The 72,089-nt window shown below is 38.5% G+C and overlaps 2 protein-coding genes across 2 annotated transcripts in view; one reads left to right on the top strand and one right to left on the bottom strand.

The window, feature by feature from the left end:
* Nucleotides 1-19,107: 19,107 nt before the first annotated feature.
* Nucleotides 19,108-45,354, bottom strand: RASSF9 (Ras association domain family member 9). The gene is made up of 2 exons (XM_059817101.1): nt 45,332-45,354; nt 19,108-20,511 (listed from the first exon to the last, which is right to left on the bottom strand). Exon 2 carries the CDS (start codon nt 20,493-20,495, stop codon nt 19,236-19,238), a length of 1,260 nt encoding a protein of 419 aa, XP_059673084.1. The 5' UTR covers nt 20,496-20,511; nt 45,332-45,354; the 3' UTR covers nt 19,108-19,235.
* Nucleotides 45,355-64,092: 18,738 nt separating this feature from the next.
* Nucleotides 64,093-72,089, top strand: part of NTS (neurotensin) — a 13,793-nt gene continuing 5,796 nt past the window's right edge. The window contains exons 1-2 of the mRNA XM_059817210.1: nt 64,093-64,153; nt 68,328-68,389. Coding sequence (XP_059673193.1) covers nt 64,093-64,153; nt 68,328-68,389 — 123 coding nt within the window. The remainder of the gene's footprint in view (nt 64,154-68,327; nt 68,390-72,089) is intronic.

Raw genomic sequence — 72,089 nt, forward strand, 5'->3', positions numbered from 1 at the left:
AGTGGTAGCACTGCTGGGAACAATGTTGAAAGTGAGCGCTTTTGAATTTCAATACGGCCTTTCCAAAGAGGAGAATAACAGCCCTGTACATTGTGTAACTTTGGACTGGACACCTTATGAGGGGAGCTACTACACAGCTAGGAAAATAATCTGAAGCCTATTACAGAACAAGAGAGCAACTGTTTGTGGGAATATGAAAGTACTGGCAATGAAAAACAGAACAGAGAAAACAGTCCATTAAAAAAGCAACAAGGAAATTTACATATATTAAAAAAATATGTGAAAATGTCAGAAATCAGCTGGTCAGTTTATAGAAGGTAGGTAGTAATTCAATTTGTACCCTGATACCTGAGAAACTGGAATGAGAAAACTAATTAACAATTTGTCTAATATAATTAGGTCAACTTAGCATAAAGAAATGAACCAATATTGTGGACATGGCATTGCGGGACATGGTTTAGTGGGCATGGGGGGGGTGTGTGTGTGTGTGTATTGAGGAGAGCTCTGGAGAGGATTGTGTTCTGATTAATGAGAAACTGAGACACTACAACAAGCAGCAAAGGCTTTGCACCCTGTTCTGATTTTAATTACATCAATATGAATAAGACTAAACTTGCAAATGAGTTTTCCAGTGCAAAAGTCAGATTACAAGCAAGTCATTCAAACTTCAAGACTTACCTGGAAGAGATCAGCAGTGAATAGTAAAGAAAATTACTTATTCTTATAAATTATGATACTCAGAAGACTCACTATGGACTTTGGAATAAAAAGTAAAGGCGGTTGGTTATTCCCAAAGAGCACCAGAGAAACTGAATTTCCCATCAGGAAAAAAAAATATGTTGTTAGATACTGTTTATACTGGTTCCATACCCACATAATTTATTTCTCATTATGACCTTGATTATGGCATGCTAACTTAGATACATAAAAAAATGATATCTGAGGTAAACATGATAGAAGCAAAATTAAGAGATTTTGTTTTGTTTTTTAAATTGGAAAGTTCCAACACAGCCTAAAGTGATGTGGCACACATGATGATTTTCTAGGTAATACAGCACAAACTCCATGGATAGCATAGCTGTATTGAAAAGGAGGAAATTTTGACTGTTACTGTCCATGGCCTCTGAGTTACAGTTTGGGAAATAGGATGCATACAGAGGATTGTAGGGTTTGAGGGGTTTCTCCTCAAAAGGAGACTCTGCATCTACATAATCCATGAGACCCACACAGCTATGCCTTTATTTTGTTGAAGTCTGAACAGCCTGTGTGTCACAACCTTACAACATGTTGCCACTGCACTTTTTTTTCCCAGCCTCATCAATTATTTTCTTCACATTTGTTTTTTCTGTGAGGTCTTGTATCCTGGCCATATTGCCAAAGGCTGCTAGACTGTAACCTGCCCTGTATAAGAATTTCAAAAGCATTGTACTCCATAGGAAAAGCATGAAAGAGTCCTTCATGTTCTTTGGAATAACAAATGGAAACAAAGGCAAAATATCATGTTCCTCTCTCCCATGCTACTTTGAACACATGCTCAAAATGCTTACAAACTGAAATGCTGCTAACCAATACAGCCACAACAAAGAACAGTACTTTTTAGAGTGTAGTGGAAAGCCAGAAAGCAGAAACATCAGTATCGATTTTCTTCATTTCCCATGGCTTTCGAAGTCCAGCACATGTGACCACATTATTCAATGAGAAATTTCAAAGAGAATTTCACAGATTTCATTTCATAAAATGGAAGTGAAAGTAGTAAATGCAAATAATATATTCATGTTCATAGTAACTAGAGGTACATTCTCATTGTTAGTTGCTGTCCAATCCACAAAAGCACTTTAAGCATGTACTAACTTGCTTACTATATTACAAAGTTTTAACATTAATTGTCCCATTGGGACTTTTACCATTGACTTCAAAGGGAACCAGATTAGGATTTATACAGATTAGACTAATAGCACTGCTTATTATTAAAGACCTCCTTTTACATTGCATAAAACTTTGCCAGACTTTAACAATTTAGGCTGAAATTCCATATGCTTCATAGCTGCCTCAGGCTGAATTCTTCTGGAAAACTCCAAACAAAACAGTTCAGCTCTTCTCAAGAGCTAGGACTGACTAGGCAAGAAGACTGGGACAGGGAAACCAGGGAATGTGAGTGCGACTGGGAATGTCTGGAAGAGGAAACTTGGACTTGGCAGTGGCGGAAGTAATGTAGACTACAAGGAAAAGCTAAGAGAGGGAATCAAGAAATACGTGTTAGAAAAGGACAAGCCTGAGGAACTGGGAAGAAAATATTATGGATAGGACAATATGACTGGTACAAGAAACCATGAGCAGGAAAGATGCAGAACTGGGAAACAGGCATTAGGTTAGGGAAGCTGGAACATGAAGATGGGCTATAATGCTGGATCATCTGTGCTGTTGCAGGACCATCTTCTCTGGAGCTTGGTGCAGAGCCCTGAGCTCCGTAAACTCATTGTTCATTCCTCCTGTGGGCAAATAGCCATAAAAGCCACTAGCAAAATTGCTCATTCTCTTCTACGGCTTGTCCATGCAGAGGATAAAAATTTGTTAATTATTCCTCTGACTTCATTAGCTTTGATAAACTTAAATCCCATCTTTTATTCCATTGGTTTAAATGAGAGATATAAATAATCCAACTTCAATGACCCATACAGATGTCAGTATGAAACCACATCACAGAACTTCATTTTTCACATTTCTTCTTAAAAAATTTCCCCTGCCTCCTGGCTTCCCTGATAAAAGAGCATTATTTTACATGTGAAATACCAGATTTAGGGTCAGATCTAGGAAATTGTCCCTTTGTGACCATGAGATTCCTGCTGCTAACTAAACTTTTTCTGGTGAGAAATAGGAATTATATATTAAAGAGAGAACAACAATAAAGCAAATAAAAAAGACCATTTGTGAACCAAACAGGAAACCTCAGGAAAAGAATAGAGAACTGAAATTTTGGATTATAACCCAGATTACTCCTAGAAGTTCCTATATGACTGTGAAGAGAAGTGTGTGTCTGATTTATTTGCTCCCAACTTGCATATTACCTTCCCTGTCATAGAGGGTCAACTCCTCAGGAAGATAAGACGTAGCTCCTTAGATCACAGACAAGGAGAAAAGTTTTCCAGAGACTGCAGAGAAGAGCAGAACAAGACAGAAAGGGAATGACAGCAAGAAACTGGGAGCACGAACCACTATGAAGATCAGGGAATGGACAGACATGTCTCTAAGACAATGGAAAGAGAAAATACCTAGGGACCAGCAGGGACTGTGTCATTTGTTGCACAATTGACTGACAGCAAGCCAGGACCTGTCTTCAGGGACACAGTGGACAAAGCAAGTGTGGCTTTTTTATTTCTATTCTCATTCTATTTCTATTTTATTTTTTTTAACAATATGCACTATAATATCTAATTCTAAAATACCGAGAGATTTGATGGGGTTGCTTTGAGTTTTTGATTTGGTTAGGTTTTTTTAATTTGTTTTTACCTTTAAAACCTTGAGGAGCTTGCCATAAGCAAAAGGTCTAAGCAGTTGGCTGAAAGATCAGCAAATCTGGGGTTCTGACATGAAACAAGTATTTCCAGGACAACTACTGATTTTGCATTCCTTGATTCCTAAACAGATTCCATAGGAAGAAGACTGGTAGGTCTACTCTCCCTGACAAACAGTATCATCCCATCTAGTCCCTAGGTCTTGTGCTAATACATGTTGTGGTTGCAGTGCTATAGCTGCATTGCTCTTCTCCCCCTCCAGCTGGACCTCTTTTTCCACTGAGAATCCAGTCTAACTAAGGGGCATCCTGAAGACTCAATGAAATCGAAATGAAATCAATGGAAGCCAGGACTTTGAACCCATACCTGTCATTGAGGGCTGTAGGTTAATGCTGTGACTCAAGTGTTGAACTTTTGTTAAACATGCAATATTAATGGAAATGTTTGACCTTAAGCTCTTTCTGCTTCAGCTTCCCCTCTTCCAAGGGTGCCTTATAACAAGAAATTTGTGAGTCTTTGTGAATATTTTGTGTCTTTGATTCCATGGATGCTTCCCACACTGAAATCCAGGAGGGAATTAATAAGTTTTCTTAACATCTCAATAGTGTGCAATGCATAGAGCAGAAGGCAACACAGGGAACAAGGAGAGAATAATACCTGAAACAGTGGTTCATCATGTGATAAGAACTTTTCCTGCACTGCATAAAGGAGGGTCCTGCTGAAAAATATCATATGTTAATGTGATTGGTGCCTGCATATTGTAATGCATGAAGTCAAAGGAAGTGAATTCATTTTGTGAAAGGAAACTAACCCTGACATTTGAGTGCTTGATAATGCAGTTAAATTATATGTTTTTAAAATAGTTTTCTTGCATAGTATATTTTAAAATAAAAGCTATGCCTCTGTAATCTGCATGCAGAAATAACACAAATATGAAAAAAAGATAGGAAGCTATTTAAATACCCCAAATGTTAATGATTTAAAAACTATTTCCGTTATACAAAAGGACATGTCACTTTCAGAGGTTTTTTCCATATAAAGTACTTGGAAGTTGACAGAGGGAAAAGGCAACACTATTTATTTTGTTTTTCATATAAATGCTATAAATTATCATTTAACATAAGTTTATTGCTAAAAATACATAAAAAAATTTTACTTTCAGAAATAAAGAAACTTTTATGTTTGAAATCCTGGGTTTCTTTACAGACATTTTTTTATTTTATATAATCCTGCAAATCCCAGAAAAGCTATTGTTGTTCTATTTGCTGTTAACTGTGTCTCTGGATTAGAAGACAATATTCTTCCAGAAAGAAGGCAGAGTGAAAAACTTCTGGTCCAAGCAATAACTATTACTGTGGATCTTTTCATTCACCTAAATGGGAACTGGTAGAAAATAATGGACAGAGGACTACCCTAGGACTCAGTGATCTCATTAAATATCCCAACTCTACCGCTGACTGACTGTCTACATGATCTTGGTCAACTGCATTTTCTTCTTCTGCCTTGATTTACCTTGGAAATAGTAATGCCACATATTTCATAAGGTGTTGTAAGACCTTAAGATGAAAAGCATTAGAAGCATTAGAAGCATTAAAAGCATTAGAGATACGCTTTCCTAAAAGCTGTTACTGAAATGGTCAGATGTAATGAAATTGCTGCTGCATGTTATACTAAAATTCAGGCATTCTGATTTTTACCTTTTTTTTTCTCATTCCTCCTCCCCACCATACACTTACACATAATTTCTGTATGTCTAAAAACATGCTCATGAATCCATCCCCCCACTCCTGTGGGTCAAATGGCTTCCCCAGTACGTACCTACAAAAGAGCTCAGCTCTCCTAGCAGGCACTTGAACAATGTGGCTTTTATTTTCAGATTGTATATGAGAAGGAAAGTTTTCAAAATATATCCCCTAGAGTCACCACTTAATAGAGGCAAGTCACGGTCACAAGTGGCAATAACTCTAACACTAGTCACTTTGTCTCTTGCTTTTGCTTTGAAAATGTTTCAAGAGGTGATCCTATGGTGATAACAAAAGCCATGAGATTCTATTATATTTGGTAGTGATGGCAGACCCTAGGTCATTTGTTGCCACAGCAGGAAACTCCTAACTATGCCCCAGATCATGTATCATACGGCAGAAAATTCAAAGTGAATCCTACATGCTATTTCTAACTCATACACACAGCATGTCCTTTGCAGTGCGAAAATAAGCAGTTCCACAAATATAATCAAGAGGCTGTTGCATAACTTCTGCACACTTGGCAAAAACCCTGCTATTGTTTTTGGAAAATGACTGTTGGTAAACACTGAAAATTTTTGTGCAATAGCACCTTTGGCATGAGGAAGCAATGATCTGCTGTAAAGCTGATGGTTATTTTATTCCACACTTAATCGATACTTAGCACACAGCTTTCCTGGGGCCCGTGATCAGCCATGGTGCTGGTACTAGATTTCATGCATGAAGAAATGCCAGCTTGAGCTCTAGAAGGAAACTAGGCAAGAGAGTGACTCTTCTTCCTCTGAACGAGGGGCACCAGGGGCACTGCCAGCCACGTTACACAGAAGCCTCACTCACAGTTTCCCAGCCTCCTGTGAGCTGAGGGAGCCCATTTTTAAAAGAAATAAACCCATGTGCAACATATTTATTCTCCCTTCCCCTCCCACATCCCAGTGCTAGCAGGAGAGTATGGAGGGAATTTCACTACTGGTGCATCTTCCCTCATCACTCCTTCCCATTTCTTCTTTGCAATTCAAAATCCACTCTCAACCAAAGAGTCCAACAAAGGCCTGCTCTGCTGGATGTCTGGATTATAAATGACCCAGATTTTGTAACATAAATCTTTGCAGAGTACCTTGTTATTAAACAATTTCCTTCTACAAGATGAGATGAGCATCTCTAAAGTGAGTAGCAACTGAAGAGGTTAGGCAGACTTTAAACTGAGTATTTTTCAGTATCTTACCATTTTTACTTCTCTCCCTTGTGAAATGTTTTTTCTTAGAAATCTGCATTGCCATAACTAGTTTGGAAGAGTTATTCCAGGATCAGTTTTCTCTCTAGCACTTCCTCCCTTTGATGTATTTATAAAATACCTTATGCTCCTTAATTCTTTTGCTATGAATCACTTCACTGTCAATGTTCCTGCAAAATTTTACACTTCTAAGTCACATGCAAATTTTCTGACATTTATTAAAAAAACCAACACTCTATGCAAATACAAGGAACTCATTATTAAAAAAATATGGTAAAAAGAAAAAAGTTACCAGAGTTTTCCATTTGTAGCAAAAGGTCTATAGCATAGGCCTGCGAATGACACAATTTCATAAATTACTTTTTCCGGACTACTGCATCCTAAACTGGGAGAGCATTGTGTTGCATCCTGCACAAACACATGATGCTTTCACACAGAATAACAGAGAAATTGCTTCTTGATGTTTGTAGCATCATACAGTGTTCATCATGACTGTATTTTCTGTATCAGCCCTGAAATTGCTTTAAGATGCAGCATAATCTTTGCTGAAGATTCAGCCCTGCCTATCTGAGAACTAAGTGCACCAAGTTCTCTGCCAGTTATGTGAAGTCAGATCACTATTTCCACCTTCCCAACCTTTGAGCAATTCTTCCTGTTTTTCAGTGCCTCATGGCTTTTGCAGGCATCATGGTACAGCTGGATTTCCAAGTACATCTAGGCTTTGAGAGACTATCAAAGCAGCAATTCCAGTTCTTCTTTTGGTCTCTACTTGTCTGTTCCCAAGAATATTGTATCCTTTGCCAGGCTAGATGAGGAAAGGTGTATTTAACTTACTAGCAAGGGAAGTCATGCAACCCCATGTGAAATAGCTATTCCTTTAAGGAATAAATTGAGCCTAAATTGCAAATGTTCTTATGTTTTCAAATGTAATTTGCTGCTCAGCATGGGTGTGTATATTCAGAGATCCTCACAGTTCTGCAGGGAAGCAGGCTGTTTTCAAATAACTTTATTTAATAAAAGGCTATTTGAAAAATTACTTTCCAGAGGCTACTATCAAAAAAGCACATTTGCACCAATAGTCTATCAACTTTGTTATATAATTAATTATCCAATTCCCATTACAACAGATGGAGTGCAGCAATTAGACAATGTCTCATATAGGACCATCTGAATTTTATTAGCTGACGCCTTTGCTGAAACTAAAGCTGAAGAATGCACAGGACCATTTCTGCTTAGTGTGATCTCACACCTTAAATAAGATCCTTCATCATACTTTTGTCAATCAGGGTAAATGCAATTAAACTGAAAATTTCTTATAATGAACTGCCATTGTATTGAATACTTCATGTGTTGGACACTGACCAATACATGATGAATTGTGGTTCAGCGCACAGGCATAAACACAAGTTGTACATCAGGAAGTGTTTACTAAAACCTGCTGTCCCAGTGAAGTTCTGCTGATGGGTAGACTCTGCTAACACCTGTTTCTTGAGCTCAAGGAAGTGATACTTTGATGGAAAAGCTTTTGGTTTGTTTCATTTCACTTTACCTCTTTTAACGAAAGGATTTTTTGCTTTCAATACAGATTTTAGAAGTATCTGTAGAGAAGACCAAGAAAGTGAGATCAGGTATTGATACTAAATGAGTTTCAGTTAAATCATTACTGGTGAAATAATTTTCATAAAATGCTTTGCAAGCCATGAGTGAGGAATACAATGTAGGACAGAATATTTTTGTTAACAATAGTGAAAGAGAGATCGATCCTTCTCAATCTGTTCCTTTTATTGACTAACTTGCATTGCCCATAGTCCTATTGGGTATCTTAAAGCATGATTTTGGGGGTGTTCAAATTTCATGCTTCTGTGAAGGGAGGTTATCAAACACCCCAGATTTCTCATCCTTTATCACTTTTTCAAGTTTTCGACCATAACCAGCCATTAGGTCAGATATCTTATCTATAAAGTGTTCTGATCTGCCACTTTTCTTATCAGGGATCAGTTTTCACATGCTATTCTTCTGAAATACACCTTAGATGCCTTTCCAGCCATGACCAGCTTGTGATGTAGAGACAGCTAGAAGGAAAGGGAGAAGGGATGGAAGAATGTTTTTCCTGCAGTTTTCTGGACTGGGGTCATCTGAAGGGTCCATTGTATATAAACGTCTGGGAACATTCTGAAAAAGACGAAAAGCTCTTTTTCCCTTGCTGGCACAAGGTTTCTTTTTTCTGTGTGAGCTCAAGAGAGCAGATCAATAGTTTGTGATTTAAAAGGGTATATGTCAATACCAAGACCTATGACACTGTGTTCTCATGTTTTTGACATTTGTTCAAAGTACATGTAATGTAGCTCTTACCCCTCAATCTTAACACACAACTTCTGAGAATTTACTAAGCTATGTAACTGGCAGTGCAAGCCTAACATAATTACAGCAATTTTGTTTATGTACTTCATGATTTACAGCGAATATATAAAGAAAAAAATGCAGATGTCATCTTTGCAGCTATAGTTTTATAGCAATAGGTTAAAGTGACTTGATTGTGATTACATGGCAGAAAGTTTAAATAGCCTAAATCAGCTCAGATTTTAACCCTAATAAAATAAGACCAAGATTCATTTTTAGAATTTTACTTCTTACTCTCACATGCAGCAGAACTGTCCCAAGCCTAGACTGAAATCATGAACAGAAAATTAAGAATTAAAGTTGAATTAGTTTGGAAATTTACAATTCATCCTAAAAAGGATGCGGCATACAGCTAAAAGCTGAAGAAGATGACAGAACTAATACCTTTGGGGTATGGTATTTCCCTTCTCCATCTTTTGCACTGGTGAATAAAAGAGTCAGAAATTGCTTCCTCTCTTTTATTTTATATGGCAAATTATTTTCCCTTTGCATTCACCCATTCTCCCCATCTTCTTTTCACCTGTTGTCAGGCACTGCACTCAGAGTACTCCCACTCTTTGAGCCCTGTGTAGTATTACAGTTTCAGCAGGAGGAAGTAGGGAACATTTACTGTGTGCCAGGGCTTTGCCAGTCTACTTCCTTAGGACCTTTCTGCTTCTCACCCTCTGATAAAGTGCTCCATGATGTGAGACAGGATGGCAGAAACTAGATAGGAGGGAAAGTCTTAGCATTAGTAGCATGATAGATCCACACCTAATTCTGTTTATTCCCTGGCTCTGACTGAAACTTCACAACTTTGAGTGACTCAGTCATTCTGAGCCTAGTTTCTCACATGTAAAAAGACACTATTTCTTTGTCTGCTTAGCTAGTCATTGCACGGGCAGGTAAATCTCTACGTGGCTTGACATGAGCGATGTACACTGTGGAGGTGTAGGCAATACTTCTTTCAGCTGCCAGAAGAGAAAGTAGTAGAGAACTCGCAGTTTGCTTTATTTTGTGTACACAAGTTTCAGTTAGGCTGTGACTACAAATAAGTCTGGGGACATAATCATTCCAGAACAAGCAGATTTGCCCATTCTGGAAACAGTGGTGCTTTATTATAAGAAAAACATTTTAGATCAGTGTTTCAGCCCTCCTCTTTCCCTTCATCATTTTCTGACAAGGTTTTGTTTCTGAGCAGCTGTAAATATTAAGGGCAGATTTTAAGACATAAGGATCATCTGGTTTGATCTTTGCCTAACAGGGGCCATAAAATTTCACCAATAACTCTTGTAGTGGAACATATCATCTTTCCCTAAAATGTAAGTGAATACTGTCAAGCCCAATAACTTGCAGTTTACTAGAGCATAAAAACATCCGGTCTCAATTTAAGGAATCCTGGAGATGATGAATTTCCTTCTTCCTTGGCAATGGATGATTACTATCACTGCAGAACAGTTGTTTCTAATTTTCATTTTGAACCAGAAGTAAATATGGGTCTGCTATATGATACGAGTGGGTATGGCCTAAGATTTTGTCACACCCACAACGACGGACAAAATATTCTACTTCATATCTGCGCATATGTCCTTGCTCTGCTGGCCTTTTATAACTATGTTTTAAGGGGTTTACGTTATGGTTGGCTCCAGTTCAACCCTTACTTTACTTTTATCCTGTTTTATGCTAAACCACACTCAAATTAATTCCTCTCTCAGGCCTCACAAAAGCTGTCCCAGGCCACAGAAAAGAGAAGACAAGAATTATCTGGTATGTCAGGGGATGCAACAGACAGTGGATTGTGTGATGATGGTGCTTTTTATTCATGCAAGATTATGTGTTAGGAGAAAAATTGTGGTAGCACAATTCAGTTGTGAGACGCAGAATTATCTGCCTTGTGAGCCAAGCATCTGCCAAGCATAAACTTACCAACTTCTGCATAAACCACGCTGGGACCCCAACTACCAGATGCAACTGGTCATATCTAAGCCTGCCTGACCATAAGGCACATGGGATCATGGAGTAAGAGAGTGTCAGCACGGTGAATGCCAGAAATACTAGTGCTGTAACAGGAAGACTTGAAATTGGAGGAAGATACGTACAAATGCATAAGTCATACCAAGTCCATTCCCAGCATATTTCCATACTCTTTTGACTTTTTAAAAAAAGAACAAAACCCCCAATCTCTCCCACAATGAAATCCTACAGATAGAGTTTCCTTATGCTCTTTATGTGTTGGTGATTTTCCATTCTCAGTGTCAATCTATACTGTAATTGGCAAAATCATGTATTTGCCTTATAAATACTTTTTTAAAGGTATTGATAAAAAGTCTATCTCAATAGTGTAGTAGCTGCGCTAACAAACCGAAGCATCTAAAGCTGTGTGCACTTATTATGGGTCAAAATGCTATTTGGGGAGAGTCATACTCTAAAAAGAAGGAAAAGCAAACATTAATTAACAAAGTATAGATACAAACAAACTGTAAGATTATTACTTCGCAACATAAAAGATTAATTAATCCAGTAGTGTACAAAAAAACCACACTATGTTTAAAAAAGAAAAAGGAAGTCATGTAGAGAATGCTGTAAAACAGTGGAAAATTAACTGCAAATCACAACAAACTTGCGCTTTTATGCAGATATATAAGTATATTGATCCACTTTTAGAAAACAGATGAAAGTATATTTTCCTTGTTTTATTCCACTGAATTTACGTATAGCATAAATTTGAACTACTGTATCAGTCATTCAATATAAGGAGTGTAACATTTTTCTGAGGAAAATCCTATAGTTTTTGTGTACAATTTAGGGGAGAGTCCAATGATGGAATCAAAGCAATTTCTCAGTTGCCAGGTGTCAGGATGCTATTTTGATGGATGCTTTTCTTATATACTACTATGAGGTTCTGTTGTGGTTCAGTAAATTCAGGTGTGAATATTTTTTTTGAGGCAAATCTGTGATTTAAAACTACAGTTTTACCAACCCAAGAATTAAAGACATTATCAAGACCTCCTGACCATGAATTTAGCTTAAAGATCATAAAAATTTGTTGGTTTTGAACTAGCTTCTTGTGTTTGAGCAAAATTACATGTTGATCACTTTTCAGGCAGTCTTCTGCAAAGCTAGAACAGGAAGTTTATTCTCCTCTCCTAGTGAAAACAGAGTCCCCCATAACCACAAAATTCAAGAAATTAGCTTATCAGGAAATTACAGTTCATAAAGCATTCTCTTGCCATCTTCACCAAGATGTAGTTGTAAAACACTTGTGTTACAGCAGATGCTGTGAGATGGCTCTGCTTCCACTCCATAGTCATATATAAACAATTTCTCTTTCCTGAATGGCGTGGAATTTTACAGCAATGAAGCAGTTACACAAGCACAGGACTTGACCTTTTGCTAAATGCCTATGTTGCATAGCTCAAATATTGACTTAACTACAAACAATCTCAGCCTGTAATTTTAGACATGAAAACCAAATATATGAAATATGTCTTGGAAAAGAACACTGAGAGCAGCAACAGTATGCAAGTGACTAATCTGTACAGAAAGGAATAGTACAATTTTTTTTCCAAAACATTTGAGCTAAATTTTTTTTATATTCTTCCACTTTTGCAAAAAAGAAAAATGTAAAACAACTAACGATCTCCTTGTTAATACAAAATCCTTCCCAAAGAAAGGGAGGGTTCAAATTTACAGAACAAAATTGTTTGCATAGTAAAATAATCATCCAGATGGCAAAAATAAGCAACCCTGAGAATGGTGTTAAGAGGAAGACTATGCCTCTTGGGCTCATCATCAGTAACAGTTTCATAACAACAATTTCAAGCTCTCAGCTTTAAGCATACCAGCACAGTTTAGTGAACATTAGCTAATCCATGTATTGCTAATCTATTATTCTAGAAATGTGTGACTGTGTAATAGAGTCCTGGGTTTATGATTGACCTGGCCCTGTTTGACATGAAAATACCAGAAAAGAAAGACCAGTTCAGAATTATTTTTGTATAACTCCTCTGCTGTCAGCATTCAGTGCAACTATAAATAATGTAGGAAATATTTTAATCAAGACATTCCTATGTTACATAAAACCATCTTCTGAACCACGTAAATTTTTTCGTACATAAAGAGCAAAAGTAAGGGCAATTTACTATATGCAAACTATTAAGAGGCTAATCAACTTGGTGAACTGAGATTTAAGCAGTAACCTCCTTCCCCAAGAAAGTATGTGTATCTATTTTATGAATATTTAAGCAAAATAAAAAATGGAGCAGCAGCTACTTAATCTGCAGTTTAAAATAAATACATGCACTCAGAAATAAGAACTTGAAATACAGCTGATCTGAAAGAAATAGGAATGAACATAAAGGAGCACGATATTTGATGTCGGAAGAAATTCTAAATAAAATCCGGTCTAACCAGTGAATAACTCAAAAAAGTGCAGATATGAACATAATGGAAGTGGCATGGAGCTGCAAATATGTAAGACTGGTAATTATTTAGGTAAAGCATAAAGATGAATCAAATCAGAATTGGGGAAGACAGTCAAATGAGTTTTACATTCACACAGTCTGTGGCAATGTGCGAAAGAATTAAAATTACCATGAACACTGTGTATTTTTCTGTCGCTATAGTCTAATACAAAAGGAGTCCACACTACTTCTAGGTCATGAATGACAAAGGCTCTCTACATCAAAAGGTCCCTCTCTATGCCTAGCAAAAACTCTGAATACAGATAGAAAGGAATTAACAGCTACTTCCTCATGCAAATAACTCTCTCTTTCCCCCTATAATCTGTAAGAGTTGCTGACATGTAGTATTCTTAGGAATGCACTGGTAAAGTGCTCAGATACTTTTGTATCTTGTATACTCCTCTAATGCTTTGCATTGTGGAACAACACAAACTTTTTATCATAGCAAGTAACTGCATGACTTTCTCCAAAGTTAATATATGATCTATCCAACCTCAGTATTTGTAGGATTAAATTGAACTTATTGTGGACAGGGAACTTTTTGTACCATCTGGGCTTTTTACTTTATCTTAACTGGATCCTAGCAAGATGATCCCAGTATTGTTCTTAACAAAGTAATTCCTTTCTCCCCACAAAGAATTATTTCCCGAAAAATGGATGTCAGTGAATGGATTCAACATCACAAGTTAAAGTTTTCAAATATTTGGGTGAACTAAAATTTCAACCAACAAACTAGTCAAGCAAAATATGCATATAGACATTGCATAAGCAAAAACCTGCACTCTCATGCACAAAGACTAAATTTTCCCACCCTTACGTGGGATTCAGCTGACAAAGCTAGCAGTCCACAGTTCTTACTGTTAATATTTTTGAAAATGGAATGATCATTTGGTTTTCAAATGAATCATGGATGCAAAAACCATCAAATTCCAGATAAATAAGATAGATAGAAAATTGGTATGAATTCTAGTCAGATTTGAAGTGGTGGTTTTTGTTTTTTTTTTTTTTTTTTTTCACCTGAAAAATGAATGTAGCATAAAATTTAAGCACTTAATTCATAATTCAGGAAAACTGAAATACTGCCCAAACATAACTATAGGTTCTTATTTGGGAATTTTTCCTGAAGTAAACCTGAAGGCTTGTAAAACTTTATGAACAGCTCCTATTGAAATTAGTGACTGGATTCCAGTTGGACTTGATCTGTCAGAGATGCAAGGCAGCCACAAATCTGATTTCAGCAAGTCAGTCTGTAATCATCCATCTCAAAATCTATGTTTGATGTAAGGCATATTAACTAAATATTAGAATCTGTTAAGTATTAGAATTAAAATCTTGATTTCTGTATTTTATATGCCAGCAGTCCTCTCTTTGGAAGAAAATAATTTCAGTCATGAACAGTTTTGTTTGAGGAAGGACTATGAGATTTTGACATAGTATATTCTGCGTTGCTTGTTAAATTAAAAAAAACCAACAGCAAACTTTGGATTAAGACTATAACATTTTAAAAAACACTATATCACAAAGGCAATATAATATTAAAAAAAACACTATACTCATTTAAACACAATTCAGGAAAAAATTAATGGTTTTAATACATGGAAAAAATTATTATATTGTGGACACTTGAAATGTAGTCATATTTGTTTTGAAGTATGTTTATGTTGTCAGATGGAGCCCTGAGAAAGACAGCAAATGGCAATTTGTTTTTGGAAGATATAAAATGCCAAATAACCTAGTTGTCTTTTAAACGCTTTAGTAAAATACCCAGAAGGATAAATACCACAGCTCTACGAAAAGAAAAATATTATGTGTGCAATCATTATGAGCATGCTACTGTTGGAAGAAAACAGTCATTTATGTTCAAGCTAACTAAACTGGTGAGACAGGAAGAGATGGTCTAAGGTAGATTTAGAAAAAAGCCCTTTGGATTAGAGACTTCTGTTCTTAAGTGCATGTTCCACTTGCATTGTTAATGAAAATGTTTATCATTTCCAAAGATGTTTGGTTACAAAACTAGTCTTTCATGAGATGAAAATGGAAAACAGTATGGCTTTTTTTTTTTATCAGAATGAACAGTCACAAGAATACTAAAAATTTATCAAGGAATGCTTACATATTATTAAAGAAAATATAATATGCATCACACACAAAATCAGTCGAATTACTATTTGCTGAAGGTTAGATATATTGGAACTTTGCTGAATTAGGTGCATGGATCTAAATCGTCATCCAAAGTGATGAACACAATTAGGCAATCAGAAATAAAAATTATATGATTTTGTAATACTGATTTGTTACATTACGTATGTTTACGTCTTTACACAGTTGGAAATATGCAGAAACTAACAAATTCTGGGCATGTAGAGAAATGTAAAGCCTATTAATCTCAGCAGACTACAGCTGCAAGTTGAAGCTCTCTCTTCTGTGAATTTCAGTCTGTCAGTAGAATATAATTGAATACCCTGTGTTAGCAATATGTATGCATGTATGGAGCACAAGACAGCCAGTAGAACAATCCCTGAATGACAATCTGAAGACAAATATATAATCTGTAAGTTTGAAGTGATAAAAGTTCTTGGGTACTGCTCAGTTTTGTAGGGGAAAAAAAAAATAATTCTGTAATTACACAGTAATTTTTAAGAACATAAATGGATGGTAAATACTGTATGTTTCTATATAACCAAATGATAATTATGTTTTATATTTGAAAGAGTCAAAGAACTGAAACAGGTAATTAAATTGACTCATCTGCTTTCATCAAATTTGTAAACGTACATAGTAAAGTCAGGCAGAAATATGAGATTGGGGTATACACTGTGTTACTTGGAAATTGTTGGAGTTACATTGGTTCTAAATATATATGTGAAACTAAGTATGTAGGATCCAAGGAACTTTGTATTACGCAAGTCCATTTATTGCAGTACTGTTAGCCTGCATGACAGTCACTGAAGATCTCTGTCTAGATTCATACTGGGGACTAACCTGTCCCACCCCAGAACAGTCATGATACAAGCTGAGTCTGGCACCTACTCACCACGATATTCCTCTCACACTGAATAACTCTCTTTCTATCAAACACCCCTCGTACACATGAGTATAATGGACCAAATTTCCTTTAATTTCACTTTGACATTTCACATTTCCACTCCCTGGGTAGAATTTTTCTCTCCTCTTATGCAGGACTTTTTTGATCTTCCTCTTTGTCAGTAAGTATAACATACTCCATGGAAAATTTTATAAAATTAAAAAAAAAAGTGAAGATGGAAAGCGAACCAGCTTAAGAGAATGACAGGAAATGAGCCGAAGTGTTTGATTGTGCGTTTCCTTATGGGAATTAAAAAAAAAAAAAAAAAAATCATAGATACTTGAGACAAAGGAAGAATGGTTAAGTAAGGAGCATAAAGGTTCATAAAGTACACCTTCAGCATCCTAAAAAGATTGAACAAGTATATGAAAAGTGTCGAGGAGATAAACGGCAAAAAGCACACAGTCTTTAATCATCTTTTACATTCATCTAAATTCTGAAAGAAACAAGAGATGTCAAAGTATAAGCTTCAAATATAAGCTTCAAAACACTGGATTTTTTAATATTATTTTATTTTTTAAGAAATACTCTCGCCCAACCTATTTTCCCTATTTTCTTCTTAAAACACAGTAATACTCTTAAGATCTATGTGTTGCAGGGGATGTACAATCAAGCACGTAGTGTGGATAAAGATCAGTTCTGAGAACCAGTACAAGTTCCTATGAGTGAAATAAATCTGATAGAGTATGAGTGGAAATTAGTTCCCCCACCAGTCTTGTACTAGCCTGCACAGCTGTGAATATTATTCTGTTTGAATTCTTTATCCCCTAAGTATTTATATAAAAAAATGACTCATTAGAATAACTGTTAGCTAAATTCACAAGAACCCATAGACTACATTAGCCTGCTCTCAACATTCAGAGCTCTGTGCTTACTATTTGTCAGAGTTCAAAAGATGCTGAGCTGCGTTAATAAATTATTACAAAGATAACATAATATATTTGATACATACTTGAGTTTCCATCAGGAGCTGAGTCTAAATATGACATATTATTGAAGTATTCAAATAACATTGTATGACAAAACCACTACACAAAATATATTAAGGCAACTAGTACACTCTCCTAGAACAGAAACTATTTAAAATATCCAGGATTAAAAAAACTTTAAAAAACCCACAAAAATTGCCTTTTTAGAAAAGGCCTTTTTTTTCTTTTCTTTTTTTTTTTTTCTACATCAAATATGTGCTAATCAACAGTCCTAGCACTTTGGTCATTTTAGAAAACGTGATCGACAGACATTTAAAAGAAGAAAAATATAGAAAGAGAAAGCAGTGTATCTGAAAGTATTTTGCATTTATACCTTCTAGGTGCTGTCCATTCATTTACTTTGTAGGCTTTTAAATGCAGGATCTGAGCTAGAAGTTTGCTAGAGCTAAACTTTGTTTAGAAACACTGTAACTATTTCTCCATTCAGTCCATTTAATCAAAAGCATTAAACAGATTGATCTGCAAAATACAAACATGGCAACCCAGAAATTACTCATGCACTCTGTGTTAGCAGAGTCTCCAGCTAAGAGTTAGAAATCTTGGTCGGGAACTGAGGAGAACACCTCAGTTATACACCTTTGTTTTCGATTCACAGCAACGCACCAGAGAAGGATTTGAGATCAACTACATCCTAAGTGAAATCATTTGACTTAACCACATAGTTATAAAATTCTCATGTTTTGCATTCCTTCTTTTCCTGAGGCCCAATATTTAATTAGCTATATAAAGTGGATCAGCTTTATCTGTATCCCAAAGTCCTCACCAAGGAAGTAGGATTTACAGATCCATATCCCTGCTCCAAAATAGCATAAGATAGGTTTTAACAACCTAGCTGCTATGTGAAAGTAGTAACTACCTGGCTATTGGGAAATACTGTCTAGCCAGAGCCAAAAATGTCTGGTTCCTGCCTGTCCCTTCTGTTATGCTTTATTTGGTAGTCATGATCTGAGGAGGCCTAAGACACTGGATCTGACTGGTGAGATAGGCAGGAGAAAGCCTTGCTGAAAATGCCCCTGGGGTTAGGTGTGAGCTTGGGATTTGAGCGTCTTGCACTAGCAGGACGTAGGCAGTTCAGACATGCCCACTAGCAGAAACTATGTGGACTTAAGCATCACTGGGGCAACTACAGGGTAACAGCAGGTAAGTAGAGGTTTTAAGGATCTTAGTTAAACTCTGCTGAAAGAGAATGGAAATTAAAAACCTAGGTGTGTAAGGTAATTTTTAAAATGGGACTTTTTTGAAAACATCATCCTGATAACTCAAAACTAAATTTAAATATACAGCATAAATGCAATTGTATTTTTTTTTTGTCCTACAATATCCTAAAAACTATTTTTTAACAGATTAAATGCTTGATTATATATTCCTTTACAGCAGCTTCATGGCAGGGTAACTCCAGCTGAATAAAGCTAATGTAACAGAGCAGAAAATCAAGCTCGCCGTCTAGTTTGGTCTAATCTCTAATTCACGTTCATAGAAGTTAGAGAGATGCAGAAGTGGACCCAAAGATTAGGGGATATCAAATCTCCAGACTTTTGGTCCAAGCCAGTCAGAATGCTCCTGTTTCACTGAGTATCAATATTACAAGGTCTAAACAGTCTGTCCTGGTTTAGCAAAGTCAACAACCTTGCACCTATTAGCAGTTAACCCATGAGACTGCCCATGCATTTAAGCACAAGTATACTATTAAGCACATAAATAGACAGTGTTTACTTGGCTAAAGTGGTGCCGCAGTTTTAACATCTTGAAGGGCTGAAATCTCAAGACAACAAGGTTTACTAATTCTTATAAATATCCTCTAAAATACTTTTCATAAATGTGTGACTGTTTTCAACTATGTTGACAACAGTACCATGTCCCCTGAAGTTATTTCAGAGTCCTGACTGTGTGTAGAGCTGATTCCAGTGTCAGAGTCTGTATCATTTATGTCCAGATTAGTCACTCTATGAACAAAGTCAGGAACAGCCATGCTGTTACTGGAGATGCCGCTGCCCTTGGATGGCTCTTCATTTGATGGAAGCCTAGTTTCAATGTTGTCTTTCACATGCAGTAAATTAAATTCTTCTGTAAGAAGTTCATATTCTTTTTCCTTCTTTTGAAGCAGTGAGTCCCTGTATGTAAGTTCTTTCTGAATGCAGCTCAAGTATGAATTGATTCTCAGTCCATCTTTCATACTTTTTTCCAGCTCATATTTTACACTTTCCAAATTTGAGTTTTCCAGTTCAGCATTAGCAGCTCCTTCTGTGTGAACATCACCTCCATTATTTTCTGTGCATACACCATGTACCTCTTTTTCAATTTCAGCACACAGCTTCTCTATTAACTGTTTGTGATGTTTCAGTCTCTCTTCAACCTGCAAAATTCCCTCACTTTTGCTCAAATAGTCATGCAACTCTTTTTGATCATCTGGCCTACTCCCTTGCTGCTCCGCTTCACTTGGATTGATCATTAAATAGGAGTCCTGCACATAATTTTCTCCATCATGGGCCACACGATCTAGATGGAATTTCGCTTCACATTTTTCAATTTCCCTATCTAGTTCCTTCATTCTAAGGACTTGTTGATGAATGGTGTGATCTTGAGAAATGATCAGATGAATCAGTGTCTCCATATTATCTCTCTCTTGCTGAACACTATCCTGTTTAAGCTTGGCCAGTTTCCGGAAAGTCTTCCTGACAATTTTCTTTTGCTTGTCTATTGGCAACATCTTCATGTAATTTGCTGGACTGAGCTCCCACTGTTTTTCTACATTTTGTACCACCTTAGCTTCAGCTGTCTTCCACAATGGAAATGAGAGGAAAGCATCTGACTTTACCAACACAAAGTGCAAATTAGCCTGCTCTTCCCCCCAGGCCTTCCAAAGTCTCAGAATCTTTGTCAAGGGAGGAAGTACTCGCTCCGAGCCTCTCCATTTTTCTACAATGCAGTAGTCACTAGGTTTTCCAAAGAGGACCTTTTTCTCTCCAAATGTCGCCTGATGTTCCTCAAGCAGTGCCTGAATCACTTCTGCGCAAGTTGTGCGCTTTGTCAGGCCACATACAATCTTCTCTTCCTGGCAAACCCAAACCACAATCTCTCTTTCATTTGAAGCCATGTCCTTGTTGGGAGACCTGGAAAACAAGAAGACACCAAATATAAATTACATATCAGTGGCACAGACTGTATGAATAACTATAATTCTGACATGACTACCACATTGAAAAATTCCTGTATTATTGTATGAGACAATATACTTGTTTAAATTACATGAAGAAATACCTTTGGATTAAATAACAGAAAAACACACCCATTTCAGCTGCTGCTTTAATATTATTACCAGTCCAGATTAATGTGAATCTCACACAAAATGTCTTTTATCAAATCTAGTTTTTATACACTGTACACATAATAAGCGTGTATTAACAATAAGTGGTAAATTTTGGCAATCTTCATTACATTTCCAAACTGTCCTAGGATAACATAACTTTCAGATCTGCATATCTGTTCTCATCATACAGACATTGTGCAAACATTTGTAAGCTCTTAATATCACCAAGGCTTCTGAAGGGAAGAATCATGCCTTCAAATATGCACTGAACATAGGTGTACTGAGAAAAGACGATTGAAGACCATCTAAGTTAAAAGAACTTGACGATAGGAAAAATCTATAGCTCTTTTGCCACACCTGCACCCACACAAGCACCATGGTTTTCCACTGTGATTTTTCACTAACGAGTCTAAAGAAATTTGTTGCTTTTCCTGAAGTACCAAGTAGCCTGAATTCCAGTGAGTTGTGAGAGAATACCAACTTGCGACAGAACACATGTATAGGTCCATATTTTGTAACCTTTGTAATGATACAGAAATGCCAGAAAATGTAAAAAGTTAGAATTTTTTAAAATTTATTTATGAATTCCAATGAATGTGGTATTAACCTGACATTAGCAGCTGGTACCTCCTTGTACACTGAAATACCTAACTTCAGGTGTCTATGGCTACTGTAGCTGTCTAATCAATACAATCAGTGGAGCCCAGAGAGCGATTCAGTTGACTAAATGTAGAAGTTCACTTTACCCTTAAGTTTGTCCCCATCTGAGTAGCCCTGGACTGCCATGGACCTACATTGGCAGAGGGGTCTTGTGGAACCTGTCCAGGATATTCCAGCCCTCTAGCCTCCACATGCATAATTTGCTGCTTGCCCAGACCTGCTGATTTGGCCTCTTGCCTAAAACGATAAAACAATAAATTCCCCGAGGAAAAAATGCATTTCTTTGGATTTTCTCGTATCACTTCCAGTTCATTTGAATGAATGAGATTTAACCCAGTCTGGCAGAGGAAGCTTGAAAATGAAAATGACAATTCGGACAATATTCTATCTGGGACTATTTATTCGCAGTACTTTTCTAGTCTTTTGAAATGTAGAAGGAATTGACTTTTACTTGGCTTAATTAGGGTTATACCCTATGATAATTAAAGCAAACCAACTTGTTTCTTTTTTCTTAATTGCTACACAACACAAGAGACAAACTGCAATCTAATAAATTGGACTGTGATTGACTCAGCTCTAGGTGCCACTCTGACCAGAAGGCAATAATCCTCAAAAGATGGGAGACTGCAAATGAATACTAATAAAACCTACAAGAATGAGTTTATTAGTATCATCGCACAGGAGAGCTCTGTCCAACTACATTGCTCCAGGTCTTGGAACATCTCTCTGTAAAATTTGTGTTTTGGTAGATTACTCTGAGTAATGACATAATTTTCCCACTTCAATAGCTCCCTCTTACAGGACAGGATTTTACAGTAATTATTTTTTAAAACTGGTGCTCAGAAGATTAATAACGTTTTCACAGACTACTTCTCAAAATAGGAAAGCATATGTCACACAGAAATTGGCAAAATGGCACAAAGAAACAGAAATATTCAAGTCTAAATGGGGGGAAGGGAATGAAAGACAGTAGCATATTAAATGGCATTAATGTTAAGTATGTCACACGCTAAAAAGTCAGTATCTGTAAGCTTTTTTAGGTTTACAGCATACAGGATTCTATAGAAATATTTTTGTCTGTTGACAGATTGATAGTTAAATGAAACTTACATAAATAGACAATTGCAACATAAGTCAGTTGTGACTGTCAAATAACTCAGTATTTGTTTTACACTACAGATATAAAAAGAAAAAACAGATAAACTACAGTTACATTATGTTAAGCATAAAATTATGCAAAATGGATTATCAAAAATACAGTATCTCAAATAATGTTCACTACTGATACAGAAATAATTGACCTAGAAATAAAAGTATATTACCAGTCATTGAATTTCAACTTATAAAAGTACTGAAAGAAAAATAAAAATTAAATAGGCATAAAAGCATAAGAAATATTAGATTGGGACTTTAAGGCAGTAAATTAAGACCACATTTTCCTGTAGTTTTTTGTAATCAATAAACACATTTCAGGGAATACCTGTTATCTCAGTCTTTTAGCATTCTTCTGAGAGTCTTACGCAATTTGTTTGCACATTGAAACTCTTCTTATTTTTTTCTCATTCTTGTTTTTGGTTGATTGCCATATTGTCTCCTAGTTAATATTTTTAGTGTGTAACAGATTACATGAGTTAAGCAGAAGCTTACTATCTCTTTTCCTCCTGGCCCCTTTAAAGCTTTCCTATGAAGACAGTTTCTCTCTGTGGTATTAGTAAATCTTCAGATAAATTTGAAAACCCCACAGATACCCCACAGTATTAGTGTACTGATAAATACTTTTGCTATACCCATTTTTTACATGGACCTCCCACTGACTTCAGCAGGGGTTAAGTAAGCTTCTGATGGAAATAAATACATTATTTATTGTATAGCAATCTCTATAGGATCTCTGCAAACAGTAGAGATATAAAATAACTTTTTTAAATTACTGTTTTTAGTAATTTTCTAGCTGTTTATCACCCCCTGTTATTTTCTCAGTTACAATGCACCTGTCTACCCAGACTTTACATTGAGCTTTTTAGAGAAGGATTTTTCTTTACCTTGTCTATAGTGTATTTAACATACTGAAGTCCAAAACTAGTAGTAGCACGGCAAGAATGGATAATGTATGCACATGCAGGTACACAAAGAACTCAAGTAGCTTATACATTAAAATATATACATATATATTATATAAGTGTATGTATAGCATATGTAACACACACCTTGTAATTATATCGTCACCTTTTACAGAAAAGAAGAAAAAAAAGTAATTCTGAACATCGCTGTAATTCTTGGATCAAAACAGAACTGTAAAGTCTTTCATTATTTTTTTCCATGCTTTTGTCAACTTATATTGTCTTCATTTTTATTCAGTAGCCTCACTAAATTTTTAATCTTTCTTTTTAATAAAAAAAAGAATTAGCAAGTCATTTATAATCTTACAGTGCCATGGAATTCTAATATAATCTAAAAAATCAAAAGTGTTCTTTATTATCTTCCACTATAAAATAGTAAACAGATGGGGCCTACCACGGACCTTTTAAGTAAAATTTATTGTATAATTCTTTAATCATAGTTAATTCAGGTAGTGCCAAACAAAAATGAAGCTTCAGTGTGTCAATCACAGCATAACAATTATTGAAGACTTGCATTCAGTATACTGGAAACCATCCTCCATTAAGCTGTACTTTCCTCATAGAAAGTGGAGAGCAGATTCTGCATATAGAAAGTGGAATTCATCTCACTTGGGCATCTGGAAGTTAAGATTTCAGTACAAATTCACCATCAAAGTTCCTCCTTGTCATAGGAGGAGAGTGGACCTCCAAGGAGAAAGTCACCACAGCCTAAACTGTCCATGATCATTGGGATGAATCCTCAAATGAAGCTATTTCTCTCTTTCATTAATTACAAGAAACCTATGTGGCCACCTTCAACTAAATAGTTCATTTTCAGGTAGCTAAATACAGGTGAGAGTAATCCAATCAGATTCTGGTTTATCATTTGAAAGAAACGTAACAGGAATGGTTCAGACAGCAGTAGATTTAATAAAGATAACTAAACACGGGACCTAATACTATGACTTCATAGCTTAGTTTAGATGCTGATTATTCCATTTGCTGTTCAATTTATTACTGTCATTTATAAGGAAATACATGAGGTCATTTCAATAGTAAGAAAGATGTAATCCAATTTGTAACTCCTCATCTTGAATAAATGTTAGTCATTGACAGTGATTTTTTTCCCCGATATGTAATACTAAAAATAAAAATATTCAGCAACAAGATCTGCCTTCACATGGTCATTTTAATGAAGAGGCAAGCTTCTTATGTTTACTGATCCCTTGGCCTTGATGTCTTGCAGTTTTGTAAAGAAAGCAAAAGAACTGTCATTTCTTAATAACATATCATTTAATGAGTCTCTAATAGCTAAGGTGTTTAAATGTTTAAATGTTCCAGTTTAAATGTTTGACTTTCTTGAAAAAATATTTCAGTAGTAACTTATTCAAAACTAGCTAGGCAACTTCATTTTTCCAAACGTTCATAGCTGTTGCTGTGAACAGGCTTTAAAGCTTTCAGTTCTAGCTTGAATTCTATTTCTTTGAATTGATCACTGAAATGTTCTATTTATTTATCTATGATTTTAAAGCCTTGATGTTAATGAGAACATGCAGATCTATCTTTTTTTGCAAAGTCACCTGTTGCTCAGGAACAGATGAGAATTTAAGCTTAAGAATGGTCAAAAGTACATTTCCAGTATCTCTTGTTTGTTTTGATTGCTAGTTTTATGCCTTCTACTCTTTGCTTCTCTTCATGATGACCCAAAAACAACATTCTAATCACATTATAGACCTCACACAAAGGCTTGATTGTGTCAGCACAAGATGATTGTTGTGTGTCAGATATACACTTCATTGATTTATTATGCAGGCCTAGGGGAAGAAAGGTAATACATTCCAGCAATGTATAGACAAAACAAAAACATGTACTTTATGTTGCACAGAGTCAAAATATGAGATACCTTAAATGCTGGAAACAGCACTTTTGATATTCACTATCTTGAAGGGATGTCCAGCACAAAAACATACATATCAAACACAAAAGTCTTTGCCTTCCTGAAAATTTTAACATTCTTCCTAAATACGCAACATATAGTTTTACAACCAATCATGCCAATCAAATAAAGGGATCCCCCTACTTTTTAGAATTTCATCTATATGTCTACAAGATGCTCCTTTTTCCTCAATGATTTCAGCAAACATTCTGTTGGGACTAGATCGCTTACATATCGTATTGTTAGCAGATTAATACAGTGTTTCTGAAATATCATTAAAAGGCATTAAAAGAATATTTTGTCTCTGTTGAGAAAAAAAAAAACACACACAGATAAGACTCTTCTCTCCCTTCACTGTAATAAATTCTTTGTAGACTTTCACAGAAAAATAAAATGGAATTCCATTCTTAACATTCCTGTATTTCTTGATGTCCTGTTCCCAAGGAACTAATCAAACTAGGTAACTCAAAAATACCTAGATAATTGCTAGAAATTTCACAGCCACGACATTTTTGTGAACCCCTTGCTACCACTATTGTTTAATGCTCTACTAATTTTAAGTCAGCATGACCAGCTGAACCAATTTTAAGTCAACATGGCCATGAAAGTTTTTGTGTTAAGAAAGGGATTAAAAACTTGAGATTATGTTCATGATCAAAAATGTTATTAATTGACTCCTCCCAGTCATTGAAATAATTTATACAGAATAAAAAATCTGCAGGTGAAAATGAATGGCACACAAAGCAATACATTAATCCTTTGCTTGAAAATGTATACAACTTAATAATTTATAAATTTGACATCAAAGAGTTTATGCTGGAAAGCCATTTGTGTGAAATAGCTTAGTCATTTTTTGACCAATTTATTGGGGAAATCATGCTTTATATTCTTAATTTTCAGAGGTGGAAGAGCTTTTATTATGTATGAATTAAACTACAGTTAATCAGATGTCATAAAGCCGTATCTGTTAGAGAGTACAAATGTTTGTGGGCTGGAATATTCTTGTACTTCTCAGGGTAGTAACGTCACCTTTTATTCTTTCATCATTGCATCTTCAAATGGCACATAATCTGTAATTAATTATTCTTTATGTCAGAAGGATTGCTTCTAGTATTATGCTAGCAGATGATGTAACTAATTTATCCAGTTTTAGTGTAGAAAATTAATCAAATTTTGTACTTTTGAGATATTTTCTTCTCTTCATCTATTTTTTTTATTTTTAATGCTGTGCTTGCATAAATACATTTCAGCATACATAAGACCCAGAAAGCCACACAAAACAACTATCATTTGCAATGCAAGAAAAGCAACAGAACAGTAATTTATAAAAGGCCTCCTATTGACAGCATAAACCCTCTCAGTAGAGCATCTGAACGTACAGTCTAATCTGCAGCAAATCAGATGATAATTGTGGTTTATGATTGACCGGCTGCTGTGATGGGTTCCTCAGCTGACCAGAGCTCTCAGGTAGGTATGCTGGTGTCATGACCTTCCTAGTGTAAGACCAAAGTGCTTCTAAACTTCTAAGAAACAAACACCTACATTATGTCAAGATACCACCCAGAACAATTCACTTCTTCAATGAAGAAACCAAAAGCAACTAAGTGACAGAACAGGAAAGAAAAGGCTTAAGAGACAAACCTCCTGCTGCCTACTGCATCCTTGCAGAGAAGTCCTTCCTAGAGCTTCAGTGTCTGCTATCTCAGTGCTTTCCTGGAATCCACTAAGAAACATGAAACTTTCAGGCAGACCCAGGCAGGGTCTGTGCTCCCCACACCTCTCAGCAGGCTCTCCCTTTCTCAAACTGCACACTCCCGGCTCCTCACCAAGGCCTTCTGTGCCTCGTCTGCTACCTGCCATGCTGCACCGTGGGGAACAATCTCCCAGCCAAGCATGCTCATTTGCTGAGCCACTTGCTCTCTTCTGAAAACTGTGTAACACAATGGCATAAAGCATCCTGGGAAAACAAGAGACATCTGCCACAAAAGCATTCAGTAATCCGTTGTTTTCAAGGGGATGGCAAGCAAATCTGCCCCCTTGGATTCTGGCAAGTATGTATTTGTGCTATGGTCTTCTCTTTGTTCTGTACCCATACATGTTTCCTTCACGTGGAAGGGCCCAGAGAACACATGCCTTGTTTAGGCACTTGCTAATACCCCTGTTATCTCTGTGTCTCAGATCCGAGCCATAACTACCTATCAAAAAAATTCGATGGCCTTTAATTATATTTACTTGCTGGAAATAAGGTGAGGCAAATATTACAGGGATACCTACTTGACACAAACAACCTGCATTTGTAGGATAGTACACATGCTCCATGTCATTTGAGAGCTTCTGATAGCAGTGATATTTACATGTCAGGGTAGATAAAGACTAATTAGTTTATCAGTCACCACATTCCATTTAGAATTTATACTGTAACATTGCTTTTATTATTTATTTTTCAAAATCTCAACATGCTACCATATAGATATATATATAAATAAAAGCATATATGAGACGTTGGAAGATTGTTCTGAAAGGAAAGATCAAAACATATTCTGACTCTGTGGGATTTTTATCTGTGAAATTTGCAAAAAAGTAAAGCTATTCGTGCCATGTGTTGCAGCGTTCGTTTGGAAGAATCTCTAACTTAATTCGATCCAAACGGAATTTTGACAGTGAGTTTAAACATTAAAGCTATAAAGAATACACAGCCCGTATGAAAGCTGAGGTCAGAAGTATTTCAACCTTTCAGGCACAAACGAATCCTATTAAAAGTTCACACTAAGTTTATTCAGACTATCCACATTTAATCCACCTTTTTTCTCCACTTTCTGTCACCTTCTGTAAAGTTATTCAGAAAGCAATAAAGGCCAGATCTTATACTTAGTATGCCTCCTGCCTAAGTAGATTACATGCTTCTGAGTTTCCTAAGGGCAGCAATGAGGAAGTATCTTTTCTCTCACCACCCACTGAAGCTGGAATTACTCCAAAGCCTCAGGGTTCAAGACAGCCTATTAACTAACTGCATTCCCATTCCCCTTCACCTATGCCTAAAAAACAGTACTAATGGAGGCACAGTTAATATCCATACCATGTAGGAGATAGAAATTCCGTACATGACATGTCAGAAACTTGGTCCTTCCCTTCTGCATCACACAAAAGTGAGGGCAATGTCTACCTAAAAAGTATCATGGTAAGGCAGGACTGGTACTTTAACTACAATAAGAACAAAACCCCTCAATATAGATAATCAGAGTAGTCCCAATACTGCAGGAAGACTTGGAAAGAACACCACAGAACTTGTGAAAACAAAATAATTCTTTCAAAAGATATAGCTTAAATTTCTCTCTACCATCTGTTTTTGTACCCATTGAATGTTGTTCTATGATAAAGCTTCCTCCTTTACAGAAATGTACATAGGCGTTTATTAAAAATAAAAGAAAATTAGGCATCTAGATATTCATGTGACATTCTTCAAACATATCCAAACTACTGTGTATATGTGTGTTCTAATTGAAGTATTTCAGATATTTGAAACAAGAAAACAATTTCAACAAAGTCTATTTTTACTATGTACAACACATTTCTCCTGGTGTATGTTCCTTTTATAATTCCTTTTTAAATGCATAAATTTTTAACTCAGCAAGATTCCCATACTGTCAGGAAGCCTTTATGAAACATTTTAATTAGCAACAGCTGTTGAAAATTATGTCCTATATCAATTATCATTTGTGCACTTAAAACTAGAACTAGTTCCTTAATGCCTTCTGCAAAGGAATGCCATCACCTTAGTTAGCTACTGTAGAAAATTGCATACATTATAATCCAGCAATGACATATGGTGAAAATTTCTGTCCACCCAATCATTTTACATTGTATTAGTGCTCTATGACAAATTTCAGTTAAATAATTTTGAATTGGAATGGGATAGTACTATTCTGTCATAGAATAAGTAACTTGAAGGGTATGACGGTTTTCAAAAAATAATTCTGTAAGATAATTATTTTATTGCAAATAAGTCATGCACACCAGAGTTCTTGCTGACTTAAAATGTGAGACTTCAGTAAAAATCCCATGGGAAATCGTGTGCTTCATTCTAATAACTGTACTGCTTGGACACAGGTGCCTGAACAGGGACCAATATTTAAGAAAAATTAAAAGGGAAAAAAACCTTGACACTGCTTAAAACAGATATAAAAGAAATACAAGCAGCCAACTAGAAGAATCAAAAGGGCTGACAGTAATAATTCTATCATCTGATAAGTAGATGGACAGCAGAGTTTATACTAGGTAGAAAATAAGCCAAGAAATTTCACCAACTCAGAATGTTGCACTAACAGAAAGAAATAAAAGACCGTGTAAGAGGAATTATACACTTTGCGCACTAGATAAGAGTGATAGTTTTGGCAGATCCTGCCAAATAATGACACAATCCTCTGTCATTGCTCCAGTGGCAGATACTGTTTTGCAAAATCTCATTTGCAAAGTTCAAGTGGAGATTTTCAGCAGAGGTGATCAAAAGGTTACTAAGTCCTCCCCTTTGCTTCTTAACTCTGCCTTATACCATGTTTACACTCCCAACCACTTAACCTACAGGCAAGTGCAAAGGCTGCAGTCTCCATTCAGATGAAGACTGCATCTGCCCCTGCCCTTTTCTCCTGTCTTACCTCTGAAATTATTCCTCTCCCCCTCAGGGTACACATTCTCTATAAATTCCATCTACGCTTTAAATCTGGCTTCCTGTCAGACAAATCATCATTTCTCCACTGTATGTTCAGAGTCATAAGGTTGGTAAGTGGATATTAGTTAAAAAAAAGTTTGGAATTGCAATGAGTAACATCAGCAAGTGTGCTGTGTACACAAAATGCCGTGACAGGTAACATGTTCATTGTATCAGGTCTGTATTTGTGGTGGCCTGACACAGTGGAGGTTTGAGAACAGAGGAGAGCTGGTTGTCACCAAAATATTTTCCAAGATGAGCAACAATAACAGTAACAATTTGCTTTACTGGGAAAACATGCTTTGATGTGTATATTGCAACTGCTACTGAGGAAGCAGCTGTGATACAGGAATGGAAGATCCAGGAAAAACTCCAGAGCCAAAACAAACACTGACATATTCAGTGGTAATAATTCTTTAGACCATGATGGAGAGAAGGGGAAGACGGGCATTTTCAAATTCCTCAGTGTCAGTAAGCAACATGCAAAGTTTAGGAATATCAATATAGCAAATGCTACATCTTGATTTTGGGCAGTGGGTAGTTCTCACTAGTGCACTAATGAAGATGCCACTGGTATTTTTTATCTACCACAGGAATTTTGCTACATTGCAAAAATATAATTCTCTACATTGTTCCAGTGTCTATCTAAGTGTCTACGCATATTTAACACTGATTAAACTATACAAGCTTTATGGGGATCATATTAATAACGTACAGAATGTGTCTAAAATTCCATCATTTTCAATAATACAGAGGAAGCAGAATAATTTATAGCTCATTTAGAACACAGGCTTCTAAATGACAAAGTCAGAGATGCTATTACAGGTAACAGAAATTTAGTTTATCTAACTTCTCCCGTTAGAATTTTTATTACTTTAGAAGCACCCTGGTTGTTTATGAGCTTTTGACATCAAAGCAGTGCGGGGAATTCCAAGCTTTGAAAGCACAGTTTTTGTTGTTGTCGGCATTCCATGAAATTAAGTTCAGTTTTTGTTGAAAGGCAAACATATACTATTTCCCTCTCCTGGGTTTATTGAAATCTTGCCCAGTGAAGAAATAAACACAAAGCACTCTGAGGTTGGATCTGGACTGCCAAAACACGAACAAAGCACACTATACAGACACCAGTGTTAATAAGGTAAGTTGAATAAAGGAACAAGATAAAGACAAGGAAATAATAAGATTTTGTGCCACCTTTCCAATACTCCCTGGGCTAAAGGAGGCTGGGATGGTTACCTTCTTACGAACCCTTATACACAGTGCATGGCTCAAACAGCTCAGTATACTTCTCTGCTCCTGGTGGCACCCTGTGAGGCACATGCTAGCCTCATGCACGATGAAAGGAAAGAAAGTCCAGATGGACTTGGTTTCTTTTCATCAATCCTCAGGCTGAACTCAGGCTCAGCAAAGCATCCCTTCTTTTCCTTATAGTATTTTCCTGATGGCTACCTACTGTAACTACTTCTATAGCTGCTCTAGCAGCAGCCTGTGGTGAATTTCAGAGTTTAGACACTGTACTTTGTGATTCAGAAAAATGAACGTTGCATTGTAGCAATCAGTATTTTTATCTTTTGTTTTTTAAACACCCCAACAATCCCCAGACACATCCCCAAAATACACAAAAATTATTTACAAGATTACTACCTTAGGAAAGTAATTATCCTAAATACTATTTTTACTACTAAATCTAGTCTTACAGGTTAGCAATTGTACGACTTAAAATATCATAAAGTAATTTAGGCAATCTGACATCTACCTGACATTCCCATCTCCTTGCTTGTGCCAGCTCTGCTAGTTTAACCAAAGGGTTTCCAGCTTGATAAACTGGCAGCAAGCTAACCCAGAAAACAAAAAAGGGAAAAAAAAGGAAAGGAAAAAAAGAAAAGGGGCAGGGGCGAATTCTTTGTTTTGTACTGCTTCTTTGTACTGCTCCCTGAGTTGGGTTCTATGGTGTCAGGTGGGAATACTACCAGTGCAAAGGAAATGGCGGAGAGTGGCGAGGAGCCTGGAAAGGGGGCTTAGGACTGCCCTTTGTGCAACAGCAAGCCTTTAGAGCTGTTCAGCCATCTCATTAAACATCACCCTTTCTTAACTTTTTGACATCTAATGATTTTTCAAAATAGCTTTTTTTGTATATCATAAAACCTACTTTGAGTATCTCTTTACTGTTTTCCAGGAGTGAGAAAGGCAGGATGGGCTTTAATTTTCTTCTGTATTTATTGCAATAAATTTTGCAGAGAGTCAACCACCCCACTTTGAAATTATACTGTATGAACTTTCCCATTTCATTTGCTTTTATTAAATTATATTGAAGTTGTCACCTCAAAAGGGGTACTATCAAGACCTCATTTACAATATTTTTTTTTTCCAAATTTCTCCCTTGAACTTTCAGAAAGATAATTCAGTGACAAATGTGTTCCATTACTTACAGTATTTGAATATTTGAAGAGCTGAAAGGAAAAAAAGATGAGAAGATGAAGTGGACTCTTATTTAAATCTTCACCCTAAAGAGCTAAATTGAGTACTAGGTACATAATTATGCTAACAAGAAGAGTGGACATAAATTTTAAAAAAAGAAACCTGAAGCATTTTAGCATCCATTGACAATCTGAGAGATTTGTGCAGCTTGTGCTTTCAAGTAATTTTCTAAAATTGCTTATCAATGAATGCTTCAATATGTAGTTAGTCAGACACAGGCTGATGTGATCTCTGAAATATCACCACATCCTCTCTGAAAAAGCTACTGAACAAATGAAATAAATTGTTAACCTTACCAACTGTGCTCTGCCCTAGCAATGGATATGCTAAAGAGGGCACCGGAGCTTGCAAAACTGGTTGTAGCCAGCTAAGCAGCAGAGATAAGGAAGGCAAGAAGGAATTGCTGTCTGGAAGCAAGGGTAATGCTGGATCATAAAGATCAAGACTAATGGGAAATTCACTGGATTAATATAAAGAAGAAAGCCTAGGCAAGAGACATACCGGGAACGGTGTCCAGTAGCACACACACACAATTTTTAGCTGTGAGAAGATGAAGGAAGCTGACTGCAGAGGAAAGACATTCCATGATTCAGATGAAAAGCCATGTGGATCCTAAAATATTTGAACGACCATGACTTAAGCCCAAAACCTGTTCTAGAACAGAGATAATGAGCACAGATAATGAATTTCTACCTGGGGCCACCTGAAGAGGCTCATAGCCGTATCAGTTGTCCATCACAACCCTCCCACTGGAGCTGAGCTGCTTGTCTGACCCCCAAACCACATGAGTCATGATGAATTAGACCATAATATAAAAGCCTTTGTTAAACCATCTAAGATAATCCACCTGAATGTGACTGAACAGTTGAGGAAGAAATCATTCAAAAATTTGATGCAGCTGAAAAGATGGTAACCCCGGCAAAGGATTTGTGATGAACAGTGAGAGCAGGTGTGGGCCAAAAACCTGCAGTGAGCACAGCTGAACCCAAATGAGGTCAGGTGTCTGTGGCCAAAGACCGAGGCAGGCCCAAGAAATAATGGGGCTAGTTTTGTGAGATGCATCTATGGCAGGACAGTGATTATCCCAAGGCTGTGGCACCAGAAAAACACTGCAAGCTATTTGTTGTCTTTAGTTCACAGAAAGTCAGACTGAGTCAACATTCAAATTAATCTGATGTTTCTTTATTTCACATATCCAAATGTCTTTGCAGGTGGGGATCCTTTCAACATACGAGCAATTCAGATGACTTCATAGCTCAGGGAGGATAAAAAGGCAGTTTACTTCTAACAAGGCACATCATAAGCTGAATGGATACTACAGTGACAACTGAATGAAGTCATTCTTCCTTCTGCCATGCAAAAGACTCTGTCATGTTTGGAGAAATACACATATTTTGCATTCTTCCATGATATGTTCACGTTCTGTTTGTCACTTCTGACTTTTAAAGAACCCTTGTATGTACCCAGTTTTGTAATATGTAGATGCATATGTATGCAATCTACAGAAGTGGCTATTTCTGCACATATTGTTTATATACATGATGATTTGGGGTTTGTAATATATTTCATTGTACATTAGATGTAGATGATACAGGTTAGATCTACAATAAGATATATGATAGTATATCTTATGTGCTACATAAATGCATTAGATGATCATATACAACACAAACTGTCATATATGCATTTATACACTGAATATGTGCCTACTATGCACAAATGCTTTAGCAGAAAGAAATATGCTTAAGGTGTAGTCAAGCACTCAAAAATCTTAAGTATTGGTGTTGAAGTTTTCCATGCTACTTATTTCAACAAAAATGAAGTTGATTCAGCATACCCATAGCAAGGTACGTTCTCTCCCTTACATCGGACCCCTGCCTTACTTGAATACATACAAGAGACAATACTCAGTTTTGCCAGAGCCACAGAAGGTACTGAGGCATTGCAGACATTGAGTGTTACAACTTTCAGGTGTCTTCCCCATTGCCAAAATTCATAATTCCCTCTTGGACACCTAAACTTCCACAAAAGTGCCACGGAAGAGTTCAACTCCTAACAACGGGACTTGCTGACACCAGCAAATTCAGCAGGAACTGACCTAAAGTAGTCAGAAACATGAACAAAAGGGCAGGACTTCGGTAATGTTAGACTACATTCAGACGTTCACTGCATAAAAAAATGCACCATTAATAAGGACAGCAACCAAAAGCCTGATCCCCTTCTCCCACTGAAGCCTTTAACATGAATCCTTGTCTTTCTCTGGGTTACTGTTACTCATACAAGCCAGCACAAAATAGAACAGCTTCAACAGGAAATACTGAGAATTTCAGTTTAGAATAGCTTGACAGGACCTTCCTGACAAATTCATGTTGAGGACATCAGGGCGGGCATCTCACAGGGTTGTTGTGGCTACTGGGGAGCCTGGCTGCACTTTGTTTGTTGTTGCACATGCTCTGAACAGGGCTGTTAGATGGGACCTCATAATTGAAAAAGCTGAAAGACTGCCTTTTTCTTAATTTTGTTAAGGTGGGAGGGAGGCATATAACCGCAGGGTTTTCAGGACCGGTGTAAGACATGATGGGAGTATAGGTGGCTGGGGAGTGCTGCCAGTCAAAATGTTACTACCTCAGGATTTAATCATAATTTTGTGAACATCAGAAGTTCTTAAAGCTTGTCTTAGGTGACTACAATGGCATTTAGGTACCGAAGTCTTCTTCATAAATCTAGCCCTTATTACTTACATTTGTTCAGTATGTGTTCATTTTATATATTCTCTCTTATGTATGGTACTACACTTTATAGAAGACACATTTTTTAATTTAATCTTTTGCTATATGCCTTTTATCATCAGATATTCAATTGCTTCACAATTGAATTTATCTCCACATACTCTTATAGGGAGAGAACTCCTTTTACAAAACAAAGCTCAAAAATATTTAGGCCAAAGCTATTTACTCGTTTAAGTTCCCACTCTGGCTAACTGAATTGATACCTGCAGAGATGTCCAAAGCAGGACATCCATAAACTTCTTTTGCTCAGCCCTTGTGCAAAACAGATTACAGGACATCAAATTAGCAAATGAGGAACATGCAGTGAGTAACCACTTTGGTAAACTGTGGTTTATGTGACTTGCCCAACATCACGTAGGAATTCTGTGGCAAGGGCAGAGAAGACATCCCTGCTATTAGGATGGTTTTCCCTTAATCATACATTATCCACCTGTAATTCACCTCTCCATTCACTATTCCCTTTTTAATTTCTAAAATGAATGGTACAAAAGATGTTTAATTAGGTGCTCTACAAAGTCTGAGCATGCTCCACGAAGACCTTCCCTTTGAAAGTGATTGGGGTGGAGCTCATGTCATCTACCTTAAGCTATTTAAAATGTAGATGTGTAGTCAAAGATAATTTTCCGACCTTCCTCTGTAATCAGTGGCGTAAGATAGGCACCTCCAAAAGGGTGACTAATCCCATACTGAAAGCCTGTCTAAGGCTGAATGAATTGCCCTCTGGAAGTGTTTAGATGTATCCATTAACTACAAAGAGTACTTAGATGACTAGATACTTAAATTTTCAATGGCTCAAGGTGAGTAAGATGAAGCTTGACTTTTGTGTTTTACCGTGTACCTGAATCTTATGAACAGTATACGTGTCAGTAAAAGTAAGTACTGTGACCATCCACAACTGCAGTTCCAAAAATAACTCAGATCTTCGTCTGACACATGTAGTGGCCTTCATGGGGAAACAAACATGATTAGTTATCTACCTAGACCAGAAGTACCAGAAGTCTGGGAAAGTGCAGTAAAGTCAATACCAATCTTAAATTTTTGTTAGAAAACTGGATTTGTACAGAGATTTTCTGTATAGGATACTAACAACAAAGTGGCCCTGAGAGATACAGGCAATAATCAAGTTAAACAAGTATGCTTAGTACCTTAGCAATCAGTACAGAGGAAGTCTGTCAACAGGTAATGTCCAAGTAAAACAACAGTTTGGAACATCAATTTACCAATTATGAAGCCAACAGAAACAAAAGCAACTGAAAATCGGCATACGATCCCGCATTTATAAATATAATTAAGCCACTCTTTGATTAGTGAGCAGAATCTACTAACTTCCTGTGACAAATGAGGCATACTTTATGTCATCAAAACAGTGCCCCCACTGTTGCTCTGAAAAATTTTGTAGTTTAAAAGTGCTTTTGCAGTGGAAACTACCCTCTGTAGAAATAATCCTTTTGAATTTGGAGGAGGTTGGGGAAAGCAAAAAGTAAGGTGTTCCACATGGATGAAGGAATCTATTAACAGAGCAAATTGCAGGTTCAAGACCCAAGGGCAGACTCTCTTAAAAATTAGTAGTCTTCACTCAACTACATTATTCCACTGAGGTCATGCATCCTTACAAGTTAAAGTAAGGCAAACATGTTTATATCTGACCAAAACAGAACTTGGTCTAATAGATTATTGCATTTTTATGAACCTGATTTATTCCCCAAACATGAAAATGTTATGCTTTTGCATATTTATTTTAAGCTTTGTTAGTTTTGTATTATTAAAAGGAGGACAAAATAAGTATCTTCTGCTTTTCAAGACAGCTGATTATATTTTCCGTTATGATGGGAAATTCATAACTCAGAATTCTTTACATTAATGAATGAGAACAGATGGGGTGGAGAATAAAGAAAGCAAATTAATCAGACTGACAATTTTGACCCTCAAAACAGACAAACTATATTTATGTATTTCATTCACAGCAAATACCTACCCTCTGTGTAAATATATTTTCCTCCTATCATTACTCTGCAGCTGACTAATGGGTGTGAAAAAAACCCAAATAACCCCAACCCAGGAAAACAGAGGTTTACATCACCTCCAAGATTACAACATAAGAAATAAGATGGTAGCCTGGCTTCTTCTAATGCTAATGCTCAAAAAATGTATGTATGTCTAGCAACCATCTAAACTACAAATGAAATGACAGAGGCAAACATGTACTCAGGCAGACAGGAGTGAGAGTGAAACAGAAAAAAGTTGGTGAGAGAAAAACACATCTTTAAATAAAGTGCATTTGAGAGGTGTGCCAAACTTGCACTGGAAAATTTTCTTTCAAGTTTAGTGTCTTTTATTCCTCTCCAAGTGATATCAGGTCTTAGGTTTCATAGCACTAAAAATATATTTACATGAAAACTTTATTATCATTACCAGTGAAAACCTTCCTTTCTGATTTTTGGTTTCAAAAGTTAACTTCCTTTCCTTATGTTCACCTCACAAAACCACCTCAAAATCTGTTAAGGTACACATGGCATTTTTGATTTATTTCCCTTTCTGTGATGTTACAACCCTCCTCACAAGCCATTTTTAATATTATGAAAAATTTTAGACCATTAACAATTCCTCAGTGAATCACGTGAAATCAAACCTAAACAATCTGCAGTGTATTCTCATTTCTCTGCGTGGCAGCCAGCTCTAGTGGACTGTACAAGAATTAGAAACAAGGAGCTCCCAGATTACATTCATACCTCTCCCACTAACTGGCTTTCACACTCTGCACTTCTACAGATTTTGCACTGTCTAGTCATGCCCAACTTACTTTCCTTTTGCAAATATTACCACCCAAATTACAGCTGAGGAAAACTAAGTGTGCTTATCTGTTGTCTGAGGTCACAAACAAGTTGGTATCGTTATCACTATTACAACATGTGTTGTAACACATGTGTTGTAACACCTTAAATGCATTTCTGGATAGGTCGAGGCAGGAAAAGGAGACTAGTGGGTGCCCATTTGAGGCAAGTTCCAGAAAGGTGCTCAAAATTTTTCTTTTGGACAAGGGTCTCCAAAAAAATGCAACTTCCAAAATCACTAATTAGTTCTCATGTTTTATATTTATGTTTAATACATACATATGAGAAATGTTTTATGAAAAATTCTGAGTTTTATTGCAAGAATTTTGCAGGTCCATGGAAAGTTTTCAACCCTGGAAGGTAAAATAGCATCACCAGAATTTGCTTGAAAACTATACTGCACTCAGCAGTTCTAAGTATTTTTTTCTAATGCGAGCCATAGGCATGGAACAGTTGATTAAAAAAAAGTCCAGACACAAACTGATCTCATAGAAATTTTCAGAGAACTCTGCACGACATTTGTCTGTAATATAGTACCTTATCTACCTGCAAATTGCACTGAACTGTATTTGTTTAGTACCTACATTCTGTAGAGGATGGTTCTAGCCTTTGTTACACAAATAAATTTAATCATCTGTTTTCCCCTCTAATTTAATTTGGTTGGTCACTCTTTCTTTCTGTTCATCCTGAAACAATTTGACTCTTATCTGTTGTGTCTTGTGTGATACTTGGGAAATTGCTAGCACAGTAACACTGCAGAAGACGACAGAAAGTCACCATCTTGAGAGTATCATAACACATGAGAGAAACAATAGAAGTGACAATAACAGTTCAGCTACCATTGCACATGACTGGGTACCAACATGTCCAATATTCAGTTCTAGGCTTCACTTAGTGTGTGGTCTTAAACAAAAAATTCATCTTGCATCATCCTTTCTGTCACCATTAATAAGGATTTATCTACATACTAAATATAGAAGTTAGACAAACTAATTAAGGCTTGTACAGCATCTGTGATGTTAATGCTTGCAAATAATAATATTTAAGATCATAATTTAAAGTTGTTATTATTCGTCATATAAAACAAACAAAACAAAAAAGTAAGATTTTCTGAGTTTAAGTGTATACCTTTGCAGGTCAATCAAGAGATACTATGCTGTGATTATCACTGACTTTTAATAAAGTTATTAAATTTTTTTAAAAATCCCCATCTCTGAAAACTTAGCTCTCTCTACTGAAATTATTACACGTTTAGCAACATGTCTGACTCTTTTCTTTGCATGCAAAATGCTAATTTTTCATCAGCACTGACCAGCAAGATTTTTCTTCTGTATTACTAAAAACGTGTTTGTCTGAAGTGTATCTTCTCAGCCTGACTCTACACTATACTAGTGTTTCAGATTAGCTTCAACTTAACCTAAGTAATGCTCTTTCCTTAGATGGTGTAGTATTACACACATCTATTACTCATTTTATTTACTCCTTTGGAATGAAATTGCTGTCTGCCCTCCTCGAATAGTAGATAATTAACTCTTTAGAAATAAGGTTAGTGTTTTGCTAGACGAAAAGCTCTTCCTGAAAGTGAAGTGAACAAATATGTACAAAGATTATTAGAAAATGTATGCAACCATTTTGACCTCTGAGACAACACTGACAAGCCAGGCCAGAAAATAAATTAATATGTATGAACTCTGGCTCAGAAAGGAACTTCTTCTTTGATAGTTCACTAATACATCTCATGCTCAAGGAAAAGGAAAAAAAAAAAGGAGAATAATGTCTTCCACCGTTACCAAACAAGCACCATCTTTTCAATCTAAAAATTTAACACAGTTAACACCACTGATTCTAAAGAAGCTTTTACCCACCCTCTCCAACATACATACCACATGCCTGGTTGTCTTCAATCAAAAAGCAACTTTATAGCTTCATATAGACTTTTCTCCGGGTATGCTCATCCAAGAGGAGAAGTATTAGACATCTCACATGATCCCATGAGACTTACAGTGTGGGTCATACACAGTTCATTCAGATAAGCAGCTGATCTCCAAGAACCTTTCCAGTCCAAACCTAAATGCTGAGTATTTTCAGTTTTGCTTCACCAAGGCTTAAAATGTACAGCAGTGTACTCAACCATAGAGCAGTAGAAATGTTCAGAGTAATACGCAAATAACTGTGCTAACTAGGTACGATGAGAAACTACTGGAGGGAGGGAGGAAGGGAGGGAACATGGTAATGCTAGGTCAGTATCAGATAGATGAGAAGTCTTTAATCTAATTCATTAACCTGTGCTTATAATATAAAACCTGAGAGAACAATGGAATGTTTGTCTGACTGGGGAAGGGCCTCTGACTGTCAGGACAGGAAGAACTCCCTCTGTATGTATATGAATGAATGGATATATATGGTCTTTCTTTCCACCTGTGAACCAGAGATGACGTGATTAAAGAGAGGCAGACATAAAGAGTAGGCAGAGTAGATCTTTGCCTCCTACACAGAAACACTATTCTAACTGTTGTGGCACTGAGGCATTGGCAGTAAAAGATGGAAAAAACAGGAAGGAAAAGCAAAAGCAATAAATAAATTTAAATAATAACAGATTTGTAACACAACTGTTTCATCATCAAACAGTACTGTGGGCTCAGATATGTTGTATGTCAACAGAGCATACAAATGGTTGTGGTAAACTTAGGACCAGTATGAATTACACTGGCAAAAAATATTTCCTAAGCTATTTGTGCCGAACAGGACAGCCCTACAGCATCAAGGACAACTATGTGAAGAAGACAGATTCTCTGTACCCTCTCCCTTTCAAACGGCTACTTCCCTGCCTACAACTTACATGGAACAATAGAGCTTCAACAAGTTTGGGTAAGGTTTACGCGAAACACCCAAGGAAGTGGCCTCAGTGAAAGAGAAATAACAATGGAGTCAGCTTTCTTGGGGTGAGATCACTGGGCAGATAAGACAATGGTAGATCCAGATATCCTTGAGATGGTGGGTAACATCTGAAGTATTTAAATGAACCTAAAGACCCATTCTCAGAAGTGACCAAATATAGCACCCAAGAACAGAGAAGTCCTAATCCTACAGAAAATCAATGGGGCATAGATTCATGCTCTACTTAGCAACCAGGAAATCATATACACTGTGAAACCCTGGTATATAAACACTGCAAGTATATATGCTTTCTATTTATTGCTTATATTTGGATAGGGAACTGTGCAGGACAATGTGTTAGATCGATACTAGACCTTATCGGCAAAGAACTCAATGCCCTTTCTGTTACTCCGTCTTGAGCTCAGCATTTCCTCACATCACCACGCTTCACAGAATCACAGAATGATAGGGGTTGGAAGGGACCTCTGCAGATCATCTAGTCCAAACCCCCTGCCAGAGCAGGTTCACCTAGAGCAGATTGCACAGGAATGTGTCCAGGTGAGTTTTGAGTATCTCCAGAGAAGGAGACTCCACAACCTCTCTGGGCAGCTTGTGCCAGTGCTCTTGCCACCCTCAAAGTAAAGAAGTGCCTCCTCATGTTCAGATGGAACTTCCTGTGATGAAGTTTGTGCCCGTTACCTCTCGTCCTGTCACTGGGCACCCCTGAAAAAAGACTGGCCCCATCCTCCTGGCACCCACCCCTTAAGTATTTATCAGCATTAATAAGATCCCCCCCTCAGTCTTCTCTCCTCCAGACTAAAAAGACCAAGTCCCTCAGCCTTTCCTCATAAGAAAGATGTTCCAGTCCCCTAATCATACTTCTGAAGTACGATGTCAGCTGAGCATTCCTCACACTCCCAGAGAATTGCATCTTTAAGAGATTTGCATGAAAATAAATCCCCTTGAATTTATTCACATTACAGACGCTTAGTCCTGCAGGAAACTGCCCCTTTTCCTTTATTGCCTTAGAGGGTACAGCCTGTCCCTGCTGAGCACATTTGGATTTGTAGGTGGGTGGGGCATGGCCTTGCTACCTTTTGGATGCATTGTTCTCCAAGGGACACATTGACAAGCACATACACGCTCTGGGGACTATGATTATTTCTGGATGTCACAGGAGATCAAAGAATAGTTGAAAAACTCCACATAACTCTTGAAAAAGATATCAAGATATCACTCATTCTCCTTCTGGCCAAGAAAAATACATTGGGGCCACATTCCTAGCGGCTGTTCCTCTGAAATCAAATCAGGGATTACAGTGATCTACTGGTTACCTATGCCTTGTGCTTTCTCTCTGCATGAACAAGATTTCAGCAGCCCCAGAGAGTAATACCAACTGAGGATCTTTCAAATACTAGAAGCAGTTCAGCGCAGGTTTTGTCTTCCTGACGTTTAATCTCTGTTTGTTTCTGTAAAGGCTCGTGGCATCACAGCCAACATCTCCCACTTCTTTTTCAAATACCTCATACACACAGATACAGTCAGAGTAACCTCTTTGTTTAAACTCTGAGGTCTTAGGAGTAGAGACTGACATTTTCTGGTCTGGATGTGAAGAATCTACTATGAAACAGGGCCCTGATCTGGGACCTCTGGGCAATGCTGCAAGACAAGCACTAATTACAGACGTGTCATCTTCTTATCTGAGCAAATGACTATAACGCCTTCATTTTCCTCCTGGCTCTTCTTCCAACTACCTTTGTTGCCTTGACTTAGCTTTATGTCCTCCTCCTGTAAACATAGATTTTATTCCTCATTTGCTTATCTTATAACTCTCAGGAGTTACATTTCCATGTAGTTAATGGTCATTAAATACTTTCAGTGACAAAGCAAAGTGGAAAGACAGGAGAGTGCTTGCTCCTCCTGTACTCGACCTTTACTCAATAGTTTTTGTTACAAGAACTGAGTTCCCCAAAGAGAAGCACTAGATCTAATTAAAAAAGCAGCAGATTAAACATATACGTATATGTATGTCCCTTTTTGGTCCCTCTTTACAAGTAGGCAAACTAAGACAAGGTACTGAGCCACAAGTTCTGACTCCCCAACTACTGTTCTAAACACAGTCAAGGATTTCAAGCTCACTTGACTTCCTTGGCAAGGTTTTAAATGAGATCACAAAGACACAATTATAATGAAAAAAGAATTATTACATAGCTCTTCAATCATAGTACAAGACCCTTTTACTAACTACATAGGCAAAGTTTAATTCTCAAAATTCAGTATCGCTAGCTAACGTTAAATATGCAGAAATTTAAATATTTGAATAGATAATAACACGTCTTAAGAATTACGTAGTTTGCTTTGTTCTTGACACACACACACACCCCCCCCCCCCCCATTTCTGCGGTCACAAGACTTTCAGCCCCTTCTTATTTCCACAACGTCTCTCTGCCATTAAAGGCATTAATATCTTTTTTTGGGGCGGATGGGAGGTGTGAAATGAGAAGAAAGTGCTAGATGTTCACAGTAATGGTTCCTTTGGTATTTTAATTTTTATTGGCTATTTAAAGCTTTGGATTATGACTTTCTTTTCCTGAGGAATAAAATGTCACATCAGCAAACACATTGAGATTGATGCAATTAGTATGAAGATATTTTAAACATCCAAAAGAGAAGCAGTTTGACTGTTGAATGGAGTGGAACTGTGCTTTGTGATTTAACACAATTATTTAGGTAATTGATGGCAGTAGCAAAACTTCTGTTTTAATAGTAATAAATGTACAGCTCTATGTAAAAGCTGTTTAATGTAAAAGTTCATGTCCACCTTTCCAGATCTGCGCATAAAATGGCCACGAGAAGTACATCGAAGTTTTTCTGTTTCCAGACACATTAGCAAAATACAGTTTAATCAGTAACCTATAGTATTAATAATTCTAAAATAGTACCCTATTTTTTAAACCTTGACTGTTACAGTCTTTCTGATTTATATTTCATCTAATACGCTACGTTCCCAACAAATACAATCGCCCCAGAATAACTTCCAGTGTATCGAATGGGAAAACCAAAAGCCAAACCTGGAAAAAAATCAGGACATTTTTACACAACTTTTTAGGGTCCACTTATATTCCTTCTGGAAAAGATTTTCCCCTGCATACCCTTAAATATGATCTAAATTTCAGTGGTGAGCACCAGTCAAAGCGGGGAAGAGATTACAAGTGATTTTTGAGTTTCTCGCTGAGCCAAAATTTCAGTGATCTGTTTCTGTTCAGTCTTAAGATAGATGGGTTCGGCCACTGTAAATTCCAAGCAAATTTACTCCACTCCAAGCACATTTACTCTTAAAAAATCTTGTGCCATCCTAGCACTTAGAACGATTACATAACTCTTTTTCTTCTTTTTAGAGTTGGTGCGCATGGCATGTGGAAACACGCACAACGTGAGGGGCAAAGTCCCCATAAAGAAACTTCGCAGGAGCCAACCCAGGGACCACAGCTGTCACCCTGAACCTTTTTTTCTAGGCAAAAAAACATAGGCAGTCAAGTCCAGCTCAGACTAAACGCTAACCACAAAAAAGCATCCCCCCTGCCCACGCTGGAAGATCGATGCTCTCCTACCTCCCAGGCTTATAGCCCGCGGACGAGTTAAGGGACGGGGTAGATCCTAAGGGGCTGCAGGCTGCGGCTCTCCCTCCCAGGCAGACGGGGGGAAAGCGGAGGGCGAGGGGCCCGGAGCCCGGCCCGGCCCGCCGCAGCCCTCCCCTGAGAAACTCGGGAGTTTCTTCCCAGAGCGGGTGAGGGCCTCCAGGTCCCCGCCGGCCGTCGGCACTTGCCGCCGCGGGCAGGACCCGCAGGCCGGGGCCGCCAGCCGTTCCTCCCAGCCCCGGCCGAGTCTCACCTTGTTAACGCGGGGGACTTCCAGTGTTCGCCTTGGTTTGGACGGGGGAGGTTCAAAGTCAGGAAGAGCTACCTTCCCCTCACTGAAAATATTGCCGAGGAGTCAAAAGAGCCAGAGCGAAGAGGGGAGAGACAGGTCCAGAGGGAGGGAGGGAGGGGGGAGCAGCGCCCCTTCCCTCCGCACACGCCGACCCGCTCCCTCCGGCCCGACTCCCACTCGCAGGTGAGCCCCGGAGTTACAGCTCCCGGGAGCGGCACGGGTCCAGAGCAACACATCCTTCCCCCAGAACCAAAAAAAGAGTCGAAAAGAAATCCATCCCATATCGCCCTCCCTTTCCCTCCACGCACCCACGCGCTTTACCTGTTTTTATGCCGGGTTTTTAATAAATTCCTTCCAAAGGGAGCCATGATCCCAGCGGCAGAAGCATAACATCAGCGATCCCCAAACAATTCGAGGGTGTTCCCTTCTCCCCTATTTTTTCCCTGAGTGCCTTCCAGCTTGTTAATAGTCACTGAGCGTAGCGATGAGCTGGAAGTTGTGTAATTTGCTGCTAACTTTGAACTCCGGCTTGTTGCTGCTGCTGCACCTTTGGAGTCCTGCCCAGCTGCAAACTTGAAGGAGGCGTTTAGGAGCAGGAAAAAGAAAGGAGGGGGGGGGGAACACGCACTTGCTCTTGTGATGCGAAGTTTTGCACAGAACTTGCTAAACTTTCAGCCTCGTCACCCTCAGGGCACCAGCCAGCAAATGGGAAAGAAGGGGTTTTGCTCCGGCGGGGAACTGTGTCAAAACAAAACAAAAGGACTGAAAACTTTTCCCGGGAGGCTCCAGCCACTTCAGGTCAAGTCGTTCAGCTAAACAACAGCGTTAATGAGGGGCAAGCTACAGTTGCCACACCAGTTCTCGGTACATAATAACCTGCCTTTCAGTACCTCTTTACAAGGTGTTGGACAAGTAATGGGAAGATGAAGGGAAAGAGTCAGTCCGCTATGGCCCTTCTGCCCTCCCTGGATTTTCAAGTAAACGAGCTGTTGGCACGAAAGCCTTCGCAGACTAAAAGCACCTCCGAAAACCTCTTAAGCGTGGCCTAGCAGAGAGCAACTGAGGCAGCAAGACGAAAGGCTCAGTTCATACTGCCATGGTGCAGGACCTTTTTTGTTATTATTTTCAGCTGGTTTCGCCAGAAGGGAAATGAACGCATACTACAGTTCCTGTTCGCTGGAACCCCCTGGGAATGAGAGATTTGGAGTAAAGCTTCAGAGGGGAAAGCTTTTTAAAGCTTCAGAAGGGAAAAAAAAAAAACACCTTTCTTTTTTCCCCCTCCTGCTTCCCCCAATTTGGAGCGGAGCAAGGGGAAGTGGACCCATTGCGCCCCAAAGGCTGATGCCAGCCGGTGAAGGTCCCGGGCCGGCGGGCAGGTGGAAAGTCCCCAGCACAGCCCTAGCTCACCCTAGCCCTCTACTTTCTGCAGTTAATTTAACAGGTACCTATTAGATGTAAATCACTCCTTTTTTTCTTTTTTTTCTTTCTTGTTTCTCACATATTACAGGGCAAATTCTTTATGTGGCCACCCAAAGGTGCAGCACAATAGGGAATTGTTTTATTAAACCGGGGGGGGGGGGGGGGGGGGGGAGATGATTAAATAGGAGCCTACCAGAGTAAGGGCTTATCTGAAAAAAGGCTTTTTCTGCTTCTAAAATTCCCCTTTCCTCCCTTAGTCAAGATAGTCACAGGAGCCTGAAGAAAACAAAGCAAAGGCCCATTCCATGGGTTACCTATTACTGGAAGCTCTGGGAATACCCCACATATTTTCAGTTCAGTCCCACGCCTCTAAATTCTCTGAGCTGTAACTACAAAGAGAGGGACGGGAGCCTCTTAAAAGCCTTGTTTGGGTAATCATCCAAATAACACAAAAATAGGGAAGCTGAAACGAAAGAACTTTCAGATTTCTTATCCTGCTGCCAGGGCAGATTTTAAGTAGTCTGATTCTGGCATTACGAACATAAGCCCGAACACATTAAGTCCATAGAAGTCTTTCCTTTTGCTTTGAATCAGGTTATATATGCCATGAAGAGGGGATTTTCTTATATTGAAAGGACCGGGAAAATTTTTCGGTCCCTAAGAGGTGTTCAAGGCATATTTGGCATAAAAATCAAATCAGTGTAGAATTTCCTAGAGAATAATTAAAATTCAAATAACTTTTTTTATTGACAGAGGTAAAATGAAATAGCTTTAGCTACAGAATAATATTCACGTTTCTCTTCATTATGAAAATAAATTGGTACTCGACGATATTTACAGCCATTTTTATTACTTCTGACTAGTCATCTCACAATTTTAATTTATTCAAATATTAAAATACCATGTAAATTGTTCCTCTTCTACTAGCAAATGCAAAATAATTTTCAACCAAAGATACGTAATGTGGGAACTGGGTCCCTCCATGTAAGTAAATAAAAATGCTTGTTACATTCATGTAGTTACGCAAAGAATTGTAGGAAAGACTCCAGGATAATAAGCAGATGTTTTCCCCACAGCTGAGGGAGAAGACAAGGTTTTCAGTCTATGCACTTTCACAATTAGGCTAACCAAAATCAGGAAGAAAGTCAGTGGGTGTATGATAAAGTCTTGCAAAGTAATAGAGGAGATAATCCTAAGAACGAGGAACATTGCTCTCTACTAAGAACAAGACCAAAGGACATTTAGTATACCATAAAGAAGTGAATACATGCTGTTTCACTTGGTATTCAATTAATCTGTAGAACCCAAACCAAAGTATCATAGGGGACAAAAAGACTTACTGAGTTTATGCAAATACATACACAAAACCATAAAAATACATGGATATTTCTCTTAGTAACAGAAGGGACATTAATTTCCATTCCTCAGCACATAAACCAGTCTCTGAATAGAGTAGAAATAGTAGGAAAACATTTCAGAGGGCGAGGTTAATTTTGTAGGCAGTGTTGACACAACAGTTCAGTTAGCTTGCCCTTAAACTTCCAAAGTGCCTCAAACTGTCTGTATCTGTATGTACACGTCCTTAGTTTTCTTTAAACTCCACCTCTGATCTTCCAGGAATATTGGGCCAACATTCCAGACCAGGGCCCTGGCACTTCCCAGCATGCCATGTGGACATAAAAGGCAACCACTGCTCAAGTCTTGAGCATGATGACCTTCTAATCATGCTTTCTTCATGCAAAAATCTAAAAGGCAAATAGCTGGTAACATCCTGTTTTGGCTGTCAAGCTCAGCCAAATTGTTCTCCACACACAGTATTTTCCCCCTAGGAGAAGAAATGAATGAATGGCAAATCGTTCAGTTTGCAGGACTCTTTTTTTTTGAAAACACTCCATAAAATATGTATGTACTGAACTTGAGATCATCAGAAAGACATATCAACAATACACTCTGTATTTAGAGGAGAAGGAAAGGGAATTATAAACACTAGAGTATCACCTGTCACCTGGGTAAGCTTACTGAACGATAAATCTGGATGCAAATCTTGGGTGCTTGATCAGAAAGCTTAAGGTCAATAAACTGAAGTGTTTCATTTGCCATCTTCCAAAGCAGCTCACACTGACCGTTGTATACATCTCTCTGGCAAAAATACTGCAGCATTGCAATGTTTTAAAACCAGTTTTAACCCAGCCTTAATATACAGCTTTAACCATATCATTCTACGGGTATAGTTTCAAACGAACTTCTTACATGCAACAAGGAGCGTATATGCTACTGCTTTCGCCTTCCCTTTCTTACCTCTCTTACCCACCACTTGGTTCCAGTGCCTATCTTACACAGTCTCTGGGATCTCATTTGATCTCCTAGTAAGCTGACGTAACTCATTCAAATTCCAAACGAGCAGCAAGAGCTTGTTCCTTCTGTTTGGGCTGATTGGTGAGGTGAGTTGGCTAACCTCGGGATCAGACAAGATCAGTCAGACAGTGTGATTTCCAGAGCTGATGCAAGGGAGGAGTTGAACTATAAGCAGGACTAAGAGAATAAAAGAGAGCAAGCAAAGTGAAAGGAGGACTTGGAAATAGGGGGAGGGAGCAAGACCTCCTCCTTTGGCTGTATGGTGGGGCAGCTTGGCAGCTCAATGAAACCTAGTCTAAGAGTGGGTTTACGTGAAAAGACTTCATCTAATCTGATGGCTTGCTGTCCTTAAAAGTGGGGAGATCTCATTCCTCTCCCACTGGCCACAGACTCCTGACCCTTTCCTTGTTGCCAGGTCTGGTTGTCAACAGACTTTATGCTCACAACCATTCAACCTTTTAAATGGATGGAAACCTGACTTGACACAGGAAAGTGAATAAACAGCTTTTTGTTGGGCTAACTAGTTAAATTGGCTTATTGAGGTGTCAGACAATTGGCAGGACTGGCATGTGAGGAGAGAAGCAGGACCATGTGGCCAAAAGTATCGGCAGAGAGATGTGGGAGGAAGACGTCCGATCTGAGCAGCCCTGAGCAGCTGGATTGGCTCAGCCACCTTGTGTAACTTCATTCTGGCTGCAGCAGCGAGCAGCTCAATGGAAGCAGCAAAAGCTACCTTAGGAACAGGGTAAATTGCCCATTTATTGCTCTAGGTTACTGTGTGTAGGCTGCTTCTGATACCTTGGCTCCCTCATTTTAAACCGTCATAAATATTTGTCTGCTTTAAGTGTGACCAAGGATACGAATATAAGACACTAGACTAAATGGTCAATAGAGAAAGAGGTAAAGGTCAGTGCTGGGATTATAACTGGTTAAAAGGCAGGAAACTGGGTGATCCATCTTCAGAGAGGCCGTGGATTTGTGCTGCTCAATTTACTCACTTGAGAAGATTTGCAAAAGGGACTCAGAAGACTGGTGGCTGATGACAAGCTGGCAGGTGAAGGTCGCGTTGATGAGTGCAGAGTAATATACTGAGAAGAAAATCTAAACAAACCTTTAAATTAACTGTCACATCTCAGGAACATAATTTATTTGGGGCAGTTCACTCAAAGCTTACGTCAATGTTCTATACTGGTAAAACCAAAACCAGAGAAACAAAAAAAGAGAGTGGAATACAGAATGAAATGGAAAAGCTCATTATGCCACTGTAAACATTCATTCTGAGCCTACATTTTGAATACCCCAGGTACCTCATCTGAAAAGGAGGGGGGGCAGCAAATGGCAGCAAGAGAGTTTTAACGTACAGAATAGCTTAATGTATGAGGACAAATGAAGTAGAGAGATACGACTCTTAGAATCTGAAGAAAGCTGAATATCTGATTATTATGAGAGGTCTATAATAATCTATATCATGGAGAAAATAAATAGGAAACAGTTATTTCTCACAATATAAGTACAAAGGCCCACTGAAAGAAATAGTCAGACAGCAAAGTTAAAATAAACGCAAAAAAACATTGGAAGTGAATGACAGAACTGTCCTCTGACTGCAAATGTTAGAGAGAACAAAAGTATGAATGAGTCAAAAAAGAGATTAGGCAAAACCATGGACCATATGGTCAATAGAGGTCACAAAAATCATTGGGTTCTTGGGTCTTTATCACCCTGGTCCAGCTGTTTCCCAAACCTCTTTTTCTTTGCCCTTTCTTCCCCTACAGCTCACTAGCTACTGGCATAGCCCTAAGTACAGTAAACCTCACAGATTACTTTTGATTTGCAGACTGGGTCCCGATGTCGCATCACCTCAGCTGCTGCGACCTCTGTAGAGGACTTCCATGTAAGGATTTTCTGCACTTTAATACAGCAGTAAACAAAACAGGCAGCTTCTCCTCCTGTAAGCAGATTTTTATTTAATATTGCAGATACAGAACTATTTTTATATTCTACAAGCCCCAAGTACTCCTCAGCATATATCTCAAGGCGGGGAGCAACTCCTCAGATGTGGAGTGAAATTCTTTGTCTGTGCATGACTGTCCCAGTCAGCACATTCTTCATCCAGCCCCAAATCTCTTTCTCTCCTTGCTTTCTTTAGGTACTGAGATGATGTCCTGTGACTGAATTTGCCATTTTCTCACTCTCCTCCCTTATGTGTTCCCACTCTTTCCGCAATGGTGTAAAAGTTTGTCAGTTAGGTATTTGAAGACTCTGCAATAAAGAGGCCGAAGCAAATTAAGTGAGCATCAAGGTATATGAAATAACATCCTTCTGTCTATTGTCGGGACTATTAAATATAATGGTCCAAATAAGCTTTCAGCTCTGAAAATCCTTGAATCACTTCTCCAGACTGAACAACCTTGGGGTTGTTCAGTCTGGAGAAGAGGAGGCTGAGGGGAGACCTTATCGCTCTCTACAATTACCTGAAAGGGGGTTGCAGAGAGGTGGGTGTTGGTTTCTTCTCCCAAGTGACTAGCGACAGGACAAGAGGAAATGGCCTCAAGTTGCACCAGGGGAGGTTCAGGCTGGATATTAGGAAAAATTTCTTTACTGAGAGAATGGTGAAACACTGGAACAGGCTGCCCAGGGAGGTGGTGGAGTCACCATCACTGGAGGTGTTCAAGGAATGAGTGGACGAGGCATTGTGGGACATGGTTTAGTGGGCATGGTGGTGTTGGGTTGATGGTTGGTCTTGATGATCTTACAGGTCTTTTCCAACCTTAGTGATTCTGTGATTCTGTGATTCTGTGAATCACTGATTACCTGATGCTGGGAGTAAAAAGACTACCTCATATTTTTCTTGCTTTTACACTCTTCCCTAAACACCTGCTAGTGCCCACTATCAGAGACAGGATATGGTGACAGCAAGGCATTTGGTGCGATCTAGTAGAGCAGATCTTCTGTTAATGATTGGATGTAACACAACAGTTACTCTTTTCGTTGTGTCTGCTCCCTAGCAGATCCTTTTTCTTCACTCTTCAATTTTGATTAAAATGTGTTACAAGACATGAACTAAATTCTCAGCTCCTACAGATTTGCACAGCAATCATGGAAACAGCAGACAGGGTTAAATGATCTATCTAGTACCCTGCTTTACTTTTTTTTTAATCGTCTTCTGAAACATACAATGTAATTACTTTTAATAACAGTTTTTGCAGCATGCTGCAATAGTATTTTGTGGTTATATTCTTTGGTGTAAGTGCCTGACTTAGCAGCAGCTCTGACTATTGTGGCATCTAAGTCAAAGAGAGCAGTTTAGATGAACTGCTGTGTCTCAAACTGCTATACCTGGGTCACAAATAATTCATGTAGAGGATTTATTGCAAAGCCTAAAACTGATCTGAGCACACCTCCAGGAGCCCTAGGTCAAGCTGCATCCATTGCGAAAAACACATTGGAAACACACCAGATACACCAAAGAAACTTCCTATTACTGGAACAGTTTAGAAGTTGAAGACGAGAGACACAAAGAAAATAATTTTCCTTATTTAAAAAATGACAAAAATACTTTCTCGATACAAATATAATATAGAGTTCTAAATCTCTTTAATAAAACTTTTTCTATATAGCAATTTTTTCTTTCAAAAGACATACACTAAATTTGCATAGTGTACTATAACCTCCTCCCATGTTCTGAAAAAAGCTGCTTATGCTGCCTAGATCCAAGGATAAGCAATGACAGTCCTTGCAGCACTAAGTAAGAAAAGATGAGCACAGGATTTGTAGATAAGTAATTGACAGTATTATTTTCAATAATTTGAAGACTTTTAAACACATAGAAAGCAAAGGAATACAGGAAGAATCTATGGAAATATTCTCAAAACGGTCCCTTGACTTTAAACCTCCATTAATGATGATATGCTTTGCCCTCCACTATATGATTAAAAAAGGGAATATTAATTGTATGCCTTTTGGTCTGCAATGATAATGTCCCATTCATTTCCAATTTCGTGGTTTTCTGAGCTTTATATTTAGTTAGGACTCTCTGAAGGTCTTAGTTCACACAGTAGGAGAATAAATGGTTTCAAACAACAAACTGGAGAATAACATTATTGTTCCTCCTCTTCCTACCCAAATTTTAATCACGTAAGCTTTAAGAAGGGCAAGGATCATGTATCCAGCAGAAAGCCTCCGAGGTAAGGAGTTTTCATGCCCTATGTGTAGAGTTATAGAGTTTACCTCTTTTTTTGAATGTTGTATTTAAAATTGCTTCTTAACATTCTCACTGGAATTAAAGATAAACTGTTGATATGCTCATGGCCAGGTTTGATTCCTCAAATACACATATATACAGAGGTAATATTTTATTTTTCTTGTGACTGCATTTCAGAAGCCTCTTGATCAACTGAGCTAGATCAATTGGTTCATTATTTAACTTTGGGTCATTATTTCATATCTCAAAAGAGAAACTAATCTTTAGGTAATTTAAGTAGATTTTCCAGTATTCAGAAGAACTGACCTTTGCAACTGAAAATTATTTTCAGAAAGAAACAAGCCTCTGAGTGTGCTCTTGTCTGCTAAATAACATCTTTTAGAGACAAACATCTGAAACAAATGCCCCCTGGAGGTGTGCACTACTCCAGTCATTACAGAGGGAGTTCTCATGTTCTTTAATGCCAGTCCCTGAGATCCTGTCAGTACCTGCACCCATTAAGCCTATCACTTTTCAACTTTACACCAAAATCCTTGATATTGTTTTCCTGATGTACACTTCTAGCATGCCTGTTCTCGTCTTCCTGCACAGAGAGAGAGAGAGATCTCCAGATGCTGGCTCACATGTGGGCCAGACACACATTAAGATACAAGCCCTCTCCCCTTGCTAGATTCCAGCCATGCACAGAAAATACTCAGACCTTACCTAAACGGCAGAATAACTCCATCCCTGCAGTCTATTTTTGTGAAGGACAGAAACAAATGTTTACACTCCCCTACCCCCATCTCATCTCATCTAGGGGAACATGGAAAGTATCACAGATAATTCCACAGTGGCAGAAAGCTGCTGTTTCATAATCTTACACTGGCACACTGACAGTTCATAAATCATTTTTAAAGGAAATTAGGGCATCATGAAGGATAAAAAATCTTCTAATACACAACATATGAAAATTCTAGGCTGAAGCAGCTTCTAAATCTTTCTCTCACTCCATTTCTTATTAAAAAAAAAATCAGCTGAGTAGGAATCTGCATATGATGTAATACCTGGAGACAATTAAATTCACATTTCTGTGTGCTTTTTTGAAGCTTTTGCATTGAAGCCAGTGGGAGTTTTGTCTGATCAAGTCCTTCTTACACAAACGAACAACTGCAAGTATGTTAGGAAAGACTGATCTCTGGGACAGTGAATCAGAAGTGTTTTGTCTCCTTCAGAAGAAAAAAAAAAACACCTCTTGAGACTGTTCAGTAATTCATATCCAAAAGAATTTCTTACTTTCATCCTAGCTGGAAAGCAGATTTATTGCACAGAACATTAACTTAAGAATAAACCTGGTGTTAACTTCAGAATAAAGCAATTCAAATAGGACCAATTTAAGACATATAAATGACAAAAAAATAAAATTGTATTAAGCTTACTCTCCAGATGGGGCAGAATATTTTACATTGTATTTTCTAGTGTCTTTGTCTATTTCAAATATAGTAATACAATCAAACCTGAGACCTTCAGAAATCTAAGACACATTTGCTCTTTCACAGATTTAACATTAGTTCCAATAAGGAACATAGGTCTCTAACAATAGGTTTAGAAGGATTTTACATGCCTGAATGTTTCTGACAGAGATGCCAGAGATGGCATTCCAGACCAGCTAATATCAGGAAGATTTTCAAAGGGTGGAAAGCCATGTGGGATGCATACTTGCATATGACAGATCAAAAAGAAGCAGCAGGATGAGACAGTTTACATAGCAGAGGTACGTATGTCAAGAAGCACATCTTCTCCTGAAGATGTTATCATGTATTGAACTGGGGTATAATTCCTCACAATGGAGGAGACTTGCCTCCTTGTAAACGATTGCTTCTGTGAAACTCTTTTGTGTTTCTTGGTCAAGTATATATTTTTTCCCAGCTAATTTGTTAATTATTATTTCAGCAAGAAAATTACCTGAGGCCCAGGCACCTGAAGAGAATAAAAGGAATGTACTTCACTGGTTTCTTCCCCATCCTGCTGGTTGCTAGTATCCTAATTCCTGAAGCAGTATAAAGGAAATAGAGTTATCTAATAAAAAGGTATAGAGGCTTTTGACTTAGCATTCCCTCAGTCCGAATCCACAAAGTTGCTTAGATAATTAACTCCCACTGATTTTAATATGTATGGATACTTTTACTATTTAAGCCTAGCTCCCTTGTGCTAGAAGATATAGCATTAGGGGGAAGATGGTCAGTCCCTGATTGTGACTATAACTGACTGTGCAGGCCTGTGCGATGGCTTGAAGGCCTTACTCAAAAAAGATCTTGCTGGTTGGGTGCATAAGTCTATGACCGGCACTGGTAGACGATCAGCTACACAACCACAAAGGGTATGGTCTGGCAAGAAACAGCTGCCATTGAATTACCTATGCAAAAGCACAGGTTCAGCACTACAAATATGCGTGACATGCCTTCGACACTGTCTCCCACAGTATTCTCCTGGAGAAACTTGTGGCTCGTGGCTCAGACAGGTGCACTTTTCGCTGGGTAAAAAACTGGCTGGACGGCCGAGCCCAGAGAGTTGTGGTGAATGGAGTGAAATCCAGTTGGCGGCCGGTCAAAAGCGGAGTGCCCCAGGGCTCAGTTTTGGGACCGGTCTTGTTTAATATCTTTATTGATGATCTGGATGAGGGGATTGAGTGCTCCCTCAGCAAGTTTGCAGATGAGACCAAGTTGGGCGAGAGTGTTGATCTGCTCGAGCGTAGGAAGGCTCTGCAGAGGGATCTGGACAGGCTGGATCGATGGGCCCAGGCCAATTGTATGAGATTCAACAAGGCCAAGTGCCGGGTCCTGCACTTTGGTCGTAACAACCCCATGCAACGCTACAGAGGCTTGGGGACAAGTGGCTGGAAAGCTGCCCATCGGAAAAGGACCTGGGAGTGCTGGTTGACAGCCGGCTGAATATGAGCTGGCAGTGTGCCCAGGTGGCCAAGAAGGCCAACAGCATCCTGGCCTGGATCAGAAATAGTGTGGCCAGCAGGAGTAGGGAGGTGATCGTGCCCCTGTACTCAGCGCTTGTGAGGCCACACCTCGAATCCTGTGTTCAGTTTTGGGCCCTTCACTACAAGAAGGACACTGAGGTGCTGGAGCATGTCCAGAGAAGGCCAGTGAAGCTGGTGAGGGGTCTGGAGCACACATTCCTTGAACACCTCCAGTGATGGTGACTCCACTGCTTCCCTGGGCAGCTTATTCCAATGTTTCACCACTCTCAGTAAATAAATTTTTCCTAATATCCAGCCTGAATCTCCCCTGGTGCAACTTGAGGCCATTTCCTCTTGTCCTGTCACTCGTCACTTGGGAGAAGAGACCAACACCCACCTCTCTGCAACCCCCTTTCAGGGAATTGTAGAGAGTGATGAGGTCTCCCCTCAGCCTCCTCTTCTCCAGACTGAACAACCCCAGTTCCCTCAGCCACTCCTCATAAGACTTGTGCTCCAGACCCCTCACCAGCTTTGTTGCCCTTCTCTGGACACGCTCCAGCACCTCAATGTCCTTCTTGTAGTGAGGGGCCCAAAATTGAACACAGGATTCGAGGTGCGGCCTCACCAGAGCTGAGTACAGGGGCACGATCACCTCCCTGCTCCTGCTGGCCACACCATTTCTGATCCAGGCCAGGATGGCGTTGGCCTTCTTGGCCACCTGGGCACACTGCTGGCTCATATTCAGCCACCTGTCAACCAGCACTCTCAGGTCCTTTTCTGTAGGGCAGCTTTCCAGCCACTCATCCCCAAGCCTGTAGCGTTGCCTGGGGTTGTTGTGGCCAAAGTGCAGGACCCGGCACTTGGCCTTGTTGAACTTCATACAATTGACCTCAGCCCATCGATCCAGCCTGTCCAGATCCCTCTTCACATTTCACAATGTGAAATGTTACAGGGCACCACCAGGTAAATGTAATGCTCTTCAAACCTACTCATAATCTTTGACTGCTGACATAATTTCAGTTGATATCCAAATTATTCCACAGGTATCTCACTAAAATAAAGAGTTGCAATCGAGGCCTCACTGTTTAAATCGACAATTCATTTTCCTTACCTTGGGTACATGAAATTTACAGATACCGACAGGCTTAAGTTCTAGCATTTGAGTCATGTTACTCATCTTCTTAAAATTAGGCGTGTATGGAGGTGTTTGCAGAATTGGGGCTACATCACCGAGTGATGAGAAAACAGTCCCCTCTGGGTGTCAATTAAACATGGCTCCAGTGGCACAAATCAATGCACCAGGGGGGTGGTTTGAAGCTGAGATCATGTCTACAGCACAAGGCACAGCTGACATCACCGTGTTAATCTGGGGTGTGAGCGCTCAGTGCTCGCTGAATCCCCTAGTTTACCTGCACTTAAAACAGCACAGCCATTGTCTTGCCAGTCTAACATATTTCTGTGGGAAGAAAGAGGGGGGAGTGAGAGATGAGTGAGCAAACCAAGGCTTGATGCTGTTATCATATGGATGGCAATCACAGATGTGGAACTACTGTCATGACACCCGTCCAGGAGGATGCACTGCTCTGGATGGTTTTGATAAGGCATAGAGGCAAAGATTGCAGCTCTTCAGTATTCCCTGTGATAACCCTTACTAGTAAAAACAAGGCTGGTATAGACTGCCACAGATGACAAACATTTTTTCCAAAGCAGCATATATTTATAAGCTGTATTCTAGTTTAGACATGGCTATAGTTAATTAATGTCTGAAATTGAAAGGTGTTATGCAAATGCAAAATATTCTTCAGATGCAAAGCCTTATTTTATTTTTCAGAAAGGGTGCTTTCTTTCTTTGTCAGTTATGTTTTTGCTTATGTTGTAAATGATTGGTTGCCTGTGTTTGCTGTTGTAACATGTATTCTTATTACCACTTTGTCTGTCTTTACTGGGTTGTCTGCTTTTCAGTCTCCAAGGAATTTCTTAAATGCTATGCATGCAAATTTCAGTTCACAGATGTGCAAATTACATAGATGCTTTCCATCCCTCATAGGTAAAAAGGCTGGAAGTTGCAGAAGGGGTGTATACTTGGAATGTGCATGCTGGCACAGTACTGAAACCACAGCTCTTTGAATTCATATTTTCCTTCTGAGGAATACTCTTAAATCAAAACCCATCAGATTTAACAATGATTTTTAAATGGTCTACTCATAAATGTTCAAAACCAAGCACCTTGTATGTGAAGAATAAATTTAAAACTAGTGCTTCTGCCCTGCTTAATGAAATTTTCTAAAGAAGGAAAAATAACTAACAAATTGAATAAGGGAAACACTTCTATGAAATGAGGCAGTGATTCTTAGCCTTTTCTTATGTTGCAGTAGAACGACTGTCCATGGCTCTTGAGGTTCCCTTTTATTAAAAAAAAAAAAAAAAAAAGAAAGAAAAAAGAAAAGGTTACTGGTTGTTAGGAAACCTCTTAAGGAATCCTGGTGAAGAACCTGTATCTGGCCAAGATGAAGGTCTCGGCATAATCTCACTGATTTACAGTAATAATAACAAGTTGCCTCTCTACTGTGCACAGAGGAAATATTCCTCAGTATTTTTATCTCAAAATCTTTTTATGGCTGTGTGATTCTAAATAAACAGTTAAAGTGAAATTGTCTCTTGGGTACAAAGAAACAGACCGATTATTTAAGAAATTTGTGAAGGTGGCAGGAACGACAAACCAGAATGATTTCAAGAGTTTCACAGTGTGCAGTCCAGTTCCTACTTATGTGACATAATTAAATCAGTGTAGTACAACAGTGCATACAGCATGTCTTCAGTTACCATGTTCCAGGGAAAACTGAAGAATAATTGCAGACAAAAACTGAATATCATGGGAAAAAGAGAGTCACCCCTCTGAATTCATTTTGCTCTTTCAGGAATTGTGGATAATCATTGTTATCTAATCAGTCCAACAGTAACACTATTAAAAGAATAATTTTGCATCTTATAACTATTTCATCTGTTTAACAGAGAATTTCAAAGCATGATCACTCTGATGAACAGTGGATTACATGAATATGCAATCTTCAACAAAGTTATATCAGGCTTTTCACCCATGTCCATTGTATATATTATATCCTGAAACTTAAATTAAAATATTCATAGCTCACTGGAGAGAAATGAAAAATAGATTAACTTAGGTATTTTGGGAAAATGTGTAATCAGAGAAATGAGAAAGATGCAGTCTGGCCTGGGAATGCATTGCTGAGAGGTGAAAGTAAGGAGGAGGTGCCCAAAGCATAACTCCCATGACACACTGTGGTGGCACTTCTAACTGCACTGTTTGCTTTCTCAGATAGGAGGATTCTAGTAAAAGCAAAAAAAAAAAAAAAAAAAAAGGAAATAGAAATTAGGAGGAGGAGGGAAGATTGTTTTCTTATGGCCTTTTTTATCCAAAATGACTTTCCTAAACAATTTCCAAACAGTTACATATATATATGACCAAAAGGTTCACATTTTTAGTGGTTTTAACTGTAGGTGTGTAGATGCATACATGCTGTATTTGCTTTATAGTAATGGAAATATAGAATCTGTTTTTTCATGAGAAGAGTTAGAGAATCTCAAAGTCCTGAAAACATAATGGCTGTGCTTTAATGGAAAAAAAATTGAATTCAAGTGAAGAAATGATGCTTCAGATCATTCTGTTGAGATGATACTTTAAAATTTTCTGTGATTTAAGAATCACGATCCCCTGGGGTACTGAGATGTTGTTGCTTTTTGAAACATGAAAGCATCAAGAAAAAAAGCTCTGCCATGCATGTAGACTTCATATGTAGAGGCTACACAGAATTCCACTTTCATAGTTTCAGACTCCAGAACTTTAAAACATAAATAGCTCATTAGACACCCAAGAAGTTTCTGCTGATTTGCAGCTCCTTACAAAATGTGGCATATATTTTCTGCATATTAAGAAATATATCTGATTCAGATAATAATGTGGTTGCTTATGTGTTTGGGTTTTTTCTACAGCAGTAAGTTCTTGAATATTATTCAGTTGACTCCTCAAGTTTTCCTTAAAGTGCACAATCTCACAAATCTAAAAAATCAAGCCACAGAATGGCTAAAGGAGATTGGGTTTGAAGTAGAGAGGATACTTAATGTTTTACTTACTTAGGAATGATCCAGTGTGTTAAGCATCCTCTCCTTTTCACTTTTGAATTTTTTTCTGATATCCTCTGCAGCACAGGTGATCTCTGGGATTCTCATCAGTTGAACACACCATCAATTTTTGAGCATCACTGTCCTGACTAAACGGAATAGAAACCCTAGACATATTTTAAGCTCAGAGAAAGAGATGCTGAGAACTCACAATGCCTGGGAAATTCAGCTGCAGTGTCTGACTATGCTTTATGCTTTAAATGTGCTTTGAATACCTTTCCCTGTCTGTCCTGCTGCTTTCCTCGAGCTTATTTTCCCTTGATCTGACATGATAGAAATTAATTTGAGTCACTAGTTTTCTGCCCAGCATATTAACCTAAACTGCTGATAGCCAAACTGTTGTAGGGGCAAGACAGCTTAATCACCACAACTAAATCCAAAATTGACATTGTGAGTGAGCATCTTGAGCCAGTTTGCTGTATGAAATTTTTTCTTGCTGACCACCTCCGGAATGATTCCTCTTCTAGTTTCCATACTTCTATAACTACCACAAGGTTTGGCTAAAAAACCATAAAAAATAAAAAAATCCACAGAAAACCTCTCAGACATTAATATATTTAATGACATGATTGAACAGCTTGAATTGCCTTCAATTCATTCTCACTGTGTTTATTTCTGTTCCCAAGGCCTAAGACTGCTTGCTAACTGGAACATCAATTCTTCCTTATTATAGTGTCCAGTACCTTCTACTGCAGGATCATTAGCAGAATGGTTTTCTCCTTGTTTGGTGATTACAGCTTTTGTGTTTAGCGTCATCCATATGTTATGATGGTAGTTTTATGTTCCAGTGACAAAGTAAATAGCGGTTCGTGTATCTGTTCTTTCATGAATCTGCCATTTGCCTGGTTGTTTCATTATCTTCAGATGCCTCAGAGTTGTGAATGGAGCTGATTTATAGGCCGGGACAGGCTGTTTAAATCACATGTTTAGGGCAAGTAAAGATAAACTGAGTTTCCCAAGCTGACTGACACTAATGAATAGTTATAAATGTTTTCTTTAGCTGAGGAATATTTAAAAAGAGGGAGAGAAAGAGAGAGACAGGTCTACAAAGAAGGTTTTTTTTCCTTATAAAAGCTTCTCTGGATATGAAGACGACTTGAGGAGGTCAAGGTGATTTAGGGAATTAATTGTTGAAAGGGTTAAAATTCCTAGTATGCAACTCTTAATGGAGCAGTAGAAGCTACAGATGTAGGAAAGAGGTAGAAAAAGTAAGTAAAGGAGCATCTGAGAAACAGAAGACAGTTCAGTTCTACCGAGAAAAAAAAAATAATTGTCCAAACTCAGTTGTGCCTGATCCAGGGGACTTGAAGATAATATGTCAAGAACATCCAACGTGATAAGAAAGCAAGGACGATTTTTAACACTGAAGTTTCTGCCTTGTTATTTTTCAGGGAAAGAAAAAAAAAAGGTGAAAACAGAGCAATGATAACAAACATTATGGCCCATAACATACCATACATTCATCCTCTTGAAATCACTAATAATTAGTATCTCAGCATAAAAAAAAAAAAAAGAGAGAAAAAAAGGGCAACAATTAGGTGATCACAGATTTTAATGGCAGGAAAAATGGCAGTTACTCTGTTCCTGAGGAAAAAATAAAACTTCATTCCTATAAATTCCAGTTACATAAGAATATGGGCAATTACACTATTGAAGAAATCTGTGACAGAGAGTAGGCACTAGAAAATATCTATGAAATATGATTCTCATTCATAGAGCTTTCTGAACTGCAGAACACCCACAGAGCAAAATCAGCTGCAGATTGGTCTTTCTACATCATGGAAATAATAGAAAATAGGACTAGAGGGTAGTGTGAGTGGCTATCTAATCTAACCTCCGTGCTAAGGCAGATGAGTGATAGCTGAACTTTCTGGCAGACTAGCACAGCCCATACAATGTGATAAACGTGTTTTGGGGGTTTTGTTTGTGCGTTTTTAAATTCTCTCTTAGTAGGACAGAAAGATGTGTTCCCAACTGTATGCAAAAATCTGTGTTCTTAAAACAGCTAACACCACCGGAATGCACTCAACTTTATTTCTGCGTGTATTTATTTGACCATAAACCAAAACAGCATTCAAATTTAAATTTTGTTGTGCTACAAAAGTTGATTCAGGGCAGAAGAAATTCAGTTAATTAAACTTTTCTCACCAGGTGCTCCTTGTGTCAGGATTTTGAAAATTCTGCTTGTTTTCTGGTTCTGCAGCATCTATTCAGTCGCATAGATAGGCACAGAGGGTATGGGAGGAAAGCAGCACCCGTCACTGCTCTTTGCGTTTTAAAGGAAACTTTCTGCAGTGAAGAGACCATCCATGCTAGCAGAATCTACCTACGGAGTAGGTAGAATCTATCTACGGAGTGCATTCCTGCTATGTGTGGCACGTGCATTTGTCCTTAAATGCATCCACAGAGATCAAAATGTTCTGCATTGTAGTATCTGCATTCAACAGATGGAGCATTTGTCTGTCTCTGAGAAAAAATCACGGTGAAAGCAGTAGCGCGATGGAGGCTGATGCGAGCCTTCAGCTTTACGTTTATATGCTCATACGTTAAAGACTGCCCTGCCCTACCCTCTGTTTCAATAATTTCCATGGGGTTTACGGCTCAGGAGCTGAGATCTAGAAGGCAGAAGGAGGGCCCGGAACAGATACCGGCTCCCGTGCGCGCAGGGAGGGTAGGGCGTGCGATGGCGAGACGGGGGACCCCTCGCCCCCCGCGCCCCCCACGCTGCCACCGCGACCCCTCCCGGGGCAGTGCGCGCCCGCTCCGCAGCGCGCTGCCTCCCGCCTAGGGTCCCCTGCGTGTTCTACTGGGTCTTGAGCTCTGGACGCTGCTCACGGAGCCTGTTCTTTGCTGGTCGTTGAGGAAAGATACATATTGTAAAAATCAACCGGGAAAAGTACATCTTAAGAGAAATGTCTGGTCGTAGCGCTTACTCTCCTGAAACCGTAGCTGTTGGCTTACGGCACGCACTCTTCAGAAGTAATAGGAAGTCTCGCCGTGTCGGGTGTCAGAATTTTTTGCGCATCCATGAAAAATCTTTATCAAGTGACCTTCCCGTTATCTTTCTCCATCGCTCTGACTCTCACACAGACTCCTCTTTTTCTTCTTTTTTTTTTTCCTTCCTGCTAGCTATGCCCGATGTAACACCCCTGCCCACGCCCGGGGTTATACCCTGACCGTGCCCGATGTCACACAGCCGCTGCCCATCCCCGGTTTAACACCCCTCTCCCTGCCCGGTGTCACACCCCTGCCCGGGACCGGCGCGCAGTTCTCTCCGTTTTTTTCCCTCGCTGTAGGGAAAGGTAAAAGAGATGACAGACAAAGTGCATCAGACGACGACCGCAGGAGGACCGCGGAGCTACGCGCGGTGCTCACGCTTAGGCGCGGCCGTTTCCCGCCCCTGACCCACCGCACAGCACGCGCCAGAGGTCTGAGGAAGAGCAGTAACTTTTTTTTTTTTTTAAATAATAGAAAATAATGATTTCGGGGCTTTTCCAGATCAGAGGATAGTTCCCTTTCGGGAAAAAACCGCTCCGGCCGCGCTCCGCGACGGTGGGTGCGGGGGTATGCTGCGCGCCCCGCTGCGCGCCCCGCTGCGCGCCCCGCGGGGCTCCGCGTGCGTCAGACGGCGAGTGGCGTCAGCGCGGGCGGGCGCGGAGCGGCGGGGAGGGGGCAGGGGGAGCGGGGGGTGGGGGGGTGGAAGGGGAGGAGGGAGGGCGCTTCATCAGGAGGCGATGGCGGCACCGCCGTGACATCACCCCGCGGCTTATATAGTTGGGGAAGGGTCCGGGTCCCCCGCCTGGTGCCTGCAGCCGCCCGCCAGCGCGCGTGCTGAGGGCGCGGAGTGGCACGGAAGGGTGCGGAGCGGCGGGGCTCTCTCTGTCTGTCTGTCTGTCTCTCTCTCCGTCTCTCCCCAGGATTTATGGACTTTACTTTCTAGAGGGCGGCGCGGCAAGGATGAGAGCCCGGCTGGTGTGCGTGGTGCTGTTGGCCTTGGCCTCCTGCAGCCTCTGCTCAGGTAAGCCCCCGCCGGCGCCCCGCACCGCCCTGCCCCCGGGAGCGCCCCCACAACGCGGGCTTGGCGCTCGCGCCGTCCCCGACGTCTCTCTGAGCGGTGGGCACTGAGCCGCTCCCGGAGCCTTCCCGGACCTGAAGAAAGGAGGTGAAGTCGCTTCGGGCTACCGCGGCTATGCCCAGTGGGTGCCAAGGAGCTGGCCCTGGTAACAGGCTCTGGCCAGCGTCATTTTTTCTGTCACTCCCGTAACTTTCTCCCTTCATATAAACCATTCCTCCTCACAGCATCCATACCATGGCACTTCACGTAGACTAGTCCTTGGAAATATACATCAGTGTGGAACATCTGCTTGATTATGCTGCCTCATTTGTGATTTATTGAATACCATGTATTTCCAAACTATCACAGAAATTATAATTTCTGCAACGCATATGAATGATTCCATAATCCAAATCAACATGAATATTTGCACACTCTGGTCACTTTTTAGTGACAAAAATACGATTTTAGTATTCTGGGGAAAAAATTGCTAGCAACTGATCTGAAATTATGACAAAAAATGCTGAATCAGATGCAGATCACACAATGGGAAGGTTAATGGAAGTGCATTTCTGCTCCAAGAGCAATCTCTTTAGAAACCTAAAAAAAGAGGACCATATATTAAAATGCATTGCCTTCTCCTTTGGAAAATGACACAGCTAAGTGTGCGTCACTTACGCACTAATTTAATATCAAAAAATAGGTATGGTGGCAATTAAACAGCTGTACACACACAGATATGAAGCAGAATAGGCTTCAAAATCTCATCTTAACTAACTTGCAAATTACTTTAATTTTTAACGCCATCAAATTTAAAAAGTGAATTTACAAGTAGCTTCATTTTTCAGCTTCAGTATTCAGGAGGATTCAGAATTCCTAATTCTCACTTTTGATGAAAGTTTCCAATTTGTATTCCCCTGCAGAAGAAAAATGTAACACGCGTAACACCTGCATTTTATCACAGTTTAAACATAATCATTCTGTATATTATGGAGAGCTGGTGATCTCAGGGACAAGGCTTAGTATTTATTATTTTCTCCTTTTATATCTGCAGCTTTTTAAGCAAATACTAGACTAGTATTTTCAGTGAGGCATTTTCAAATTCAAGTGTTTGTAGAGCCCGAATGAAAGCCCATTAAAGTGAAATATTTCAGTGGGAATTAAAATAAGCTCATAAAAACCCCCAGAAACAAAATTGTATGTGTAACTGGAATGATCGTTTATTCACCTGAAAATTTGAAATTATGTTTAAATGAGAAATGCCATGGAGAAGCTTGTGTGGAAGGGCCAAATCAGTTTTAACTAATATGGACAGTTATGTCATAAAGAAAATGATCATTCATTTTAATTTTCTTTTGAAAACGTTTGCCTGCAGGGGAAAGTGTACCTGTAGAATGTAACTATTCCTGTAGAATGTGAATACATGAATAGAAGCTATATTTCTTGTCAATAAGAAGTGAATCAAGAGGGCATCAAATGGTGTGAATTTCCCTCTGATTTGAACAATGGTGTGTAACCAGAGTTTTTATACATTGCTCTCTGACAGTCTGCTCTTTTTATGCTTTTACTCCTCATCTGTCTCTTTCACTCCTGAATTACCTGGACATGTTCCCTTCTCCTCCTCCAAGCCTTGCTTTATTCTTCACTTGAGGAATCTTGACCAGCCTCCTAAATAATGTCCTCCGGACTTCTTTTCTCAATCAAAATGTTTCTTCATACCTACCTATCTTACATGTCTGCAGCTATTTTCCAACCTCAGTGGTGTGGAAGCTATCTTCCATCCTCTGTAGAATATAAAAACTGGGTGCTCACCAGACACAAGTCCTTTCATTGTTCTCAGCTGGTATGACCTAGGACACCACAAATCACGATGCTGACACACATGTGCTGCTCACCCATTCACAGGAGCTGCTGCTATCATTTGTAAAAATTCAGGTGAGGTGATCTTGTGCTGCCAGCAGAACTTTGGCTAATGATAAAGCAGTAAAAGATTAGGTAACACTGACAACCAGTAGTGCTGAAAGGGCTGAAAGGCGTTAGGTTAGAGATTAGTTGCAAGTGACTTGCTGTAATACTGATCTACAAACCAGTCTTATTTAATATTTTCAATAACAACTTCAATGCAAAAAGTAAGAATGAATGAATGCAGTGTGCTAGTAATGGAAAGGTGAACAGGAGCATCACTACAGAGGAAGATCAACATAACACACAGAAGTTTTTGATGACCTGAAACATGAAGCAGTGCAACAGTGTAAAATGCAATAGCTTGGAAAATAATAGAAGTTCCTATTAAAAACTCCTTTTAACAGAAGCACAACTGTTGGAAATGTCTGAAGCGATAAAACACTTGGTCATATTCTCTGACCTCATTTTTTTTATGAGATACTAAATTTTTTCAACCGTGAAAGACAAACAAAATCAAAAAATGTGTAGCTAATCGTAAGCATTAAGGTAGTTAAGTATTGAGGCTTCTGGTCCGAACTGTACTATGCTGTGCTGTCTTGAGATCACACCAGGCATGGAGGAGGGCCACTCTGATGAGTTGGGGGATACAAGGCTATTACAAGAGAGGAGAATAGAGGAGAGTCTAATAGCTCTGGGCATAGCCTTTCAGCAAAGTATTTATGGGATTTCCAGGGGAATGGTTTATGCCTAAAAGGCACAGTGATCTTGTATTTGTTTGCTAGTCACCATGTAAGCACACCCTTAAGGTCTAAGCTGGGAAGGGCTGTGATTGCTCTCAAAAAATACATGAGTTGGGTAATATAACAAATAGAAAGGCATCATTTATAGTGAAGGAATTATATACAAATCATTAATAAATTTTTAATTAGAAATAAATAAGGTTTGAAATTAGAAGAAGGGGAATAACCATTGGTAGTTTGAAAGAATTCCCCAAAGAAGAAACACAGTGGTGGTGGTGGTGAGATCTTGTTATTAAGATTGAATATGACCCATTTTTAAGAGCATTATAGTGGTTGGCTTCCTGTGCTAGTAGAAATCTATGATAGATTAGCGCATATTTGTATGAAAGGTCCCTTACAGTCTCATGTTCTGTGAAAGGTAGTGACACAAGATGGTGGTGGTCCCTGAAATGAAGGCATAGGCAGAATCTACCCACAGATTCTGTGGTAGGGTCTTGCATGCCAACAGCATTGATCATTTTAATGAAAGTGAGGTATGACTTACATGAATATGGGATAGATTTTGGTTTAGTTTGGTTTTAAATATAAGTGAGTGTATTGTTTGGCTTTGGACTGCTGGTATTCCAGGAAGGCTAAAAGCCATATGGAACTCTGTTTCAGCCTGAAGACTTAACTGATTTCTGTATATATTTCATCCTTGATCTGTGATTGCTGCTACATTTTCAAGGCACCAGATCTTCCTTGTGATTATGTACAGCACAAAGCAGAAAAGTTTGTGGCTGTTTTCTCTTTCTACAGCGATTTTTACCCTATTCACAAAATCACAGGTCTTTCAAGTCTGCTGAGCTATCAAAGGTCGATTAAATTAGTAAAGAAAATCCTAAGACTTTCAGTCAGAATACTTTTTTTTGGTATATGCATTGTCAAGAGCTTGTATCACAAACTCTGGTCAAGTTCAATTCCCTCATATCAGTAAAAATATTCTTAGTTTAACCAAGAATAATCAAGACTAAATCTTGTCAAGTAATCATAACTGCTATTCACCTAAATACTTAGCTGCTACTTAAGTAATTACTCTTTGAAAATAAATATCCAAAATCTTCTCCAAAGTAAGCAGAGGTGACAAATACTGATTATGAATATCATACAGATTTTGAATGAAGCATATTGCAGCAGTTTTGTTTACTGAAAGGGCTGCAGATTAGTGGGTCTGTCTGCCAGTGAGCTGAGATTAATGAACCATTTCATTCACTTCAATAAGCTTCATCATGCTTTAAAAAGGTAGTGAGTATCCATTTTAACATAATGTTGCTATTACCTGAAGACTCCTCACAGTCCCTCTAGATCACTTTGCTGTGCTTTTAGCTAAGTTGTTTGTCTGGTTTTTTGTTTGTTTTTCAAAATTGATTGATATATCTAAATTCTGTATGCTGAATTGAAATGTCCATGATTTATGATGAAATAATTAACATATGTTTCTGGTTTATTCCCAGATTCAGAAGAGGAAATGAAAGCGTTAGAAGCAGATTTATTGACCAATATGTACACATCAAAGGTAATTATTTTTCTTCTTTAGCTGACGGGTAGGGAGCAAATGAATTCTCATTACAAACCCAGAAGTCTTTGCACAAAGTAATAACCTATGGTCCAGACTGAAAAGTTCAGTGCTAGACATTACTTTGGTGCAAGATTTTCTCCAGTTCAAAGGAAATTTAAAGGTGTTGATGTGACATGCTAAAAGTGCTCCTCACTTGTAACACTGGTACTTCCATTAAACTGTCAAAACTGTGTTATGTGCAGAGACCTAAATTTATATGAGAAATGTGTTTCCAATAAGATTATGCCTGATGAAAGCTGAATTAACCTTGAGTCAAATCTGTAAGAGCTATTTTTGCACAGAAATTTTCCTATATGCATATAAAATTAAGACAGTCATAAAGCAAAAATTGTTAATACATATGCTGATTTTGGTTTAGGAATTTAATCATAGCGTTTGTACAGGAACATGGGGACATGACTGTGAAAATATTAATCTGATGAATGACATTTCCTTGACAAGTTGCCAGACTGAGCGATGTGCATGTTATTTAATACAAATAGACAAAAATTCAGTTCCAATCTCATATTGACAAGGTGAAACAGCAAGTGTTGCAAATATGTGTTAAATAGGCTGATAGACAAATACTTTCTCAACAGTGTTATTTTCAATGAATGATCTAAGAAATATATACACCTAATATTTCTTCAGCAACATGTTAAAGAACAAACCCTGAAACAAGTGCCATGGCTTAAGGTTGAATGTTTTAATTCTTTCTTCTAATGAAGTTCAAGTGTTGCTTAAATTCAATGGAAAATAAAATGAGAAATGAAAAATTTCCCTCAAAAAAGAATTTCATAAGCCAATGACTAGTTGAAGATTAAGGACAAAACCTGCCTGGAAGACTTCTATATTTGCTTATATGTGAGCTTTTTCACAGGATCCTGTGAATAAACTAGAATGAGAAATGAGGCTGGAAAATACATTGTTTTGATCTGGTCTGGCTGTTCTCAGGTTCCCATGTTCTTTACTGGCATGGTAATTAACCTTAGATGCCAAATTAACCTGTTTGCCACTTGCTTCTCTAAGGTACAGAAAGATGTAATAGATATTATTTTCCTGAGACAAATTTAAATGTAGGAGGCTGACAAGAACAGTTCTTTCTCTGTGTGGCAAAGCATAGTATGCCTTGGGAGGAAACCCTGCAGCTATTGGTGTTTCTGCTACTGACATTAGTGGAACTGTGAACCTAACTTCCACTTCCATCTTTTCCTCCCTCTCAGCACAGAGCACAATCTCAGGTAACTAAAAATACACAAATATAGTGCACCAGTTGATAATGTAATGATGTTTGCCATAATACTTTTATATGTTGTTTTACATCATGTAGCTTACTATTCAATTTTCTTATGGTATACACCATAAGTCAAGTGACACCTGAAGTTGAAGAAGCAGTAGATGCATGGTGGAGACATTGCTTTAATTCTGCATTATTCTGCCTTAAATCACCATCTAAAATTCATTAGTTCAATATATATTGTCTTTTGACATCAAAGTAAGGCATGGTGGAACCACTAAAGAGTGTGCATAAATGCTTCTACAAGGGGCATACCACTATTCCATTCATTATTGAAATGACAAATTCTTTTAATTTTTTTCTGTTGTCCTCTGCTAGCTTTTAACCCTCATTAGAACAAAAGTATGGTTCTTGTGTGAGAGACAAATTTGAGGATGGTATGTGTAATAACTGTCTTGTATTGTGCCTGAGATCTGGTTCCAGTTGAGGGCAATTACTGTTAAATTGCATTAACCGTCTTTGATGCTGGCTTGGTAATAAGCAGCAAGGGAAATCAAGACAATTTAAATAGCATTAAGATGGGGAAAAAAAGGAAAAAAAATGTTTATGAAAGCTCAGATCTAAAAATGCAGCAAAGTGGATTATCACTTGTGATTCTAGTATTTGGCAGAAAAAATCTTCCAAAGTAGGCACTTGTGAAGAATAGCATCAAGACTACAGCTAGGGTTTAAGCACACACCTTTTGCAACATTCAGCAGTCTATCCAATATTATGGAAAGAGTTACCAACCATATGCTTTTGACTTCACAGACTGCTGTCCAGTGTCTGGTGGCCCTTTTCAAACTGTTCTCTAAAGTTATCTATATGCTGAATCACTCCCCATCTTTAAAGAAGTATGTCCATGCTTATTATTACCTGTCTTCAACATGTAATACACTTTATCACCCTTCCCTGCTATTACGTCTCAAAGAAGACACAGGGATGAAACAAGTCCCTAAAATGCTTTATCTGTCTTTCCTCTAAGATAAAATCCAAAGAGCTATTTTGAAGATCTGGTAAGACAACACAACCTAAAGTGTCACAAATATGCAAACAGTTATCTGCTGTCTCTCTTCTGTATCAAATAGATAGCTCTATTCCCAGCTTCCTAAATGCTTGCCTGAAACCACCACTTGCATGAAGAATGTCCTGAACTCAAACCAGATTGAGATGATGTTAGTTAAAGTAAAAAAAAAAAAAAAAACCAAAGAAAAAAAAAAGAAAGAAAAGAGTGTTTCCTTGAAGAATATATCATCACTAGAATATACTCCACCTTTGGGATCCCTACTCACATTAATTTTCTGAAGTCTTGGAACCTCTGAGCTTCTTATTGTTCTAGGATGCCTGTTGCTGACTGTATGTGCCCAGACAGTTTAGCCTCCTTGTCAGAAGCAGATGAGGTTACAGCTGCCTAAGAATTACTGATTTCCTGACTCAGTCATCACATAAAAATTCATTACATTTATAGGCATTAGCATACACCGTGGAAGAACTTCTGCTGTAACAGAACTCAATACCATATCTGCTTAAAGACAGAGAGTATTTTTATTATTTCTGTGGTTACATTCTGAACAAAATTCAACTATTATTCTGAAAAGGAGCTATAGAGATCCTACATTATGTTAGGTTTTACTTGGTTATGAATTTGTTTTTCATCTGCTTTCACTAGATAAAGGCAAGAATATAAAAAGCAGAGAATTGAACTTTCTTCTTCTAAAAAGAGGGAGGTATGCGTTATAACATAAGAAGTATCTTAAACAAACTATCAGGGGTATAATTCAACCATAAATGGAAAGAAAGATATCATATAAATTATAATTTGGGATTGTCTTTAATCTTTCATAGGACAAGCCTGTTGTCAAAGAAGGAAATATTCTCAAGCTCATTTCAGTTTCTCAGATGATTTAAAATTATGTTTCAAGATATATGAGGTGTGGGAAACCATGTATCTGAGTCTTATTTCAGAAGCATGTTCAACAATGGAAATGCATACATCATATTCACTTCAGCATTAATAACTTTTAAATTCTGATTCATACTGCAGTCTCTTCTGTTCCTTCAGATCACTCCCAGATATTTTTCAAGTTAATCTTAAAAACATTAGTTCCATCTTGGCAGATATGGGTTCCTTGCTCTCTTGTGTAGGTGTTTTCCAAAGCATGTCTTGAGCAACTGTAGTTGGTATTGCTTAGACCTGTGTGGAAAATACATCACACATTGGAAATGTATCTGAACATTTGGGTTATAGTAATCTTAAAATGTATTTTCACATTTCCTTTGGGATAACTGTCTCAGAGATTTCCCATAACCTGTAAAACAAAGCTGTCTGATTGTAATGCTTGCTGTAATAGTGAAACAGAGTACAAAAGTTACATGACTGCT

The sequence above is a fragment of the Gavia stellata genome, chromosome 4, assembly GCF_030936135.1.
Source record: "Gavia stellata isolate bGavSte3 chromosome 4, bGavSte3.hap2, whole genome shotgun sequence".
NCBI lineage: Eukaryota > Metazoa > Chordata > Aves > Gaviiformes > Gaviidae > Gavia > Gavia stellata.

Coding starts and splice junctions, on each gene's coding strand:
- RASSF9 (XM_059817101.1), bottom strand. CDS start 20,495: ATGGCTTCAAATGAAAGAGAGATTGTGGTTTGGGTTTGCCAGGAAGAG.